Source organism: Saccostrea echinata, unplaced genomic scaffold (assembly GCF_033153115.1).
Source record: "Saccostrea echinata isolate AGI-Se365-2 ecotype Australia unplaced genomic scaffold, CSIRO_AGI_Sech_v1 ptg000012l, whole genome shotgun sequence".
In the NCBI taxonomy this organism is placed as follows: Eukaryota; Metazoa; Mollusca; class Bivalvia; order Ostreida; family Ostreidae; genus Saccostrea; species Saccostrea echinata.
In genome coordinates, this window is record NW_026889761.1 from 360,191 (window position 1) to 432,279 (window position 72,089).

General features: G+C 34.0%; 2 protein-coding genes, 1 long non-coding RNA gene and 1 pseudogene across 4 annotated transcripts; 1 reads left to right on the plus strand and 3 right to left on the minus strand.

Annotated features, from left to right (window-relative positions):
• Window positions 1–286: 286 nt before the first annotated feature.
• Window positions 287–3,250, minus strand: LOC133185763 (uncharacterized). Its single transcript, XR_009720939.1, has 2 exons — window positions 3,159–3,250; window positions 287–550 (listed from the first exon to the last, which is right to left on the minus strand). It is a non-coding gene; the product is annotated as an uncharacterized LOC133185763 (long non-coding RNA).
• Window positions 3,251–9,152: 5,902 nt separating this feature from the next.
• LOC133185764 (uncharacterized) lies at window positions 9,153–10,670 on the plus strand. The gene is made up of 3 exons (XM_061321061.1): window positions 9,153–9,257; window positions 9,730–9,803; window positions 10,288–10,670. The coding sequence occupies exons 1-3, from the start codon at window positions 9,153–9,155 to the stop codon at window positions 10,484–10,486; spliced, it is 378 nt and encodes a 125-aa protein (XP_061177045.1). The 3' UTR covers window positions 10,487–10,670.
• An 8,729-nt stretch (window positions 10,671–19,399) lies between these two features.
• Window positions 19,400–21,909, minus strand: LOC133185766 (uncharacterized). Of its 2 annotated transcripts, none has more exons than XM_061321062.1 (5): window positions 21,635–21,909; window positions 21,430–21,472; window positions 20,102–20,224; window positions 19,896–19,989; window positions 19,400–19,580 (listed from the first exon to the last, which is right to left on the minus strand). In XM_061321062.1, the coding sequence occupies exons 1-3, from the start codon at window positions 21,821–21,823 to the stop codon at window positions 20,145–20,147; spliced, it is 312 nt and encodes a 103-aa protein (XP_061177046.1). In that variant the 5' UTR covers window positions 21,824–21,909; the 3' UTR covers window positions 19,400–19,580; window positions 19,896–19,989; window positions 20,102–20,144. The 2 variants fall into 2 exon arrangements, with proteins under 2 accessions (XP_061177046.1, XP_061177047.1); XM_061321063.1 differs by having other exon boundaries at window positions 19,837–19,989.
• Window positions 21,910–37,299: 15,390 nt separating this feature from the next.
• LOC133185643 (uncharacterized) lies at window positions 37,300–40,231 on the minus strand (annotated as a pseudogene).
• Window positions 40,232–72,089: the final 31,858 nt, after the last annotated feature.

Sequence of the window (72,089 nt, forward strand, 5' to 3'; positions counted from 1 at the left end):
TTTTTGTCTTTTCTTGATTATCTCCCCTTGTAAGGGGGTTTGGCCCTTTATTTTAACAATTAAACCTCCCCTTTACTCAAGGATGCTTTGTACCAAATTTGGTTAAAATTGGCCCAGTGGTTCTTGAGAAGAAGTTGAAAATGTGAAAAGTTTACAGACGGACGGATGACGGATAACGGGTGATCAGAAAAGCTCACTTGAGCTTTCAGCTCAGGTGAGCTAAAAACAAGCATTGGTATGTACATGTAATAACCTTTTTCACTTGAATTCAAATAAAGATATTGAAAACACTGATACATTGTTTTATTGAATTGGGAATAAATTGCTTTGTCATTGTTGAAATGTGGATATATGCATATACACGGTACCAGTAAGCAATTAAACTTTTTCAAACAATTTTAGACATTTAAAAACAACTAAATGTGCAGAGAGTGTAGAAGTCTGTGCATCACTTTTCTTGGCCTGGAATTCTTCAAACAGGACAGGATAGGTTTGGTAGGATACCCTCAGATTCTCAACTTTGTTTAGGTAGTTGCTTCTTGTGATTCACCTGTGAAATTATTATTTCAAAAATAAATATAACAAAATGTAGTAATGTAACTGATCATTCAATGTCAAGCTAAGCAAATAAAGGAATGGATAATATAAAATTGAAAACAAGAGGCCCAGGGGCCACATTGCTCACCTGAGCACTATGGCTAGGAAAAAGCAGAAATCAGTTTAGTCTTGAAAGGTTGAAAAGTTTAAATATAAAAGTGGTTTGGGGGGGGGGGGGGTTATGAATTGAACAAATTTGAATCTACATTACCTGAGGATGCTTCCATTTAAATATGACCAATCATGGCTTTGCTGTTCTTGAGTAGAAGATTTTTAAAGATTTTTCCAATGTATTCCTATGTAAAACTTTGATCACCCATTGTGGCCACACCCCGACCCCCAGGGGTCATGTTTGAACAAACTTGATTCTACACTAATCTAAGAATACTTCCATATAAATATGACAAATCATAGTTTTGCTGTTCTTAAGAAATTGTTTTTTTTTAAAGATTTTTACTATGTATTCCTATGTAAAACTTTGATTGCCCATTGTGGCCCCACCCTACCCCCAGGGATCATGATTTGAACAAATTTGAATGTACACTATCTGAGAATGCTTCCATGTAAATATGACCAATCATGGCTTTGCTGTTCTTGAAAAGAAGATTTTTAAAGATTTTTCCTATATATTCCTATGTTAAACTTTGATCACCCATTGTGGCCCCACCCGACCCTCAGGGGTCATGATCTGAACAAACTTTAATCTACACTTCCTGAAGATAATACCATATAAATATGACCAATCATGGCTTTGCTGTTCTTGAGAAGAAGATTTTTAAAGATTTTTCCTACATATTCCTATGTAAAACTTTGATCACCCATTGTGGCCACACCAGACCCCCTGGGGTCATGTTTGAACAAACTTGATTCTACACTAATCTAAGAATACTTCCATATAAATATGACAAATCATGGTTTTGCTGTTCTTAAGAAATTGTTTTTTTTAAAGATTTTTACTATGTATTCCTATGTAAAACTTTGATTGCCCATTGTGGCCCCACCCTACCCCCAGGGATCATGATTTGAACAAATTTGAATGTACACTATCTGAGAATGCTTCCATGTAAATATGACCAATCATGGCTTTGCTGTTCTTGAAAAGAAGATATTTAAAGATTTTTCCTATATGATTTTTAAAGATTTTTCCTATATATTCCTATGTTAATCTTTGATCACCCATTGTGGCCCCACCCGACCCTCAGGGGTCATGATCTGAACAAACTTTAATCTACACTTCCTGAAGATAATACCATATAAATATGACCAATCATGGCTTTGCTGTTCTTGAGAAGAAGATTTTTAAAGACTTTTCCTACATATTCCTATGTAAAACTTTGATCGCCCATTGTGGCCCCACCTGACCCCCAGGGGTCATGATTTGAACAAACTTGAATCTACACTACTTCAGGATGCTTCCATGTAAATATGACCAATCATGGCTTTCTGTTCTTGAGAAGAAGAATTTTTAAGAATTTTCCTATATATTCTTGAGAAGAAGATTTTTAAAGATTTTTCCTATATATTCTTGAGAAGAAGATTTTTAAAGATTTTTCAAATATATTCCTATGTAAAACTTTGATCGCCCATTGTGACCCCACCCGACCCCCGAGGGTCTTGATTTGAATAAACTTGAATGTACACTATCTGAGGATGCTTCCACATAAGTTTCATATTTTCAAGCACAGTGGTTCTTGAGAAGATTTTTTAATGATGCCATTAATTTTTCATGAATTCATAATTATCTCCCCTTGTAAGAAAGTGTGACCCTTCATTTTAATAAATTTGAATCCCCTTTACCCAAGGATACTTTGTGGCAAGTTTGGTTGAAATTGGCCTAGTGGTTCTGGAGAAGAAGTTGAAAATGTGAAAAGTTTACAGACGGACCATGGACAAAATGTGATCAGAAAAGCTCACTTGAGCCTTCGGCTCAGGTGAGCTAAAAATATGAAAGTGAGAGAGGGCCAAACTAAGGGTTTAATTATTAATTCATAATGGAAGTAAACAAGCTTGAAAGACGCACAATTCAATCTTAGAACATGTACCTGGTATTTCTTAAATTTTAAGTTCATTTCAGTGTATGTAGGTGTCAACCTTTCATCAACTACTTCTGTATATAATATTGAAGGGTTTAATTTGTAAGACAGAGTGAATTAAAGTTATACATGTATTTATTTATGTGTATTTAACACATCACCATAAATGTGATGATGCAGAATGGTCTACAAACAAACAAACTTATTTTGTGTGATCTCATAAACTTCATGTGTCTTCCTTCTGTGGCCAAACATGTATAAAATTTGAAAGCTAAGGACATTATAAAGAAAACTAATATTGTTGACTGAGTTATATCCCATTCCCATATAAATGTTCAATGAAATTGATTCATAGTGATTGGACCCTTACAACTATAGTTGTCTTTCTGTAATGGACAATTCCTCTGTGTAACATTTTTTTTTTTAAGTAATGAGGTAAATCAAAGATTGTTGAACAGATGGAATTCATTAAGATATGATTAATATATTTTGTTAATATTTAGTCATGCAATCAGTAAGAATAAATACCTGTTGGCTCTCTATTCCCTTAGGAATACACCAGGTCTAGAGCACAGTCCTAAGTTAGCTTAGAGTACATTGATCAATCTCAGCTTTACACTAGCTGGCATAATTAATTATGACAAAGGAGGAGACACAACTCAGATGTCTCAACCTGCAACACACAAATTATTTGAAGTGACCTGGCTCCAGGGCCATAAAACTTAGACGAGCTCACTTTTGATCTCAGTCTCACTTTTACAAAAGGAATATATAGTGGAAAAGTGAGACTGAGATCAAAAGTTAGCTCATCTAAGTTTTATGGCCCCGGAGCCTGTTTTACACTATATCAGAGATAAAAAAAAATCTCCCAGTCATGGTTACTTTATGGAAGGTATACTCAATGAATTGTGTCATAGTCACTGAAACTGCTTTCTGTCAATACCAAACAGCCAATTTCTGGCATAAAATTATTTACACCTTTTGCATTTAAATAAAATTAAATGAGAAGTGATTTGGAATATTACTGGTATGTACCCTAAATGACTGCACTGAACTGTAAACTTTTCTTAATTTCAGAAATATTTGATTTCAAAAATATAAAAAAAAAAAATTCTGAGGAATTGTCAGAGAATGTACATGTACCATGATAGATTAATTTTGCTGGGAAATGAAAACAAAGACCAAAGGGCAAGGATTTTATTTTACAAACTAGATGTGTGTGGTAACACCACAAATGCCCCCGCAGACAGCCAAAATTTCAAATTGCAAATTGTAAATTGCACATTTGTGGCCAAGATAATGATTAGAAATTGAGAATTTTTAAATCTTTTCCAAGTTCAAGGGGGATAACTGTCAATACCATGACCAAATTCAAACTTGACCTGCATATTCCTATGATGTATCCATATATCAAATCTGAGTTGAATGTGTACAACTGTTGCCGAGATAATGAACGGAAATTCAATGATGACAGAATGACAGAATGATGGAACAGGGTAACACTATATCCCCCCCCTGACCATTTTATGGGGGGGGCATAAAAATTCTGAAGATTAAGGGGTACCTATATTCTCCTACATTTCAGATGACAAGGATAGTATTTCTATTCTGCTAAGGCAAATTTTCAAACTTCTAAAAAAAAAAAAAACAAGTTCAAGCTATAGATTTCCATAAAAAGTGTTGCAATTATGACTTGGCAATCCATTATTATAATTTTTATTTCCATTTCACACAACAGAATTTGCATCAAAATCAAAGAATGTCTTGATCCCTTTCCTTTAGTGAGAGCAGAAAAAATTAAAATTAGACCCAACTAGATCGCAATGTGTAGCAATCTTGTTGGAGCGGAATGAAGATCTACTTTTATTTAGACTGAATTTATTTAAATTTGTTATTTTTTGTGCAATTTATGGAAGGATAATGACTAGCACATATTATTGATCTTTGCAATCAATCAGAGTTCAGCTTATTGTATAAAAGACAAGAGACAAAATGTAGTACATAATTAAACCACAGGTGCTTTAAGGGAACAGGAACACAACCCACCCCAACCCTCTAAAATTTTGGGCTTCCCGAGTTATTTTTTGATTTATTTTTTAAGCATATATGTTGATGTACAATGCACTATAAAAATTCACAATTAATGCATTAATAAGCTATGTATAAAAATATACCAATGAAATAAATAGAGAGGTTATTTTGGGGGGGGGGGGGATACATCAGATACCAGAGACATCAATTGTGAATTTTTATAGAGCATTATACATCAACAAATGCTTTAAAAAATCATACAAAATAATTCAGAGAGCCATTAATGTTTTTTTTGAGAAGTTGCTACCCCCCCCTTCGCCCTTTGAAATCGTTGCAACGGGCCTGATGGGGGGGGGGGGGCTGTCCCCAAGCACCTGTGCATAAAACCATGAGTATCAGAACCTAATGGGGCTAATTGTAGAATTGCTGGTGGTTGGCTGGGAGCAAATCTCCCCACTTTTTTTCCCACAAAACAACATTAATTACGCCCGATAAAAATATTCAGCAAAAGTTCACTGTTCAACGGAATAGACCCCCACCCGATTTCTCCAACTTGATTTCGACGAGGATGTTTATTAAAGTAGTCTTTAAATTTGACCTTTTATACTTTACAATATAACTTAAATAAATATTACAAGTAATTCAATGTTGTCTAGATTTAAAATTAGAAACAGCTGGTTATTTCAAAAGCTGAGAAAATTCGGTCCATCGCAGTTGAGATTATTGCTAGCCTACTTTCGTTTTCCTGAATATAAAGACTTTAGCATGTTTATCAACAAAGTAGTCAATATCCTTTTGTTGTTTCAAAAAAGGGATTTAGCATTTCTTTCTACATACTTCATTCTGGGATTGGGCATGCTGAATCTATTCCAGAAGCAGAGATCTACCGTATATATGATCATCAAACATTACACTTCCTGCCATGTGGTGTCTAGCCTCGCTTTCGTATTATAAGGGAGGAATAATTATTTCATTTTAAGGATAACTTGAAAAGAGATATCTCTTTCATTAAGAGAGATATCTCTTTAACTTAGAAAGATATCTCTTTTTGAAAATCTAAAGAGATATCTCTCTAACTTAGAAAGATATCTCTTTTAACGTTGTTAAAGAGATATCTCTCTAACTTTAAGAGATATCTCTCTCCCTTTAAGAGATATCTCTCTAGCTTAAAAAGATATCTCTCTAAGTAAAAGAGATATCTCTCTTGCAAAAAGAGATATCTCCTTTGTTTTTAGCGATATCTCTCTAGGTTATAAAGATATCTCTCTTAGTCAAAGAGATATCTCTCTTGGTCAAAGAGATATCTCTCTTAGTTAAAGAGATATCTCTATAAGCTAAAGAGATATCTCTCTAAGCTAAAGAGATATCTCTCTTATTGAAAGAAAAAATTATTTTACGAATAAATAGTAAAAGGGCTTGCCATACAGTAGTCCTAAGCACCGATGTCAAGAGGTTAAAATGGATGTTTTTTTGTTTTTTTTTAAATGAATGCAATGTAACAAATAAAGATTGAAATTAAGGTTTACGTGGAAGGGGACAGTTTTTTTAATGCCAAACATGTGCCGAAGGGGTAGGTTATAATATACATAATGTCAATGAAAACAGATAAGTGCATGGGGACAGTTTCTTGAAGGCTAATTAACTGAATTTCATTTACCCATAGCTTAAAAAATATGTCAACATATAACATGTAATATACATATTTAAGTGCATGTGTACCAAAAATGCACTGGACTCCCCCCCCCCCTCCCCAGATTTTGGCTTAATTTTTCAACAATTGGGCCTAACCCGCACCCATATAGCCCCAACCCAGGCCCAAGCGAGGGGGATAAAACACCCAGCATCCTGTAAATTAATGCATGCCCTAATGAAAAAATTCACTAACTGATCTGGGGCCGTTCACCTTCCCTCAGAGATACAGACCTTCTGATGAACCCTACCTGCTTTTCAGCTGAAAGTTTCGCATTTACACTCTGTATTATATGGTAGCAAAAAAATCATATTTTTTTTATGTCCATTTTTGTAAACCTTGGGTATTAATAAATCACAATACCAAGTTTTGGCAAAATCCATTCATAACTATGTGTAAAATTTGACCTACTTTTTAAGGAGGGGTACTCTGTGAAATACAAGAAAATTTTAGTGAATGTGAAATTTGAAAATAAAAATTTGGGAACACAAGAAGATAATGAATAAAACTTTTTAATGGAATGTGACATAACTACACATGTTGAAATAATTCATGATGATAAACTCTGGCACCGCAGCTTTCTTGTGTATATATGGAAGTACCACATCTACATACTGAATTTTCCCTTAAAAAAGATAGATAAAGTCACTTAGATTTTAATGTGGAAATCTGAGGGTGACAAAATGGGTACACATTTATAGTACATTTCCTCATGTTTCAAACCATGTATCATATTACTAGTAAAAGTGTACTAGATATTCATAATAAACAGTATTCTAACCCCATCCCCACTCAATCTTACACAGTGTCAAGAGGGGCCATGTGCAGCTGATTGGCTGTAAGTTTTTAACAAAGGTAATTTGTTGAAAAAGCCCCAGGGGAGTCTGTTTTGACAGGGTATTGTCAGAGAGAGAAATTATTGTATAAACCTTTTAAAAACTTGCTATATAAACATTGTTCTATTCCTTATTAATTTCATTTCCAAGTATTGATTGTACAAGGAAACAATGAAAGGTGACCTAAAGAAAAGAAAAAATCCTAACTGGGGCTTCAAACCAGGTAATACACATCACATCAAAGCTCATAAGGTTAGATAGCAAGACTTACCTGCTAAAACTTCCCCATCCAGCATCCCAGAAACAACAGATACTGAGGCAGGACAACTCCCAGTTGAAGACCAGCAAAACTGCTCAAGGACACTAACTCTTACACCCAGGCCTGATACCTGCAAGGAAGTGAAAGATGAGGACACCTGTAGTCAGTACGAGGGAAACCGTATTCTCGATATTAAATTGGTACTGGAAATGTTCAATGAAGCAGCTAAGGGCCACTTTAACCAGTCCAGAAACTGTGATTATCCTGTTTGCATGGGAATATTCAGGACAGAGGAAATGGGGGCTAGGATGGCAGAAAAGACTTACATGCAAGGTATGTAATTTTCAGTCTAATTACTATAAACCATACATGGAAATTCCTACCTCAGATAAACCAGGTCCTAATCTTGCCAGCATTAACTGGAACTTTCAGTTAGCCCTGCAGAACACCTCCATGGGGAATCGACGCAGTCGGGAAATGGTGGCTGCCTTGGACATTCCTCCTCCCAAATGAAGTTCCATGCAAAGGACCAGCAACCAGGTCAATGCAGCTACTGTTACCCTGAATAAGAAAGACATAGGTGAGAAGAGACAACTGGTCAAGGCCATTAAACAGGACAAAGGTCAGGAGCATCCAGAGGAATTGGACATCGCCATAGATGGACGCTACAACTCTATAACCTTTGGAAGCAGCAAAAAACCAGGCTACAATGCTTCACAAGCTTACGCCATTGCCTGTGAGACCAACACTGACAGGCAATACATAGTTGGCGTGGCAATGCAGAACAAACTTTGCTGGATTGGAGCCTGGCTTATAGAGGTAATGGTTATGATGTTCATTGTCCGGGTTCTAAGCTACCTACCTCTATCAGGTACCCGATTTCTAAGCTACCAACCTCTAACAGGTACCCAATTTCTAAGCTACCTACCTCTATCAGGTACCCGATTTCAAAGCTACCTACCTCTAACAGGTACCAGATTTCAAAGCTACCTACCGCTAATAGGTACCAGATTTCAAAGCTACCTACCGCTAACAGGTACCAGATTTCAAAGCTACCTACCGCTAACAGGTGCCATATTTTAAAGCTACCTACCGCTAACAGGTACCAGATTTCAATGTTACCTACCGCTAACAGGTACCAGATTTAAGCTTGTAAGTTTCTATTGGTTTTTTGTAAGGGTTGATGGGTGTTTCTGATGGGAAATGCCTTAATTCTATTACAAACATTATATCACTTCTCTGAATCTCAACATTAGAGGCCTTGCAGAACAATAGCTTCATATGTAATGTGGACTTTGACCAGCTTCTGCACAGAAAAATCACTTCCCCCCTCCCTTTGTGCTTTCTGTAACTTATCATTTTATGACAATTATTGTGGTCTACTGGGTTGACAGAATCTGTAAGGATCGATCCTCTTGACATATAATTACACTTATAGCACCAGAGATATAGCAATTACAGCTTTTAATTTACTCACTGTGCTATAAATAAACGAGTCTTGAGTTCTTGAGTTTTTTTTGGCAATATTATGAATTTCTGACAATATTTTTATTAAATTATTCATTATAATTATCATTATAATTATCATTATCCAAAGGTAATGCTATTTGTCAACACAACCATCCACCTAGTGGTTATTTTTACCCGTCAACTCAAAGATATATCTGTGAATATTGTAGAAAGACCACCTTAACTGTACCCCACCTATGAACTGGAAGAAATGGTCAATCAAATCAAAACCCCTTCACAAGAAGAAGAAAAGACTTGCCAAACAGAATTCCAAGAAAGAGCTCTCACATCAGTCTTCTGTGGTATGGTCACTGTAGTCAGTCTGGGTTTAAATGTTCTGTGGATAAATATGATTATGATTACTGTATGCAGGGTTATTTTTTCTGCCCATGTTATTTTTGCCCTTTCACACTTGCAAACCAACTTGCTTGTTTTAAATTTGCCCTGTCACAGTTCTGTTTAAGAAGTAATATGTTTCCTTTGAATTTGCCCCATCTTACATTTGCCCTCTTGTGTCTAGGGCAAAAGGGGCAAAAAAAGAATGGGTGAGAAAATTTCCCTGTATTATACATGCAGTATTTTCTGATGAACATTTAAGGCTTTGTTTGTAAAAAGTATTCAAATCGGTAAAAGTAGCTTATTTTAAAACAGTTCAAAAAACGGCTTACATGAATTATTTTCTTTTAAAGTCCAAGTCTTTGATTGTAAAATTGGGCAGATTTGATAAACCAGGTTGAAAACATGACCGTCTTTAAGATATAGTTTTCTTTATAGGAAGATCTTCCTCACCCTTCACCGGACATGGAGGAAAACGTTTTAAAATGTTTTAGAATCTTCAACAGAGAGAGGTAGGTGCCTGATCTTATGTACATATTTTATGTACTATATGATCAGACTCCAGGAGAAACAGACATTGAATATTACATGAATTTATTATATGCCCTAATGGCTGTTTATTCATTCATATGAACTTTATAGATTGTTGAAATTGTAAAATATGTATATTTATACTTGTCTGCAAGATCTTGGTAAGACCAAATTTTCATGAGCTAGGGTAAAAGTGTTGTTTGGGTATTATATTGTGGATACTCTCAGAAAGAGGTTCTACATATACATACTATAGATTTGGAACTAGTAATATGTGAGGTTGAAGACTGGCAAGAGGAACACACAAAATCCAGGAAATTATGACCAAGTTTCCAAGAACTTGCAGAATGTGAATTTAAGATGCGGCTGTATATTTTCTGTCTAATTAAAAGAAGTCTTGAACTCTGAAATAATTGTCTTGTTAAAACAACCATTGTGTAGTTATGTACTATGATTTATTTGTAGGGAATTACTTCTCCCAACAAAAGAAGAAGAGAAAACACACCGGAATAAAGTCAATGAATGTTATGAATCTCAGGATGAACTGGAAGCTTCAGATAAAGACTCTAAACAGAAAATCACTAAACAAGTGACTTTTGACTCCAGTGAACTAACAAGCAAGAAACCTATAGCTAATATAGGAGTGAGTACATCATTCAGCTGATATTATACACACACTGACTGTGATTTATTCCAAGGTTTGTTGTTGTTCCTCTGCCCCCCTCCCCCTTTCTTCCAAGGTTTGTTGTTGTTTCCCCCCCCCCCCCACCTTCCTTTCTTCCAAGGTTTGTTGTTGTTCCTATGCCCCCCCCCCACCTTCCTTTCTTCCAAGGTTTTTTGTTGTTCCTCCGCCCCTGCCTTCCTTTCTTTGAAGGTTTGTATTTGTTCCTCTGCCCCCTTCCCCTGCGCCTTTCTTTCCTATCTCAAGGAAAGGTAAAAATGGGGTGGAGTGTTATTAGACATGACTGTTTTGAATTAGATGATTGCATGGAAATTTTTTTTCCATTTATTTTAGCGAAGAGTGTAATTATGAGGCATAAGAAACTTACTAGTTTGTTATCATTCTTACAACGTTTTTTTTTTTAACATTTTGATATCTTTTTTTGAAAGACATCCCTTAAGGCTATATATTTTTCTCTTGAGATAGATGTAGATTGTTTTTACCAAATACTAACAGCTGAAATACATGTATTGATTAAATGTTGGAGTGGTCCATGATAAAGCAAAATATTCGTTGTTTAAATTAAGCAAATCAATAATATTATACAATCTTTACTTATATAGGATATATGATGACACAGCTTAGCCAATATTATTTTTCCAAACTGAAGAATAGTCACGGGTTTTTTTTGTCCACCTTTTTATGGAATGTGTTGATAACACTATTGAATGTATTGATAACACTATCTAGTTTTTTTTTTAATGTTCAACAAATAGAGAGTGTAAAAATAAAAAAAAAGAAAGAAAAGAATGTGTTTAAGGAAGCTCTAAACACTGCACACTAAAGAGTTCTATTTGTAGGGTAATTTTATTGAGTTAGAGTGATCTGCCCTTAGAGGAAAAATAGAATAAATGGGAATCTACATTTAATGACACAATTTCTTAAGAATCAAAGTATTCTTAATGTTATGTTAGACCAAGATTAAGTAATTGAATACATTATTTCCATAAATTTTCCCGATGCAAGTAAACAGCAGTGATTTCTGTTCACAAATAGTTCATTGTCTCTGAACATTTTTTCTGCAGAAGTAAGGTAGGCACCCTATGTTGAAAATGAACTAGGTACACTGAATATGTGCACCTTTATATGATATATTTTTCTCAGAGTCTAAAAAGCATTTTTCTTTAGTGTTTAGAGCTTCCTTAATGTTTGTTCTCGAACATGATTAATCTTTCTGATAAAAAGAAGATGAATTCTAAAATTATAGCATTATGACTTTGAAACCTATAAATATTGTATATGTTGTACAAGCTAGGATGTTAAGTTTAACCCAACACCCACTATATGGTATGCTTTTGCTGTGTACATTTGATAATTTTAAATATCCCTCTGTAAAAAATTTTGCCATTATTGAGGAAAAGGGCCAAAACCAAGAGGTGAAAGGGAGTGATTTTTTGTGTGTGTACAGTTGTGTCTGTAGTTTTTAGCTATTACGTTAGCTAGTGTGTAATATTGCCTTGTTAGTTGTACATTTTATTTTCTGTGTGTAAGTGTATGTACCGGTACACTGGCATGTGTAAAAACATAATTTTAATTTTTAAAATTTTAATTGCTGAATTTTTATGGCAATAATTATAAATCTTTAATTTCAATCTAGTCAGTGCTTGCAATGAAGTATTGAATTTTTCATTTTACATGACTTTTTCTTTATATTCAATGTGTTTAATATAATATAGTCATAGTTACAAGTATATGATTACAGGTTTAGGAAATGAATGTGTTCAATCATTAAAGTACATGCATGTTTTGTGTATACATCCCTGTTAAAATCACAATGTAGCACCTTGAGGTTTCATGTTTTTTATCTTGTTAATGTTTAATCTAAATTATAGAGCTGGTTTACATCTGCTTCTACCAGAAAATTAATAAATGACAAGATATTTCAACATTAATTTACAAAAAGTTCGACAACAAGCAGTAATTACACTAAGCACCCCTCTAACAATAAAATTAGTTAATTTACAGTATAAACGCCTCTATATTTTAGTGTATGATTACATGTACAAATTCAATTTTCTGTTTTTCACCATTTTTACGCATTTCAAGGGAATTTAATTAGAATTCAATGTATGTATAAATGTACTTATTTTAATCTGATGAGTTTCACAAATATTTTCAATCAACTGATTTGAACATAACTCATACTGTGAAACCCAAGCACTTGTACAATAGGACGTTAAATTATAATTTTGCTACATAGCATGAAAGTTTATATATTTTTTGTGACAATCTGATTACTATGGTTTCTAAATGCTTGTGATCAGTATATTTGCAGTTACACAGCTTTTGTTTTATCCCCTTGCAACGGAGAAGCGCAATCATGTGTTTTATTTGTGGGAGAGTGAGCTCATTCTGTACGAAATCGGATCAAGAGGATGCTCTGCTTTGCGGTACACTGTAACCTTGGTTTTTTTTTTATACCTGTAAAATCCTCTTATAGAGTGGTTTGGTTTGCAGCTCTTTAATTTTTAATCACCTTGAATTTTAGCCACTACTCCAATTATTGTTTTTATGTTAAGGTGCTGTATAAAGGGTTATATCTGTTCATTTTCTAGTTCAAAGATAATTAAAATTTAAAAATTTGATAAACTGTCCTTTTCTGCTAGTCTGTTTTTTTTTTTTTTTTGCTAGTCTGTTTTATTGTATTGCAAAGTGCATGAAATCACAGATATTGAAATTGTACTGAATGCTAGCTTGTAAGGTAATAAGTTAAGAGCCATTCTCTGTAATGACCTGAACTTTTATATAGGAGCTGTGGCACGCATAGTCTCAGAATTTCTCCAAACTCTCTATGATAAAAGTCTTTGATACCATTAACTCAAATCAGGCAAAAATTGGTTGCTACATGTCATGGTTACCATAGCAACATGCCCTAAAGTTTGAAAAATGGCATTTTTCAACATGTTCAGAGTCCCACAGTTAACGATTGCAGCAAAGCAAACAAGTGGCAATGACTGTTTCTAAAAGTTGAAGGCCTGATATCTTAAATGCATGATAAACATGTTTGGTAAATCTACTATTACATACGTTACTATGGAAACAAAGTATTCAAAAGTCATAATTTTGTTCATTTAATTTTATAAAGTCATACACTTAAAAATAAAAACAATTATAGGTTGAAATGCAAGCAAATAATAGACAAGAGATCCATGTAACATATACCAAGGACGAAATATGGTACATCTTATAGGTTGGCAATGGTTGCCATGGTTTTAATACCACAAAGGGATTTTAAATTTACTCTCTAAGAGTTTTAATCTTATCCTATCTTTTTAAAAAGCATATTTCTATATAACTGATGATCAATTTTTAAAGGCGTTGGTGTGACCCTAATTTTCACATTTCAAAAAATTCAAAAGCAATTCTTTAAATAGAACTTTGCTATGGAAATTAGCCAAAAAATATGCATAAAAATCTGAAAAATATTCTGTTTCCTTGGATACGTACCCTTGTATGTAGATTCCCAAAACTTTTATGATTGATATACATAAACAACTAACCTGATTTTCAATTTTGACTACCACCCAATTTCTAACTGGATGCAAAAAGCTGGCACATAGGATTTAATATTGATTTAAAATTAACAAAATCGAACATTTTCCCTTCTTGGTAACCATAGCAACAGTGTTGTATTTTTCAACACACTTTATCAATATACAATATTCAACTTTAGTTCTACCAGATAAGTACTATTCAAGGTGAGTAAAATAATATGTTTCTTGATTAAAAGGTAAGTAAATTCCTAAAGCAGCAAAAAAATATCATTTTTAACAACTGGTACATTGTTTCCATGGTTACACTGCAAAGTAACACTTAATCCCAATTTTTTTTTATGTTGTAAGTGTTGCAAGGTCCTAAGGATGTATATGTGCCAGTCATGAATTTTATTGTTTTTCCTCAAGATAGAAGCATCAACCCAATCTTAGCAACAGATTTTGCATGGTTACACTGTGTTACCATGGCAACCATGAAAGTTATTTTTAGAATAATATTGCCAATACACCTAATTACTTAAGGTCAAATAGTTTTATTGTTTTTCTTTGGTTGTTGATTGAGTTTGATCATGTTACATCTATAATTAGTGAATATCGAGCGTTTTTCAGCATTTTTCAGCATCTAAAATGTATTCCAAATGTACCCATGGTTACCACTTACTTAGAGATAAATTCTAAATAGTTTCTTTATAGCATAAGTGGCAACAAGGTCTCATGTTTTTGTGAGAATGGTTTGTTTGTTTTTCTTAGTCTTTATTAAGGCTTAATAAAGATTCAAAGTAGCTGAAAATCTCAATTTTTTTCAACTTTTCTGGCTGTTACCATGGCAACCGAGACACATAGCAACGAAATTTTGTTTGATATATGTTTCTGGTGTCAAGTTGTAACAATGGGCAAAGTTTCATCAAAATCGGTGACCATGCGTGGCAAAGAAGTTTAAGTGGTTACAGAGAATAGCTATTAACTAGTAATTCAATAGAAATAACCCATTATACAGTACCGTTTTACTTTGTTACATTATTGTCTGTTGACATTTGTTTTTATCATACAATAAATTTTCTTATTAATGTCATATCTTTGTTATTCGTACATCTTAACCTTCTCATTATCACAGGCTTGTTATTTCTCACAGACATAAAGCAGGGCACTGCCAAGGTTGCTTTTATTAATCTGTTTTGCTGGGACTTTTTAGAGAAATAATAGATGTTCAGAATTAGAACCTGTAATGCGTATTTTCTATACCTGGCATACACAAGCGAATTTGAAAATTCTGATGACATATACTTCGGACTTTATGAGATTTGATTAGTTAAATTGACCATTTGATAATGTGACCAACACTTATTTATGTACAGATAAAAGTTTTAAAATTACAACTTATTTCTTAAAAGTTTTAATTTTGATTCAACCTTGACCACAGTAAAAAGGTAATAATCTCAGTCTTACCAGACATCATACTCGCAATGTCGGGTCCTGAGTCAACACATTGCTGTGGGACCCTGACCAATTTCAATCGATACTTAGGGGCTTGCTTCTCTCATTGACAAGCACCAATCAAATTAAAGCTTTCATAAATAGTTAGATAATGTAAACAAACAGGATTCAGTTGACACTTCAAATGCACATGTTCCAAGTTGTTCATCATAGAAAGGCTTAATGTGATTAGTTGATAAGAAAAACAATCAAGATTTGTAATTTTCCTGAAAGACATCACTACAGTCAACCCATGAACTATTGAATGAAATTGCCAGGGCTCCCATGGCATCGTGTTGACTCAGGAACCCTGGAATTGCGAGGATGATAAGATTTTATCATGTGATCCATGAAACTTCTGTGTTGTCCACTTCTGAAGATTTATTTTCTTTGGCAATGATTGTGCCAAAGCAAATGAAATAATCCCAATATTAACATATAAAACAAATTTGTGATCTCAAGTTTGACTTGACCTTTAACTTCGACATCAATATTAAAATGCCCCTAATTATCCCCTCGCAAAGGAGTTTGAGATATAATAATGTGCTTGTGAGTGTGTTTGTTTGTTTGTGTGTTAGTTTGTCCTTGTGCGAAACGGAAGTGATGTAATTCACATCAGGATTGATGTCGAATGCTGCCTTGATTTATAGATGTGGGTTTTTTTTTGTGAGGGGATGCTTCACTATGTGGTGCCCTTGTTTGTAGTTTGAAGCTTGCAGCAAGTTTTTGATTGGAACGACAAGCATATTTGAAACAAATTAAGTTCACATTGTAAATGCTTCAATATAAACATGATTATAAACAATATAAAACATTATTGGATACAGGTATATTTTAATATGTAGCTACATGTATTATCATGCACCCTACATAACATAGATTACAATCTACACAACTCAAATGTTCACTACATAACATATATTATATATATGATATTCTAAGATTAATTTGTTGCAGTGAAATAAAAAAAGCTTTAAACCATAATTTTATTTTTTTTTAAGGAAAAGAAACATTTTCTTTCAATGATAAGTGCAACAAACAAAAAGGCACATACAAGGAGATCATTCCTGTCCTGATTTTAAAAATTAGAAATTCAACAACTAACTATAAAATGTTCCGACTGATGAAGCTTGTATACATGAATTCAACAACAACTAACTATAAAATGTTCCGACTGATGAAGCTTGCATACATGAATTCAACAACAACTAACTATAAAATGTTCCGACTGATGAAGCTTGCATACATGAATTCAACAACAACTAACTATAAAATGTTCCGACTGATGAAGCTTGCATACATGAATTCAACAACAACTAACTATAAAATGTTCCGATTGATGAAGCTTGCATACATGAATTCAACAACAACTAACTATAAAATGTTCCGACTGATGAAGCTTGCTTACATGAATTCAACAACAACTAACTATAAAATGTTCCGAATGATGAAGCTTGCATACATGAATTCAACAACAACTAACTATAAAATGTTCCGATTGATGAAGCTTGCTTACATGAATTCAACAACAACTAACTATAAAATGTTCCGATTGGTGAAGCTTGCTTACATGAATTCAACAACAACTAACTATAAAATGTTCCGATTGATGAAGCTTGCTTACATGAATTCAACAACAACTAACTATAAAATGTTCCGATTGATGAAGCTTGCTTACATGAATTCAACAACAACTAACTATAAAATGTTCCGATTGATGAAGCTTGCATACATGAATTCAACAACAACTAACTATAAAATGTTCCGACTGATGAAGCTTGCTTACATGAATTCAACAACAACTAACTATAAAATGTTCCGACTGATGAAGCTTGCTTACATGAATTCAACAACAACTAACTATAAAATGTTCCGAATGATGAAGCTTGCTTACATGGACATTTGTTCTTACTCTTCCTTATAAGAAGTTTTTTCTTATCACGTAGAAATTGTCAGCCCCTACCTTCCAGTTCAAAGAAGAGGGTTAAGGGTTCAACGAAGTAGAATCTTCAGATAAACTTCAGTCTTGAGTTAAGGTCATTATACATGTAGGACAAAGGCAATAGGTTATATATGGATTCAGACTTTAGAGTTATGTTGTCCATGGCCAAAAGATGTGGTCCAATCTGGACCAGGTTACATGATCACGGTCACAGGGCAATTGGAAACTGAAATCATATCTGACTGCAAGTCTGAACCCTTAAATTGAATGAATGTATGTATACAGGTATAAACGTTGTCCTACACCCAGGATCTTCACATGTAACTTATAGGTCAGTCTCCAATGAAATGTTATTATTAAATGCCTTGGAATTTCAAATTACCTGTCTCCTCCATACACATGATCCATGGCATATTGTGCAATCAAATTTTTTTTTTGCTTTGTAACCTTGAATAGAATAAAAATCAAGAGGCCCATGGGCCACATCACTCACCTGAGCACATTGCCTAGGAAAAAAAGTAAAAATCAGTTCAGTATTGAAAAGTTTACGAGGAGGGGGGTGTTGAATTTTAAACTACCTGATGATGCTTTCATATCAATATAACAAATGGCTTTGCTGTTCTTCAGCAGAAGATTTTTTCCCATATATTCATTTGTAAAAATTTGTTCCCCCATTGTGGCCCCACCCTACCCCCAGGGGTCCTCATTTGAACAAATTCATTCTACACTACCCAAGGATGCCTCCATATCAATTGACTAATCATGGCTTTTCTGTTCTTGAATAAAAGATTTTTTCCCTATATAATCCTCTGTAAACTTTGATCACCCATTGAAGCCCCACCCTACCTCCGGGGGTCATGATTTGAACAAACTTGAATCTACACTACCTGAGGATGCTTCCATATAAATATGACCAATCATGGCTTTGCTGTTATTAAGATGAATATTGTTAAAGATATTTTCCTATATATTTCTATGTAAAACTTTGATCCCCCATTGTGGCCCCACCCTATCCGGAGGGGGGGGGGGTGTCATGATTTAAACAAACTTGAATCTACACTACCTGAGGATGCTTCCATATAAATATGACCAATCATGGGTTTGCTGTTCTTAAGAAGATTTTTGAAGATATTTTCCTATATATTTCTATGTAAAACTTTGATCCCCCATTGTGGCCCCACCCTACCCCTGGGGAGTCATGATTTGAACAAACTTGAATCCACACTACCTGAGGATGCTTCCACATAAATATGACTAATCATGGCTTTGCTGTTCTTAAGAAGAAGATTTTTAAAGATATTTTCCTATACTTCTATGTAAAACTTTGAACCCCCATTGTGGTCCCACCCTACCCCTGGGGGGTCATGATTTGAACAAACTTGAATCTACACTACCTGAGGATGCTTTCAAATAAATATGACCAATCATGACCTTGCTGTTCTTAAGAAGAAGATTTTTAAAGATATTTTCCTATATATTTCTATGTAAACTTTGATCCCCCATTGCAGCCCCACCCTACCCCCAGGGGTCATGATTTGAACAAAGTTGAATCTATACTACCTGAGGATGTTTCCATATGTTTCATCTTTCCTGGCCCAGTGGTTCTTGAGAAGAAGATTTTTAAATGATGCAATTATTTTTTCACTAACTCCTAATTATCTCCCCTTGAAAGAGGGCGTGGCCCTTCATTTGAACAAACTTGAATCCACTTCACCCAAGGATGCTTTGTAGCAAGTTTGGTTGAATTTGGCCAAGTGGTTCTTGAGAAGAAGTCAAAAATGTGAAAAGTTTACAGACAGACAGACAGGCAGATGGACGCCAGACAAAATGTGATGAGGAAAGCTCACTTGACCCTTCAGCTCAGGTGAGCTAAAAACTGTTTGATATGGAGATACTATTGACTGGACATTGATCTTCACGCATGCTCATCTTAAAATGCTTCAGAGATTCATTTCAATATTTATTATTCTATCTAATTCTTACATTACAGCTAAATAGCTATCACCAGCACTTTTTCAGGATTTAAAAATACATTCAATATCAGAACAGTCACAATTTTATAATGTTTTCATGACTGTGAAAAATAATTATCACTTGTCTTCTTCCTATTTGTCTCTGACACCGTTTCCTGTTAAAAAACAAAATAAAAACTTGTCATCTTTGTATGCACAGTACTTAGTTACCATTTCATTATGTGATCTCAATCAAATATATGTACTTTCTAAAAGTTTACATAAAAAGCTCTTTTAATGTTTTAATTCAAGCTCAGGTTACATTACATGTATGTATACATTAGGAAAATTAATAGTCAGTTAATTAATTATCATTACACTAAAGAAAAAAGAATACTTGTTATTCTAAGCATAGACTTAATAATGAGTCACCTCTTCTTTTATTTTATTGTATCTCATCTGTTTTTTTTTTTTTTTTGTTTGTTACTAACCAGTAACTAAATGGGTACAGGATGGGTCAAAATCTTGTCCATCCAACATTTTGCCACCAAGGCTCTCTACTAAAACTCTGTAGTCATCTCTTTCCTTCAAAGAGTGAAAATGCAATATAAACACCTGTAAGTTTTAACATTCCTAACAAATTTGCAACTTGTCAACCTGCACTTTTTTCAAAAATAGTAAACAAATAGAAACATACTTCTTCAGATAAGCATGACGTCACAACATGAAGATGGGTGGGGTCAATTTTGCCTCTCCAATGCCTTATCCTCCTCTAAATTCACAGGAGAGGGGACAGTCTGGTCAGATTGTTTACGGAAAGCTGCATATAAGAAAAGAGAACCTGACTCCCAAAAGATATTCACTCTGATCATCTATACTATGGATTCCAATAACACATCATAAAAGATATTCACTCTGATCATCTATACTATGGATTCCAATAACACATCATAGAAGTAAAACTGTGCATTTATCACAACACTGGGATTAAGTTGTAATATTTTGTTCATACACAAAGATGTATTTCAGGTTTTGGTCACTGAATGTTATTTCTCTTACAAATATAAAAAGTTTTTTAAATCACAATGCAAAGTCCTGGCTATAGGCATCAACTGTCTTACTATAAATAGCAGAATAAACAAAAAATCAAACAGCGTCAAAGCAGACGTTCTGATAAACAAAATAGTCCTATTGTGAGTCGATATTCAAACAAATATTTTTAACATCCCAATCATTGGAAAAGCTAATGATCAATATTTTTGCTTGAGAATTAAACTGAAAGAGAAATTAGATATTTGCTTTATTGGGATAATCGTGATATAACAATTTGTGCACATACGCTGCTGAATGCATATTTTAAGCGAACTATTTTCAATAGCGCGGGCTTTTCGAAAGGTTGAAATTGTTGAAGAGTTTCATGTTTCAGATCGTTTTCGTCGATATTATGTAAGTGGTTAATATTCTGTTCTGATTTTTAACAAATTAATAGTAAAGTGAATTGGAATTTTAATAATTTATATGCGTTATGCCTGACGTCCCTTGAAAATGTACATATATCAGTGTTTCTACATGTAGTTGGCGATAAAAGTACTGTTTGTTTGAAACTTAAAGAATCTCTCTAAAATATGTGCATTACTTTAACTATTCCAAGACTGAATTTTTAAATTATGAGAAAAAATGCTTATTGAATAGAAAATATGCGAGAATTTCTTGGAAATACTATTTGTTAAATTTTAAAATCATAACATATCTTGGGGTCTGGACTGTTAATTTTAATTACTGGTATATGGGATATTGTTAATCATAATCATACAAACTCTACCTATTAAACATCAATAGCCAAAAGGAAAAAAAAATTAAATATGTACTAATTTCGGATCAGACAATATTCTCGAGCAATTAATTAAAGCCCAGCTTTCAGTTCTACAGTACTTTGATAGATGTATGCCCTTACTATAGCTGACATACAAGTACCCTCTGTGAATGTGATTGTTTATTTGATTATGCAAAATTAATTATTCATACCAACAGGGGGTTCCCGGGCTGGGAAAAGTCTTACTGGCTCATTCTACAAAACAAAACATGAAAACTCAGATAATATTCTGAACTAAAAAAATCAGAGATTATTTAATTAATTTGCATTTAAAGATCAGTCTTTAACATTGGTATTACTGGATGAATCTGCAGTATTTTCATGATACATAATTCATACAAGAAAACTTGATTTTACCTCAGGAAGTTGAGGTATTAGTTTCTCCTTCTCCTGAACATCTGAGAACTGGGTGTCCATCATCTCCTCTAAGTTGTTGAGGTCCTGATTGGGACTGCACGCCCTCTGTACTTTGTGGGCCAGTCTCCCCTGTTCTAGCCTCCCTGCATCTTTGCTAGCCAAAGGTTTCTGATACGCTACTCTCCTCATAAACCCTTGGCATACGGTGCCGACAAAAGACGGGATTGTTTTCGTCACGTGATCACGATTCTTACCAGAGGCCTGTTCAACAGCGCGAACGTTCGCGAGCGCTCGCCTGAATTCCTTATCTTTTCAACAGAAATGTTGGCGAGCGCTCGCGAACGTTCGCGCTGTTGAACAGACCTCTGGAATCTATACATATGTATTACGGATGTAGATTTGCACCTAAAATAGAAAGTAAACATCGCTCAATACCTTCTTGTTAATTATTCTCTAAAAACTTTAATGTTTAAATTTGCTTTTTATTTTTGTCGATGACGCAATCTGTGCGTATGTGGTAAGATTCAGGATCACGTGACGTAAACATTCCCGTCCTTTGACAGCACCATATGCCAAGGGTTTGTGAGGAGAGTAGCGGATCAGAAACCCTTGGCTAGCGAAGATGATGAATGCAATAAAATAAGAAAGAATGTATTGTTTCCAATATTTTTGGGGCATACAAAATTATTGATTATAGCAATTTCTGGACATATTCTGGTATACCATATACAGTAAAACATGCTAAAATGAAGTGCCAGGAATGGATGATTTTGCTTCATTATAAATGTGATTCATTATATTCTTTAAGTTCACAAAATTATATTAAAAAAACCACAGGGAATGAAAATCACTTTGCTGTAAACGTCAATTCATTATAAGCGTGTTCGCTATAAGCGAGTTTTACTGTATATGGTATACAGCTACCTGGCCAACAATACAGGTCAGGTTTCACAACTCACTGTTATCATGGTTATTGCAGTTAGCAAGCAATTATCAGAAAACTCCAATCTGTATAGTTTAATTATGTCTACTGTAAAAAAAATTTAGTTTCAGAAAGTTCACTAAATAATCAACAGAGCGCTGGCCTAACTCCAGAACCCCTGACTCAGTGGTCATGAAATACACAAATTTGGAAGAGACAACTTTAATCATAACCATGCACTGGTTTGCATACCCAGAAGCAAAGAAAAAAGATTTTCAAAGAAATAAAATACAGTTTTACTATATGATCAAGAGAGCCCCGCCTTTTAACCAGAACCACTGACCCAGGAGCCATAAAATTTTGCAAGAGGCACCTTGCACATCTCAACCAGGTACTTACATTATCTGTTCAATATACCATGATATACAAGGAAAGAGAAGCTTTTTAAAGAATTTATACATTTTCAATATATGATCAATAGAGCCCATCCAACTCCAATACCCCTAACTCATGAATTTCACAATGCCTATTACTGTACAATCATGTTAACAGTATGACTACTTGATGTCAAGTAATGAAGACAATTTTTAAAGATAGAATTAATTTTGATGGTTTTAGCCCCACCCCTCAGGCCCCTGGAGAGAGGAGACCATGAAAATCACAATTCTTAAGTTTCCATTTACCCATAGATGCTATATGCCAAAAATGGATGAAAATGGTTCAGCGGTTCTAGAAAAGAAGCTAAAAATGTTCAAATGTTAACGTACATTAGACAACTGAGAATACACAGTAATGGAGGAAAACAGATAGCATTAAGTTAATTACCTGAGTCACTCAAAAATTTGGGGAAAAAAAGCAAATTTCAATTGGGGCAGGGTCCTTTTACTGAACCTGGATGCAAGGGTTATTATTTGGATGAGATTTAACTTAATCTCATCCAAAGTAAAACATTTTACAAAATTGCCTGATAAACAAAAATTATTCTGGATTCTTAACTGTGAGGAATTAGATATTTTGAATTCTCTTGGAAGATTTTTACAAAAAGCATTACCATAAGTCTAGTCTGAGGCATGTGAACTTTTTATGATAAATTATGCAAAAAAATATGTACATATATGTGTATGATATAAATATGTGAATTTGCATATATATGATGTATGATATTATTTGTGCAGAATTTATGTAAATGTATATGTATAAAAACTATCTGGTTTATTCCTTCTTTTTTATATCTTTCTCTTATCAATCATGCAACTCTTTCTCTCTTGTGTGTATGTATATTGTATTACATGTATATGACTATATATAAATGTTAATTTACAATGTACTTTCTTTTTGCCCCATGAGGGCCCTTAATTGGTAAATAAACTAATTGAATATTATTATGCCCTGCTTTTCACCCAAGTTTGGTTGAAAATGGCCCAGTGGTTCTTGAGAAGAAGTTAAAAATGTGAAAAATTTACAGATGGACACCAAAAAATATGATCAGAAAAGCTCACTAGCGATTTCAGTACAGGTGAGCTAAAAAAGAAACATACATATACAAGATATATGCCTCAAAAGTGTTAACTAAATTTTGAATTTTTTTCAAGCATAACACAAACTCACATAGCATTCAACAGGAATATCTTGCTGAAGAATATTAGAAGCTGACTGAATTCCCCTTCCACTCCACATCTTCCACGAAACCTCAATTCTTTTATTAGGTCAGAATAATACTCAGCGTACTCCAAAATTCCAGTATGCCAAATGCTAAAAATGTGCCTGTAAAAATAAAAATCATTTTACATTACCGGTAAGTCACGAACAGAGTATATGAAAATATAGTATGAACATGATGAAATGCAAGATTCAATGAATTTTTCTTAGGTTGATATTGAAATGAGGATAGATATTAGTTTTCTATTAGTCTGTTTTTCTTCTGGAATGACTATCTTTCATGTAAAAAGACACTAAAATTATATCAGACTGTGCTGAAATTCTTGACCACTAATGATAAATTATACAACTGTAACAGTTACTGTACACTAAAACTTGGTCACAGTGAAGTTGTGGGGACTTGTGAATTTACTTCACTATTTCCCTAATTCCTTATTACCATATAATGAATTCCTACGGCTTATTAAAGTAAATATATATCCAATATTTGCAATAACACCTCCCCCCCCCCCCCCCCATTCAGTGAAATGTGAAATACAGAATTAATTTTTAAACAAAATTACATGTACATGTACTTTGAGAAATTTTTTTAGATGTTGAGATCCTTAAAAATTTCTTGCAAAAGATGTAAATAAATTTGGTTATAACCTTCACAGTATGCTATACATGTATCTGTAAATTCATTAAAACAAAGTTCATTTTAACCATGCATAAAATTTTACAAAGAATTGTTCAAAATTTTGCCAAGGATACCAAAACACTTCCCTATATCCGTTAATTGCCATATCCATTGCCGCATTAATTGATGTTTCCTTGCCTGACCTCTAAAATCGGTAGCCCCGGGTGTCGGGCAATGGTAATTACACACCCCTGATCCCATAAAAAATTTCAAACTATATTGTGGCTAAATCTTAACTTCAAGAAGTCATGACTAAAACAGACATCAAATGATTCTGGTGACCAATTTTGCCAATAGGCCTCTTTTCAATGGCCTAATGCATTTTCCAGGCATGGAGATCATAATATTAAGAAGTTTGCTTAGTAAATAAGCATATCATTATAATATTAATGAAATATGGTACATATAAAATTGTTTAGGTTCAAGAAAGTTGCACTTTTTAACGTTATATCAGAGTTGTCAAAAAACTGTCGGTCCTGTTGGCAAGGCTGAAATTGTTTAGACCAATCACTTACAAGAAAATGTATCAATTGAATCAGAATGACTATTTGAAAGAATCGGGTAGGATACTATTACTTATTATGTTCCCCAAACGAAGTTTGGGAACATATTGTTTTTACTCTGTTTCTTATTAAGGTCTTCCGTTTTAGACGGAAGACCTTATAGTGATTCTACTGTTTCTTCTTTATTATTTTTTTTTTTTCCCCTTTTCTTTCCGGGGCGATTTCTCAGAGATGGCTGGACGGATTTTCCTGAAATTTTCAGGGATGATAGAAAATGAAAATACCCCCAGGCGTTTTTTTCATTTTTTCAAAATTCACTTCCGGTCGTCAGATATGTCCGATTTCCGTTTTTTTCAGAAATATTTTGTCCCAGTCATATCTCAGAAACGGTAAGAGATTAAGACACCAAACTTATATGGTTAATAGATCTTGAGGAGTAGGCAAAACCATTCGGGTTAAGAGCGTCAGCCGTCAATTCCGGTCGTCACAGGAAGTGATCAAAGAAGTCGAAATTTTCAACTTTTCTTTTTTGATTTTTTTCTTTCATCATATTGTTTCATCTAATTTGCAGATTCGAAATATGTTGGTCCCACCGGAAACAAAAACGTCAACTTCCGGCTATAAGCGAAAAACTGCATAATTTGAGTATTTTACTTTCCCATAAATATTTTTTATAGATAACGTATTTGAACTGATTTTTGAATATGTTATCAAGACTGCAAATGTCTAGAGTAACGTCAAATATCTTTGTAAAATTCACTTCCGGTCGCGCGTTTAGGTGTCCGCAAAATGAGAATTTGTCCGAGTGAGATCTCAGAAACTGTATGAGATTTAGACACCAAACTTATAGGACTATTAGACCTTGAGAAGTACACAAAACTATTTGGGTTAAGAGCGTCAGTCGTCACTTCCGGTCGTCACAGGAAGTGATCAAAGAAATCAAAAATTTCAACTTTTCTCTTTTGGAATAAGACTTGCATCATATAATTGTATTTTTTTCACAGTTACGATATGTGTTGGTCCCACCTGAAACAAAAAATGACAACTTCCGGTTATAAGAGAAAAACTACATAATAGGTTTTTTAATTTTCCCATATATATCGCTTATAGATAGAGTTCTTTAAATGTTTTTTATATATGTTATTGAGACTGCAGATGTCTAGAGTGACGTGAAATATCTTAGTAAAATTCACTTCCGGTCGCGTGTTTTCTTTTCCTCAAAATGAAAAGTTATTTCAGCGAGATCTCAGAAATGGCATGAGAGTAAGACACCAAACCTATAGGAGTAATAAACCTTGGTGAGAAGGCAAAACACATAGGGTTAAAAGCGTAGCCGTCACTTCCGGTCGTCACAGGAAGTGATCGAAGAAATCAAAAATTTCAACTCTTTTCTTTTTAAAATTAAAACTTTCACCACTTTATTGCTTCTCTTTCGCTGTTTTCGAATATGTTAGATTCCACCAGAAACAAAAACTTTAATTTTCCGGTTTTAAGAGATAAACTACGTTATTTCGTGGTTTAACTTTCTCATAAATATCACTTATAGATAAGTATTTGAAATGTTTTTTTACATATGCTGCAGATACTGCAAAAGTCAAGAGAAAATTCAGAGATTTTTATTCAGTTCACTTCCGGTCGTGTGTTTTCCTGTCCTCAAAATTAGAATGTGTTCTCACAATTGTTCGGCAACAGTAAAAGACTGAAGTCTAAAACTTTCAGGACTTATAGTCAGTCATCAGTTCATTTGCATCGTGTAAAAATCGTGTGTTCTCATTACTTCCGGTCGTGACAGGAAACGAAACAAAAGAAAAGTAATTTTTTAAGTTAATTTGTTTCTACATAAGATTAAGGCTAATACCGAAGTTGGAAAAGACATGTTCATGCAAACAGGAAGTAGTATAACGGAAGACCTTCTCATTACTAGTAATGAGTTTCTAGTTATTATTATTATTATTATTTTTCTTCCTGGGTACTTTTTTGTCCGTGAGTGATCTCCGAAACTACACATCCGATTGAGATGAAACCTTTTTAGGGTTAATAGGAGTGTTATGTAGATTTGCGGAACGAAGGTCATTTTGCGCGCACGTGCATGCACGTGCGCGCGCGTGCAATGAGTAAAATGACCAATATACTTGATATAGCCATAACTTTCATATCTTTTGATGAAATACTTTGATACTCAGAATATAAGGATATATTAATAGTGTAGTCAAGATGACATGGTCAGAATGCACATGCATGCACGTGCGCGCATGCGCATTGATTGAAATAACCAATACCATTGATATATACTTAACTTGTACATTTTTTGACAAATTGCTTTGAAACTCAGAATATAAATATATATTTGAAGTGTAGACAAGAAGACTTGATCAGCGCACACATGCATGCACGCGCGTGCACGTTCGTGTGCGTGCAATGAGTAAAATGACCAATATACTTGATATAGCCATAACTTTCATATCTTTTGATGAATTGCTTTGATACTCAGGATATCAGGATATATTAATAGTGTAGACAAGATGACATGGTCAGAATACACATGCATGCACTTGTGCGCATGCGCAATGATTGAAATAACCAATAAAATTGATATAGACTTAACTTGTACATTTTTGATGAATTGCTTTGAAACTCAGAACATAAATATATATAAGAAGTGTACACAAGATGACATGATCAGCGCACACATGCATGCACTTGCATGCACGTGCGTGCGCGTGCAATGAGTAAAATGACCAATATACTTGATATAGCCAAAACTTTTATATCTTTTGATGAAAGACTTTGATACTCAGAATATAAGATTATATTAATAGTGTAGACAAGATGACATGGTCAGCATGCACATGCAAGCACGTGCGCGCGTGCGCAATTATTGAAATCACCAATACAATTTATATACACTTAACTACGATTTTTTGATGAATTGCTTCGAAACTCAGAATATTAAGATATATTAGAAGTGTAGACAAGATGACATGGTCAGCGCACACATGCATGCACGTGCGTACGCGTGCAATGAATAAAATTACCAATATACTTGATATAACCATAACTTTTACATTTTTTGATGTAATGCTTCGATACTCAGAATATATAGACATATTATAAATGTAGACAAGACGACGTTGTCAATATGCACATGCATGCACGTGCGCGCGCATGCAATGCTGAAATGACCAATATACTTGATATAGCTGTAACTTTTATACTTGTTGATGAAATGCTTTGATACTCAAAATATGTAGATATAATAATAGTGTTGACAAAATGACACGGTCATCATGGACATGCATGCACGTGCGCGCGCGTGTAATACGTAAAATGACAGATATACTTAATATAGCCGAATTTTTTTTCCATCTTTTGATGAAATTTGAATATAAAGATGTATTAAACGTGTAGACAAGTTGACATGGTAATTTTGAACATGCATGCCCCTGCGCGCGCGTGTAATGCGTAAAAAACCAATATACTTGATTGCCTTATTTAATGAAGCTTACAGGGAATAAGACACCAAAAGGAAGTTGGGGAGCGTTTGGGGAACATCTGTAACGGTCCCCGTTACAATTAATACTAGTTAGGTTTGTGACTGACTGTCTACAGAAATGTATAAGGTTGATCAATCTCATATATGGGCAAGCTTTCTATGAGATTGATCAACTTGATATATTTCTGTAGACAGTCAGTCACAAACCTAATAAGTCATTTATTTTCTTGAGGATCATAGTGAGAGGGAGTCATCACACAAGACAGGTCTGTAGCAACATTTATCAAATGGGGGTAAGGGGCAGCCACCAAAAAAAAAAAATGATAAGCCAGGGAAAAAAACATTGACTGTTAAAACTCAGGAGGGGTTAGAAAATTCCTCTAAATTGTTTGGAAATTTTTAATGCAATACATGGCACTCTTTCCACTCTACTCATTATGCCATCCGACAACAAGTTCACAACAAGCGAGTTTATTGGACTGTAGAGACGACTATAAATGGTGGTGGATAAAATATACAGTTTGGTTATAGAATATGTCTAGAATTAGGGGAGGAAAGGTCGTTCATTGACCAATGTTGGAAATACATCCCCAAAGTGCGCAGAAAATTTTGCACTTTATTTACATTATGGGATCTGTAGCGTTATGGTCAAAGACTAAAATATAAAACCATAATGCTACAGTTCTTATGGAATGCCATAGTTGCCTTATGTGGTTATTTCATGAGAAGTTGGTGCTTTTTTATGTTATGCTGTGGTTATTTTATATGAAGGTGGTACTTCTTTATGTTATGCTGTGGTTATTTCATGTGAAGGTGGTTTTTTAATTTGATGGTGGTTTTTTATGTGAAGGTGGTTTTTCATGTGATGGTGATTTTTCATGTGATTTTTTATGTTTAATGTGAAGGTGGTCACTCGGAACTCCTAATACTTTTGAAGACTGAGTTCACATGTAACACTGAGTTTAACTGCAGCTATTATCTTGAAATTTTGAAAGTGAAACAAATGATCAATATTATTAAAATCATTTTAATATGCCATTGCAAGTTCCTCTTTTTTCCACAGTTAAAATGATATTGTCCTACGGACTCGGTACGACAGTTGCAATCTTCAATTTTACGTGGTGCCCAGCTCGGTTCACACCTGAAGATGAAGGTTTGACAAGTGAAAAATATGCAGTAAACTGAGAGTGACACCCTAATCACATAAATAATGAAGACATGGCATGATCACGGCATGACCAAAAGAATAAGGCGTTAATTTTTTTCAATAAAAAAAAAACAGCAGTCCTTTGAGTTTTTGTAGCATAATAATTTGTAAATAACAGGTATATATCTATGAGAAAATGTTTTAGTTCATTTATACTTTCAGGCTAATCAATTTGTTGTGATATCGTCAACAAAGTCTGTTAATTGTGAAAGTTGTTATTTTTGCAGACTGATTTGTGCATTTCAGTAATACCTATCTCATTATGTGTTCAGAAATATTGATAGTGTGCATTTCTAGTTACGCTCACTGATACAGAGATGTTCAGAGTTGCAAATAATGTGTAACATGAGTATGATGACATGTGTGTAAACTTACCAAAGTTTCTGAGTTCTATAAATGTAACAGGAAAGATAACTCTGAAAAAAGAACATTTTGAAAATGATTTTTCTACATCAATAAAATTGATTTTTATTTAATTTCTTGTAGTAATTTAATTCATTAATGTTTCTTCTATACCATGTATACTACCAGGAATCTTCCCTAATTTTTCATGCATGTATTTTAGAGAAAATGAGTAATATTGATTTTTTTAAAACTTTTATTAATTTCTTTAAAAAAAAATGTTGATTGATAAAATGAAGTTCTCATGGTTGTTTTGTGAGCTTAAAAATATCTGCCACGACAAAAAAAAACAAAATTTGTTGTGCTATTTATCAAAACTTGATGGGAAAGAAAAATCTTAAAACTTAACAAGAGGCCCATGGGCCACATCGCTCACCTGAGTAACTTTGACCCTGCTGTTCATTACCAGACTTTCCCCCTTGTAATACCTATTGTGGCCCCGCCCTACCCCCAGGGGCCATGATTTGAACAATTTTAGAATCTACACTACCCCAGGACGCTTCCACATAAGTTTCAGTTTTTCTGGTCCAGTGGTTCTTGAAAAGATTTTTTAAGATTTTTCCTATATATTTCAATGTAAAATTTGGGATTCCCTATTGTGCCCCCCCCCCCCCATCCCCGGGGTCATGATTTGAACAATTTAGAGTGTACACTACTTGAGAATGCTTCCACATAAGTTTCAGCTTTTCTGGCTCAGTGGTTCTTGAGAAGAAGATTTTTAAAGATTTTTCCTATATATATTTAAATGTAAAACTTGTATTCCCTATTGTGGCCCGCCCTACCCCCGGGGGTCATAATTTGAACAATTTAGAATCTACACTACCCCGGGATGCTTCCACATCAGTTTCAGCTTTTCTGGCTCAGTGGTTCTTGAGAAGAAGATTTTTAAAGATTTTTCCTATATATTTCAATGTAAAACTTGTATTTCCTATTATGGCCCCACCCTACCCCCGGGGGTCATGATTTGAACAATTTAGAATCTACACTACCCCAGGATACTTCCACATAGGTTTCAGCTTTTCTGGCTCAGTGGTTCTTGAGAAGAAGTTTTTTGAAAGAATTTTCCTATATATTTCAATGTAAAACTTGTATTTCCTATTGTGGCCCCGCCCTTCCCCCAGGGGTCATGATTTGAACAATTTAGAATCTACACTACCCCAGGATGCTTCCACATCAGTTTCAGCTTTTCTGGCCCAGTGGTTCTTGAGAAGAAGATTTTTAAAGATTTTTCCTATATATTTTAATGTAAAACTTGGATTCCCTATTGTGGCCCCGCCCTACGCCCGGGGGTCATGATTTTAACAATTTAGAATCTACACTATCCCAGGATGCTTCCACGTAAGTTTCAGCTTTTCTGGCCCAGTGGTTCTTGAGAAGAAGATTTTTAAAATTTTTCCTATATATTTCAATGTAAAACTTGGATTCCCTATTGTGGCCCCGCCCTACCCCGGGGGTCATGATTTGAACAATTTAGAATCTACACTACCCCAGGATGCTTCCACATCAGTTTCAGCTTTTCTGGCCCAGTGGTTCTTGAGAAGAAGATTTTTAAAGATTTTTCCTATATATTTTAATGTTAAACTTGGATTCCCTATTGTGGCCCCGCCCTACTCCCGGGGGTCATGATTTTAACAATTTAGAATCTACACTATCCCAGGATGCTTCCACGTAACACGTAAGTTTCAGCTTTTCTGGCCCAGTGGTTCTTGAGAAGAAGATTTTTTTATGACCCCACCCTATTTTTGTCTTTTCTTGATTATCTCCCCTTGTAAGGGGACTTGGCCCTTTATTTTAACAATTTAAACTCCCCTTCCCCCAAGGATACTTTGTACCAAGTTTGGTTAAAATTGGCCCAGTGGTTCTTGAGAAGAAGTTAAAAATGTGAAAAGTTTACAGACGGACGGACGACGGACAACAGGTGATCAGAAAAGCTCACTTGAGCTTTCAGCTCAGGTGAGCTAAAAAATTAAACTAAAAAAAAAAATCAGTATAAATTAAATTAATTATATTTCAATTCCTAGCCAGTTTTAAAGGTTGATAAATACGCTTGTTAAAAGTAATGCTCAGAAATATGAGAATATAAACTGGGTGTGTGTGGAGGACCCTTGAAGACTCTCTGTCCTTAAAGAAAAGAAAACTGTGAGATGGGAATGCTGTTGAAAACAATAAAGGGCAATTTAGTGCAATTATTTATTTTCCTTTCTGTGCATGTAACTGGTCTGACAAAACTTCACACAGTACGACAACACCTTTAACTTTGTCAGAACAAATGTCAATTTAAAAATTTCGATAATAAATACATCCTCCCTTTCAGTGAAATATAGAATACAGAACTTACAAAGAGTAAAAGACTATAAATGAAATCATACCAGGAGAGATAATCCACTGATGATGCAGATCCTTTTGTTGACATTTCCTCTTTAATTTTTGCTATTGCTTGTAAACACTTTTCGCTTTCTTTTACAACAGCAAATAGACTCACTGAATCAATTTCAGAAAATTCTTCATCGATGCAAGCAATTTTTCGTTGATTCCACCAGAAATTCCTTTATCTCAAGAAGTTTAGACCGCATCGCAGCATGATCTTTGATACCTAGTACCAAATACAGAACAGAACAGAACATTTATTTTCTAATTTAGAGCCCATAACAGACAAGTATGAAATTATTACAATAATAAAGAAAGATATGCCAATGGATAGTATAACAACTTGTAAATGACATTACTCATTTCAACAATAATATTGTACTATTTCAGTTAAAGGGAATACTATATATAAAACTGTATGACTACTACAACATGTTATCATTTATGAATTTGCCCACAGAATTAAGAGTTTCTTTGTCTTCAGTATTGAGTAACCAAAAAAGTTTTTGTTCATCATCTAATGCCGAGAAATTTGGAAATTTAATTGATTGAAAAATTTCTTTTCTTTGATGATCATATTTTTTACATGTTATGAGAAAATGAGTTTCATCATCTACACTGTTAGAGTTACATCTATTGCATAATCGATCTTCACGAGGGATGTTGGTAAATCTTCCCACTTCAATTTGCAATCTGTGACAAGAAATTCTTAATTTACATAGAGATTTTCTGTGATGAAAATTTTTAACTACTGATAAATAATTCTCATATCCCCAATTTTGTTTGAGTTTTACATATGTGCTTAATTTACCATCAGTATAACTTTGTTGACTTGTATACCAATTTTTTATATAATAATCTAATATGGTTTTATGACAGAGTGACTTAAATTTATGCTTCCCATAACAAATTACTTCATCTTTGATATTCAGTATATTTCTTAATTTCTGTACAAATGCGAACCATGAGTTCTTTCCATGTACATAAAGATTTTTACTACATTAATATGCATCTTTAAGTAAAGGAAATTCTGTGGACAAATTTTCAAATCTATACCAACTTTTGATTAACAATTTGACAATATCATAATGCAGGGGGAACCTTCCCAATTCAGACAATACTGCAAAATTTGTACTTTTCTTATGAACACCAAGAATATATTTACAGAATTTAAGGTGTATTCTTTCACAAAGTAGATTTCTGAAACAGTCTTCAACTTCTAACTTTTGGCATTTTAGGAATCTTTTAGTATTGATATTACTTGCACCCCACACCTCTGCATTATACAAAAGAATTGGTTTAATAGTAGAGTCAAATACATGTATACTCGTTTTAATCCCAGGATTCAAATTACTAAAATCATTTCTCAGTTTATAATATGCTTTTAACGCCTTTTTATAAAGCTCTGATCTTGCTACATGAAAACTTCCCGATGCAGTTAGGTGAACTCCAAGATATTTGTACCTAGATACACAGTCTATCCTATTATTTTGAAACACTAGTTTTTGCGTGAAATTACGACCAGCTTTATTAAAGATCATGACTTTAGTTTTTTGAATGTTTACCTTTAAACACCAATCAGAGCAATACTTTTCAAGTTTAGAAAGTCTTGCTTGTATACCTTTAGCTGATGCTGATAAAATAACAATGTCATCTGCATACATTAAACAGTTAACAGTTTTTGTCTGAAGTGATACTTCATCAATACATGAATCTAAATATGATGGAAAATCATTTCTAAATATTTTAAATAAAGAAGGGCTCAAGTTATCCCCTTGACGGACACCTATAGCTATTGGAAATGGATCCGAGAAGAACCTTCCAATTTTCACACATGCCTGACTATTCTTATATATATTACTTATAATATTATAAAATTTAGATCCAACATTCATGTGAAGTAATTTGAGCTTTAATCCTGTGTGGATAACACTGTCAAAAGCTTTATGAAAGTCAATAAAACAAGCATATAGTCTTCCATCATTCCTTCTTTTAAGCTACAGTATTTATCAATTAAACACCTTAGCACAAATAGATGATCAGATGTTCTTGCATCTTTGGTAAAACCCATTTGAGATTGGTGAATTAGATTATGTTCTTTAAGAAATTTATCTAATCTAGAGTTCAGAATGCTGTTGAATAACTTGCCAAGTGTGCTGGTAATTGTAATACCCCTATAATTTGCAGGGTTGTTTGGATCCTCAGACTTAAAAATTGGACTTATGTACCCGTTACTCCAAGTTTGAGGATAAATACCATATGTGAAACAACTATTAAAGAGCTTATGTATACAGGAGAGTAAATAGGACTGACTATGTTTTAACATTTCATTAGATATCAAATCAAGCCCCTTGGCTTTTCCATATTTTAAATTTGCTATTGCATCTACAATTTCCTTATGTGAAATCTTGAAATCCAGTTCATTAAAGGATGGATTTTTCTCCATGTCAGCCAAAATTGAATCTAGCTCTTGTATCCTTGATTTAAAAGAGTTATCACAAACAGAATGAAGGTTGCGAAAATGATTTACCCACGTTTCAGAATCTATGTTTGCAGCAGAATTGTCTTTATTATTATCTTTTAGGTCATTAATTAATTTCCAATATTGTTTTGGTTGTTTATTTTGAAGTGCATCAAGTTGATTTAGAATGGAGTTTTGGAAATTTTTACGCTTAAATTTTCTTAATTTATTGTACTCTCTAAGAAGTCTGTAGTAATGATTCTTAACAAGTCTTTCAGGGCTAATTCATATAACTCAGACAATATTCTGTTGCTTTTCCATCATAAAAGATTCTATAAATTTACAAATATCCCATTCTGAAACATAGGGACTTGAGATTTGCTAAGATTGTCTCAAGTGAATCCGGGATGTTTCGCGCCGTTTCTGTTTCGCACTGAGATGGTTCGCGCCGCGATGATTCGCGCCGATTTCGGTGCGAAACATCTCACTTCTTTTTTTATATATTTCATCATATTTTGATCCATTTTAAACTATTTATTAATTATATATAAATAATTCATGACTTATTAATATATGCATTGCCAAAGGTAACGTATTGTAGGTCGGTAGGGTGCCGTTTGCTCAGCGTGTGTGTTCAACAATACAATGAGGATTAATTGTAATTAGTTGGAGATCAAAAGGTGAGAATTATTTCATTACAGCAATTATCTGCTTGAACTTAGATTAAACCTGTAAATTGGGTTTTTGAGAACCTGTGTATATAATAACTGTTCATTTAATTTACGAAGTACGGTTATGTACTGGTGTCGACTGGTTTTTCTTTCATCTGTATTTTTCTTTCCATTAAATAAATGGAAGTTTTGAATAATTTAGCACTATATATTTCTACGTTTTAAGTTAATTTATTCTGTACAAACTGTCTAAACTATTTTTTGTGATATTACATGTAGGGATAGGGCAATTTAAGTTTTTAGAATTTGTTCCTAATCCCATTGTATATATTTAGTCCAATTAAATAAGTTCAAATCAAATATAAAATTTAAATTATCTAGGAAATTTACATAATTAACATTATTACATTTTCAATAGTGAAATACTGTGATTTATTTATTGAATAAAAGTGATATTCTCTCACAGTGTGAAAGGATACCAAAGTGATATTCTCTCACAGTGTGAAAGGATATCAAAGTAGGTAACAAGATAATTTCTGGCCTGTCATAAGATAGAGATGGTAACTAAACCGTCTTGATAGAGACTAAAACTGCCAAAGTTTCTCCAAATATGTTGTTAAAAATCCGTTTTACAATCTCGCAATCGCTTATAGCTATCATATGACGTCTCAACCGCTCAACTATGACGTCACAGCCTATGACACCCTGTTACGAAAAGACAGAGTCAAAGGGAAAATCAAAGAAAATGTAATAAACAGAAAATTCAATGTTTTGTAGATGAATATGGAATTTATTTCACTCGTGAGACAGGATTTTTTGATATTTTCACTCGTGCTTCGCACTCGTGAAAATATCAAAAAATCCTGTCCCACTCGTGAAATAAATTCCATATTCATCTACAAAACATTGAATATCCTCTATATATTATATGAATTTTTTGAAAAGAATGAATTATCTCAGGTCCGTATAAGAAGCAATTTCATTTTGAGGGGGGCACAACCATACATTTTCAGTTGACCAACTAAAAATTTTATCAGACATTATTATGAAGGGGGCACAAGCATTTTCTATAGTATTCTATATATCGGTAAAATTATGCTTCTCTAAAAAGGATATTTGATTTAAATTATCTTAAAATCATGCATATTACTTTTTTTACCGTGTTTTTTTTTTAAATATGAATCATTATAACCTGTATTCTATAATAATTCTACATAAGGACAAATTATCTAATGAAATATCTCCCAAGGCAAAAAGAGCAATAACAATTGAAATTTATTTTACTTTATGATTTTATTCTTCTAATAAATAAACAAATTGACATAATAGCATAGGTACACTGCTGAGGAAATATCTTGCTCCATGTAATGGACTGCAGCATCGGCAATCCTCTGCTGTATCTTGTGGCTAGTGCGTCGGACATCACGCTCCAGATCAGAAGCAGCAACTCTGGTCTTCATAACATCAGCCTCTCTGCTCAGTAAGGGGACCAGCTGGTAGAAGGAGAGGGATAGGCCACGTGCCTTGGAGTTCATCCGGTGATGCCACCCTGTAAAAGAACACATATTGTTAGTGAGGTTTCACTTCAAATTCAATCTTGCAAAAAGATAATAATACTTATACACTTAATATTTTTTCCATTTTTTTTCCTCTAAATTCTTGTATTTTCAGATACACATCTGCTGGTATATATATAAAAAAAAAATATTTTGAAAATAATAAAAATAAATACCTTCTACGTCGTTGTTGGTTCTGATGGTGAACTGGTAGACACTCCAGGAGCGAATAGGAAAAACAGGATTCTGTATCCACTGGTTCCTGATGTAGGCTGTCAGTGGCTGGAGGTTGGGTGGGGCTCTTTCTTCCATGACTCGGAAGACATCTACGATGTGGGTCCATGGTAGGAATGGCAAGGCCAGTAGCTGCTTGATGAAGTTGTGTGTCCCCTCTCGTTGTCTGAATGTCGTAACCAGGCCCAGCTGCTGTACATGGGTCCACACTGCTTTCGTCCAATGGAAAACACAGCCCTTCAAGGACACAGTAGGGAATACCTCCCGGATGGCCTGCCATGCACCTGAAATTAAATAAACAATTAAAATTGGAAGACTCAACATTGAAAAGACATGAAGAAAATAATTTAATAAAATTGTCTAATATTTCTTTTAAATATATATAAATAATTTTTCAATATTTAAAATGAATAATTAATATGATAAATAGATTACTATCATTTTTATACCTGCTTCAAAATCAGCTGTGACCATTTCCAGTGAAGAATTTCCCAGTCTATTCTGCACTGCTCTGAAAACCTAAAAACAACAAGAACAAAAGTTAAAATTACCATGTTTATGCAAAACATTCAAATATATAACATGTACACGTATAGTAAACTACAAGCAAAATGTCTGAATTTTACCTCAATGTAGTCTTCCTTTCGACGTCGAGACATCAAGGCAAACAGCAAAGGAAACTGCATGGACTTCCCATCTTTGTGAACAAATGCGTGTATGGACATCAGTTGACCATTAGGCTTGAGGAAGGAAGGAACAATCTGGAATGAAAAAAAAGATATTATATCTATACATTTAGAAGAAAAATATATAAATTTTGCATTCATTCCATATTTAATATGAATGAGCTGATCTCTAAAATTTACATATAACATACTCAGAATTATAATTATTGATGCATTTCTCTGGAGTAAACAGTGTATTAAATATATCTTTTTTTTATTTATTTATATTAATACCTTAAACGTCCCATCTATGAACCATCTCTTGGCTTGCCGCAGGATCTCAAGTTGGTGCTCTGTCGCAAAGACAAGGTGTCTCTCTTCGTCAACTCGAAGGTCAGCTATCAGGAACTCCTGACACTGGAGGAAATCCATGTTTATCTGAAAAAAAGAATAAATTTGTCAGTCAAGCATAATAACAATATATAAGTCGAAACAATAAATATGTTGCGTGTACTTTTTGCATAAAAAATCTATAACTCCAACACTGAGCGATAAAAAATAACTTACCTCAAAGTCCAAGTCTGTGGGATCTTTGGGTCGAAAAGCAGCCCTGTAGTTGTTCACATATCTTTTGATGTTGGATGTCTTTGGGGCCAGGAACCTGTCTTGAATGGTATCAGCAATGGTGGCCTCGACGATTTCTCTTGCTGGACGAAAGACTTGCTCCACAGCAACTTCCTTTGCCTAAAATTCAAAGAATAATTCAACTTAACATAATTTCAAGTCTAATAAATCAGTATTGGAGCAATTTTCTAATATTAACCTTATTTTCCAAAACATTCAGGAACTTGACAAATAGTTTTAATTGACAATTACTTGACAATGAGATTAAATGAATGTATACCTCTGCTGAAACTTTCTTGAGAAGTGGCAGCTTCAGGTCCCCTGGGTGAAGATGTGCATTGGATCCTCGCACAAAGAAGTTGCCTCGCTGGAGGACTGTGGCATGGCATCTCAGCTTGGCTGACCTCACACTGCATGTCCACATAGTTGTCTCCTTGTTCTTGCGCTATGAAATAAATTACAAATTAATAACAATATAAGTGCTGAAACATTAACATACCATGTTTGTAGAGTAAATTTTATTTTACTAGTAAATTTGGTAAATTGTTAAAATAAATTTCTTCTAACTTTTTTTGAAAAATATATCTATATTATATATATTTCATACCTTAACCCCATACGTGAAGCCATCAGTTGACACAAGTAGAGCACCACCTCTCTTGCTCCCCTTCTCCAGAACTTCAAAGCGAACATCTTCTTCATCTATAATGGTGTCATCAAGGTCCTCGTCTAAGGTGCTACAATAATAAAAAATATTATTATATACAAATGAACACTGAATTTTATGACATAAAAAATAATGTACTAAATGATTCTTTGATATTAATTTAAAAATGGTTATTTTTTATGGATTAAAAATCTTTTTCAATTTATATATTTCATAGTTCAATATACCTCTCCTGTGGCTCTTCATCACTGTCTTCCACATCCCGCCGATGAGGAATGTCGAAGTCTGAGGACTCCAATGCTTCAGGGGGTCAAAACACTGAGTCAGGCTCATCTGAAAGTGTAGAGTCATCCATAGCTGGTACAGGAGGAATCAGTAGCTGTGGAGGGGAAGCTGGAGTGCCAATGGGTGCCACATTGGGACTCGAGGGTGGTGTAGGATGCCCCTCTATAGATGTTGACTGTAGGATGTCTGTTGATGCTTCCATTGGCTGAAACAATAAAAACCCGATCATTGAATAATTTATACAATTTTTTGTATACATGTATAATAAAACACGTACAATTTAAAACCTTGTGCTGAAATTGAAAAACACAAAATTATTATATTTAAATTTACCAAACTATGATCGTCCCTCTCCTCTTTACACTTTAAGCATCGGAACTCAAAATCATCTCTGCTCCTCACAAGATCTCTATATTGTTGTAAGCTGACACCTGTAAGTCCAATAGAAATAATGCAATTAAGTGTCATGAATTTTTTATAGCAAATTATTTACTGGGTATAATTTTCTTTGATTGAAAAAAAAACAACCTTTTTTTTAAACTAAGAACTGGTTATAGAACATATAGAACTAGCTATTTGATTTTTTTTTTCATCTGTCAAATAAGAAAAAGAAAATGATTTACCCGACTTGCAAGTCCTGTGTTGCCATCTGTTACAATCGTCAAAGATTAAGGCTTCTTGTCGTGGACGGACAAGTTTGCTGCAAACCACACACTCATCTAAAAAGAATCAGGAATGTTACATAGCATACACAACATTTTTTTTAAAGAAGAATATCAACTTACACTATATATTCTCTAGAATTATACAATGAGTTTTATTATTGTAATTAAATAGATATGTGTTTGATAAATTTTCTTTAAACAAAAATATGTCAATTAATTAAACATGACCAATATTCAATCATACCTGCCATTGTTGATTTTTATGCTTATCGTCTTAAAGACTGATGGTTATTTCAGAAAAAATTATCAATATAAATACTTACCTTGGTCTCATAATTATCACTTGTCTCATCATTATATACTCCAGTCTCCAAATTTAAGTTGACGTGTGGGTTGTCCAAGTCAGTAATAATTACTTAATTAGAGGCCGGTATTATAATTATGTTTAAGTATCTACTGTGTACATAATTAGCATGATGTTAAATAATTGATAATTATGCTATGTACTTCAAAGAACCTTCATAAATTAAAAAAAATAAAGAAATGTTGAAAAATATCTATAATCATATATATTTAAAATCTAAAACTTTTGCTAAATGAACTAAACTCAGTAGCACATTTATGTTCTTGGAGCGCGAAACATCGCGGTGCGAACCATCTCGACAGTCTAGACGAACTCCAAAAACAACGTTTCCGGAAGTAAGAAATTGAGACTGAAAAAGACTCCGAAAAAAGAGTCCGCGCATGCGCACCCATACAAAAAATGGCGATTTTTCGGCAAAAATGACGGGTCTACAAAAACTGTCCGTGCAAAGTTTTGGAAAGTATGGCAATTATGACAGTACTCAGAAATGCTAAATAAAAGACTTCGGAAGAGATCGTATTTGTCAGGTTTTTTATTTTATTTGCAAAAAAGGAGATATTTACTTTCAAAGTTGACGTTTGAAGTCAGATTAATTACAGAGAAAATAATACGTTTGAGAAGTAAATATGCATAATAAAAGGGATATATATACAAAATGGGACAATATATATTGTAACTGTTAAAAACTTGACTGAATTTTACACATAAATTAGCAATCCGGTGTTTTATTTGTGTACGACATCTGAATTTAACATGTAAGTTCTTACCATCGTTATGTACCGATTTTTTATCACATACGAACAAATATTATTGTGAAAACATTTCTATGACTATAATCTATTAATATGAAAACTTTGAAAACCGCTCTTCTAGAAATTGAGGTCGGAACATGTCTTCTAAAAATGAACCTGTGAATATCTCTGCTCCGTGGTGAAAAATACGCATTTTCTGATTAAAATAAACACAAGCTGGGTGTCTTCAAAAACAAATAAAAGCACCTTTATTTCAGGAACGACATAAAATTTAAATCAAGGGGACAATAAATCAAATAAGAAAATAATTCTTACCGGCAGTACTGAATTCGATGTCGTATATCCAATTTACTATTATGCAAGAGTTTGAAGCGATAGATACGTAAGTCAGTATCCACAAAATAATTTAATAAATGTTTCCATACAACAAAAATTGAAATAAAGTCACAATGCACTAAATACAGCCATTATGCAGCCGTATATTTGGAGAAAGCGAACGACAATCCACCGTTTGTTTACATTGGACGCCATTTTACCGCAATGCATGATGGAGCCAAATACTTTGTTTTCGGAGTTCACGCCGTTTTAGGAGTTCGTCTAGACTGCTCGAGGGGAAACGGAATAGGCGCGAAACATCGCGGAGCGAACCATGCATTGGCGCGAAACATCCCGTTATAAAAATATATCAAAATATATAAATATATCAAAATATATAAATACCTTGGCTTTCAACCTAGGTTCGATCGGTAGATTGATTTTTTCCAAACTTCCGGCATTTATACGAACCCTCGAGGTCAACCAGTGTATTGACACGGCGGCAAATTCAAAGTCTACGGGGATTTAACATTGTCAAAATGGCAGCCACTTCGGAAGGGGATCCATCATTATTCGTAATTTTCCGTAAATTGCCGTCAGTGAGGTAATGACGTCACGCAAGTTCGGGAATGCTCTGTGCTTATCGACGTCCAAAAAGCTATTAAGCCCGAAACTTGCGAAGTATATATTTAGGCCTATATATAGGAGAAGTTACATCTTCGACAAAACTTTCATACCCAGGGCCAGACAGAAAAGATCAAAGATTTTTAAAAACAGCTAGCATATACACTGCATAAAGAAAAGAGGTATGACTCATATCCTAAGATTGTAATTATCATGTTAAAAACAATCGAGGCAACTGCAAATTTAGCTCAAGTGACATGACTGCTTTTATTGCCAAAACGTAGAGATCTAACTTCTAATAAGAGTAGTCATATTATTAAAATTATTAAAATTAATTGCTGCTTTACCTTACTCCTTAGCCATCCACATAAATCCAACTCCCTATAGTTTGTTATAAACACTGTCAAAAGAAGCATCGTATCACTTCTATGTGAACAATTGATGTCTGTAACTGCACAGTATATCCTGTTTTTGTTAGACTTTCAACACTTTAAACACATAAATCCACAATCAATATTATATTTTGAATCTCGGTGCAAAACAACTATTGTTGTCTGCATCAAACTACGTCACCAATGGAATTTGACCTTGCCCTTCGAAAACTTCCTGTAACATCGGCATTAGGTAAATCCAGGCCCTTGGATATATTTTTAGTGTTTCCACAAATATAACATAATGCCAAAAATTAAATACTCAATCCTACACACAAAAACTACATAACACAAGTGTAAAAGATTATACTACTTTTTTATTTTAATTTTTACCTTTTCTTTTTTTATCATCTTATTTTTTTTTCTTTTGGTAGAAAGTTCAGTTTTACATAAAAAAAAAAGATTATACATGTATATATATATTGACATTTCTAAACAAGTCAGAGCCAGCTGCTAGTTTGATTCTCATATAATAAAAAAAAATATTTATTCATAAAAACAATAGATAAAATTTTTGAAACAAGAATTTAATTGCAGGCTGCAGGATCATGAAACAGACTTTGACTTAAGTCATATTTTCAATTGCCTGTAAAATGTTTATCATTAATTGAGTTAATCTCTAATTTTGCAAATAACAACACTTTTGTAAAGCAATATTGTAAAATAGTTTAATTTTGGCCTGCTTGAGTTCTACAACATTTTAGTACAACATAAAGATTTTGACTTGAGCTTAAGATGTTTCATGATCCCGGGGCCAGGATACCAAAATAGCTACCCGGTGAAGACACAATATACTTTGAAAATGGTCATTTTTACCCTATAATTCAAGAAGTCTCTCAAGAAATGTAGGCAATTCACCTAAAATTTTAAAAACACCATATTGAATATAGACAAGCACAAACAAGTACATAAAATAAATTCAGCCATAAGTAGCTGCAGATACATCCTAAGTAATTTTTGCTATATGACTGTAGATACATGAGCAGTCCGGGCAGCTTAGTTGTTAGAATACCTCATTAGTATACAAGTATTTGTAATGGAGGTCCTGGGTTTGATTCCCAGTCAAGCAAAATGTTTTTCCTCATGTATTTGTAAATTTTCAAAGTATGTTTATTCATTACTCCATTCCCTGGTACATATGGCTTACTGATATACATTTTTTCTAAATTGCATAATACTATGGAATCATTTTAATTTGTGGAGGTCAGTGTTTATGGGCAGGCATACAGTTTTGCTGTTTTGTGGACAGGACATAAATAAGGTTAACCAAAATACAATCAAAGGAATTAATGGATTGATAAAAATGTTAAAATAAGCATTTGTGGAAATATAAATTTATGGGTATAGCTGATCCATGTAATAAAATCCAAGAATGTTGGTCCCCCACAAACAATGATGATTCCACAGTAGATGTCAATGTTTTTGTAAGCTACCTGTCTGAAATGGGCAAAGTAATTAATCATACTCAGATAATTGTTTTAAAATTTTATTACTGCTTTTTTAAAAGCTAGATATATGTTTTTTTGTTTTTTTTTTGTTTTTTTTTTTAAATTATCAAATAGAATTGCTTCAAACTTTAAGTGCATTTAGTGAGATTACAGGAAATATTGCAAACAATTAATGAATTGTCTTTCCTTTATTTTAAAAGATATCAGATCAAATTTAGAAGAATAAATGATTTTGAAAATTGAGTGCCCAATGCTGCTGGTGTCCATGCTTTTGAAAAAAGAAGTCATGACTCAGAATCCATAGTGAGAAACAAGTCATGAATGAAGATTGAGAAGGAGTGTTTATGTTTGTCTCCACTAAAACTTCTGTGGTAAACGGTTGGTGTCTGGCTCATCCAATGATCAACCCATTGGCAGACTACCAGGTAATCTTTCGTTCAGCCAATACTTTGAGCCTGAAAAAAAGATGATGGTGAAACACATTTTAATCCATCATAAAGATTCTGGTGCATGAAAATACTTCTAAGTCTGTGCAAAGTGAAATTTAAAGGAATAATGAAAATTCAAATGATTATACTTGAACTTGCATTAAATGTTAACATGAATTGATACATATCAAAAATGCATGTATATAGTCAATTTTCAATTTCAGGTTCCAACCTGAAGAATACATGGGAAGAGTAAAACCTTTTTCATTTATATAAATACTTACAAGCTATAGTCTAGAAGAATGTCCTGAAACCTGAATGTTTAGTCCACCATCAGATGAATTTCAATCACATTATTCTGAAAAATTGAGTAGATAGTCTTCTACATGCATGCATGTCTTAAAGTCACACTGCTGGTCATCATAACTTTGCACTCCAATTAAATATACCTTCAAAAATGTTATTTAGTAATTAATAAAGGCATCATCAAATATTTTTGCTTTGGTTATTATTACATTTCTTTGATCAATGACTTGTCTTTTAAATAGTTAGGACTGCAATAGGAAGGTAAAACTAAAAAAAAAATGACACAGCTTAAAATGTTATGTATCACGATATACAAAAATATACAAGGTTTTTGTATCAGGATATATTACTTTTTTTGTGTGTATTGTGTAAGTTACATAGTATTATGTTTCTTTAAATTAATTTTTTTTTAAATTTTGAACAAAGAAAAATGACTTGTAAATTTTATAGTCAAATCTCTTGATTGAAAGAGAAAAATGAAAGCACTGAGTTTGCTGAGAGACAAAAAAAAAAATACCTGAGAGATTAGACAAAGATTGTAAAATGTGGACATGAAGTGTGCTAAGCTTAAAGGTTTCATTCTGATTGTTCAATATTTAAAAGACAGGATAATTTGAAGATATTAGACATTATAATAGTCTGACTGGTTTATTATGTAAATCATTTTTGCTTTATAGCCATGATTTCTGATCTGCTACCCTCATCGCTAAATCAAGCTACATAGCTGAATCAAGAGAATGTGCCATACCTGTATATATAGGGCATCTATTTCATCAAATTTGAAAATGTTCTGAATTCAGAAGTTAAAATTTTTGTTGAATAAAAAAAATATTTACATAACTCTCTTTCATAGTAGGTTTCCCGGCAGAAAATATAAGTATAATGCTATGGATACAATTACCATATATGTTTTATTACAATAGAAAAACTATTCTTTCATATGGGTGTTAAAAGATCTCTATATGAATATTGTTGCACTAAACTATTGCAAACAAAAAATTGCATATACCAGTAAATAGAGTTTTGAAAAAAAGAAATACTCAGATGAGACCCTACAGTGTACTACGGATGTCCCAAACATATGTACAGTATGTTCAAATTTATTCTTATACTATTATGTTTGTCACGCTGTCTTCAAATCGATCTGCATGTGTATATAGTTGGATGTTATATCGTTCTGTCTCGTATTATTTACATCCCAACACATGCATGTAAATACTACAATTCAGTTATGTACAGCGGTACTCTATTACCCGTTTTTCATGTTATTTTCATAATGCATCTCCCAATTTCTACGTGGGAAATGTGCGAGTTAATGCACTTCTTTTTTCAAATTTTATGTTTACTGTTTTGTGCTTTTTTATTTTCTATTTATTTCGAATTGACACATCTCATATATTGCCAAATAATTACAATGTCAATAAATCCCATTTCAATGCGGCCCAGTTGCAAATCAAACTTTGGATTTTGCTTAACCACAGTTTTTGATAATGGGTAATTCCCTTGAACAACACCGTGCCGCGATTGGGGTTTTTTACATTAAATGTCATAATATACTGTCAAGGTCTGCTTTTAAAGTTTCAAAATCTACTACACTTTTAGATATTTTGCTATTCATATCCAGTATCTTCAAAAAACAATATAAAAATATGTCATCTTGGTCTCTCAGAATTAATTTTTTTGCACAATTATTCATGTTTGTCATTCTTTTGCTATCTGGTGATATTGAAACAAACCCAGGCCCACCTGCTTCAAACTCTCTTGATATCCTGCACCTTAATATTAGAAGCATCAGAAATAAGATTGATTCCCTAATGTATTTAGTTCAAGATTTTGATATACTATGTTTTAGTGAGACTCATTTAGACACACATGTTACAAATGAAAGTTTGTTCATAGAAGGTTTTAAGAATTTTTTTAGAAAAGATCGCAATTCTTATGGTGGAGGTGTAATGATTTATGTTTCAAATTTAATTAAGGCTAGTCGAAGAGAAGATTTAGAACCAATTAATACTGAACTCATTTGGATAGAAATACCACAAGTAAAGGGAAATCTACTTATATGCTGTATTTATCGTCCACCACACACTAATAGTGTCTTTTGGCAAAAACTATCTTGGTCCTTTGAAAAAGCTTGTGATATCTCCAGCAATATTGTAGTACTTGGTGACCTTAACACTGATTTCTTAAAAGTTAACAACTCACATGAGATTCATACAATAATGAACAGCTGTAGATTAACAAATATCATACATGAACCTACAAGAATTACTTGCAATACAGAAACCCTTATAGATCCTATCATTATTAGTGACAATATACATGTACATGATTCTGGAACATTGAACGTTAGTAATACAGTTAGTGATCATAAAGCAACTTATATATATATTCACCAGAATACCAATGTTAATGCGGCATATAAACGTAAAATTTGGAACTATAAGCAAGCAGATTTAAAACTCCTCAATGATTTAATCCTACAATGCGACTGGAATAGCCTTATTGATGCTACAGAAAACATTAATACTGCAACAGCAAACTTCACGGAAAAGTTTAATTCTATTATTCACCAATGCATACCTGAAAAAACTGTAACCATAAGGCCAAATGATAAACCATGGATGGATTCTCTTCTAAAGAAAACTTTGCGTATTCGCAATAGGCTAAGAAAAATAGCACAAAAAACAAAAAGAGAATCCGATATGGAAATTTTTCGGAAGGTAAGGAATAAGTTTAATAACATGAAAAAATATGCTATCAAAAACTATTATGACAATATAGATTCTCATCTCAAGGATGCTAGTCTGAACAATCAAAAACTATACTGGAAGTTACTGAAAGACACTTTTCACATTAAACCAACAAATGAAATTCCACCTATTCAGTTTACAGCCAACAATGGCACTGAAAATTTTGCATTTTCAGACATAGATAAAATTGAACTATTGAACAAATATTTCACATCAATTACAGTCTTAGATGACAGTAATCAGGAGCTCCCAAATATAGTGTCTAGATGTAAGGATAATTTTCCGGATATAAAAATACAAGAACAGGAAATTATTGATATAATTTCTATTATTCCTGTTAATAAAGCAGTAGGTCCTGATTGCATCAGCCATAAAATGTTAAAATCTTGCAAAGACACTATCTCAAAACCTTTGTGTATACTATTCAACAAATCCCTAACACTAAAAACTTTTCCAGACTGCTGGAAACTAGCACATGTTCTTCCACTATTTAAGAAAGATGACCCTTCCATCACTACAAATTATAGACCAGTTTCTTTGCTGAGTTGTATAAGCAAAATTTTTGAAAGAATCATTTTTAAACATGTATACAATTTCTTGTATTCACATAATATATTTTATAAATATCAAGCAGGTTTTTTACCAGGTCATTCCACAGTATATCAACTTTTAGAAACATACCACTCTATAGTAAAAAGTATTGATGAAGGTAAATTCTGTTGTATGGTGTTTTGTGATTTATCCAAGGCATTTGATAGAGTCTGGCATAAAGGCTTAATTTACAAACTAAAAATGTATGGAATCAATGGTGATATGCTAGATTGGTTTGATAGTTATTTAAGCAATAGAACACAACAAGTCATGTATAGAAATCAATTTTCCTCTGTAGGACATGTAAAAGCTGGAGTTCCTCAGGGCTCAGTACTTGGTCCTTTGTTATTTTTACTGTATGTAAATGATGTGGCTGAAAATATGATATCTGTTTGTAGATTATATGCTGATGATAATTCCTTACAACAATGTTCAGATAATATTAATCATATTGAACAAAATCTCAACCATGATCTTAGAATACTAGATGAATGGTCAAAGAAATGGTTATTGAAATTTAACCCACAGAAAACCAAAGCTGTATTTTTTAATTCAAAAAATATGCAGCAGTTTCCTAAATTATATTTTGACAATTGCCAATTGGAATATGTTACAGAACACAAACATCTTGGGATACTTCTGTCGTCCAACTTAGGATGGTCTGATCATATTGATATCATTATAAAGAAAGCATACAAAAAACTGGGGCTTCTTAAAAAACTAAAATTTACTGTGTCAAGAGATATTCTATCCCAGATGTATATATCTTTTATTAGACCACAACTTGAATATGCTGTTGAAGTTTGGTCTGGATGCACAAAAACAGACATTGAGAATCTTGAAAAAGTACAATTATTTGCTGCAAGAATAGTTACTGGGCTTACAATTATTGCTTCAAGAAATTCATTATATTTGGAAACAGGTTGGGAACCATTGGAATACAGAAGAAACAGAGCAAAATTAATAACAATGTATAAAATGCACAATAATTTAGTACCTAATTATTTACAAAATTTAGTACCTGATACAAGAGGCAATATTTCAGGATACACTACCAGGAATTTCTTAAATTATTCTTTGCCAAAATACAGATTAGAACTATATAATAAATCATTTATTCCTGATACAGTTAGAAAGTGGAATTCCCTTAGTCTTAAAACAAGGGAGGCAACTTCTATCAAAATTTTTAAAAACTATCTGCACAACAGTATTGCAAAACCTCAGAAATATTTTTCATATGGAAAAAGGTTTTTGAACATAATTCATACAAGATTAAGACATAATTGTATTTTAAAGTCTGACTTATATCGCTGTAACCTAATAACCAGTCCTAATTGTTCTTGTGGACTACTAGAAGATGCATATCATTTGTTTTTTGCTTGTAAATATTATGTAAAAGCAAGGAATTCCTTAATGAATAAGCTTTTATCATTTAATTATTTATATGTTATAGATGTACATTTAATGTTATGGGGAGATGATTCTCTTACTATTGAACAAAATGTTGAACTTTTCAAAACCATTCAAACTTTCTTAAATGAATGTGGTCGTTTTTCAAAATAAGCTTACTTTTTAAAAAAAAATTTCTTCTTACCAATTCAAGTTATACTTGTACACTTAAAACTTTTTTTTTCTTTCTATAACTACGTATATGTAGTAGACCATATGTATATATGTTTTTTATTTTGGCAATTTTAACAAAATGTTGTATTAGGAGAAGACTATCTAAGTTTCTGAACTTGTGTCCGATCCTTTTGACTTTGTCAATAAAATATGTTCAATTCAATTCAATTCAGTGTACTAGGAAACAGATTTTTCAAATTAAGTCCACATTTGAGCAGTATGGGAACTTGGAGACAAAATGAAACTGCTGCCTGAGAAACACGTACAACACAGCAATTTGAAACACTGAATGTGGCACATGGCATTAATTGGAAAAATTGCCTCTGATGTCAAATTTTTTTTTGAAAAAATGTCTGTATTCAGAATAAATGATTCAGTTTTATCTTAACATTTATACTGATGAAATTATATAGACATGACTTGTTCTTTATTTTTTTTCCTTTTTCCTCTTTTGCTTATGTTTTTATTTAACCTGGAAAGTCAGGACATGATTGCTGAAACACTCTGTATTGACTGTATATTCCTCTACCTAGATAGTTGTGCTATACATCAATACATGTACATAAATGACCCTTAGAACTCGGTCCTGTAAAATTGACAAAACTTTGGGCTAAAGGTATATTTTAGATGTTAGAACTTGTAAAAAATACACATTTTTCAATAAAAATTCAACAACAAAAAATAATGCCAAAAATATGTGTTATATACACATGATATAGAAAACTCTATATTGATTCCCCAGGGTGTTGACACTACAAATAAATGTAAAAAGAAAATGCATTTTACATCATGTACATGTAGATTGTGATTCACTGTCAAAAGCATGAAAGGATAGACTTTCATATATTGAAAATAATGTTTTTACCAGCTGTTATTTTCTTTATGTAATCTTGGTGTTATTTTAATGCTTTTTTCCTAATTGTTTAATCAGCTGATTGTGTCATATGTACCTTTTAACAGGTTGGGAACAATTCCCCTGTAGAGAGATCATCTCGCTACAGCGCGATTATCCCTCTCTAGCGGGAGAAAATACATCTCGGAAACCCGAGATTTATATTCCGATTCCATCTGTAAACGTGTTAACTACCGTAAAAGGAAAATCCGGAAGCATGTCAACCCATTTGTTAAATATTTATTGTCTCATCTCAATATATTTGCTTTAAAATATTACCTCTACTGCTGCATACCTTGGAAATTTGAATAAGATCTCGCACAATTGTATAGACTTTCTACGGAGGACCACAAGTGATAAATATCAGTACGAGTAAACTTGCTTATTGCAGATGTACGCATTTTTAATAACCCCGTTTGAAAAGCGGGGGATATAAAGTGATCAGGTGTCCGTCAGTTAGTCTGTCTATAAAGCTGTCCGTCCGTCCATTACGATTTGGGGTACCCATCTCTTATCAGCAACTCCTCATACCACTAAATAAAATGTAATGATACTTTTACAGATTCTCTTTTAAATTGTGACCTCCTAATTTATCTTTTTATCAGACAGATATTGGACTTTCCCATTGCAACAAATGGACTTAATCATTATACACATGTGGGAGCAGGAGTTTCATTTCATGAGCTCATTGTTACACTCGTCAATGTTTGCATGATCTTCTATATATTTATTCTTTTGTATATTTTACCCGTGAATGAAAAAAAAAAACCCATCAGTGTAATTTTCAGTTTCTCGTCCTACATTAATAACTCAATTTAAAAAAAAGAAGAAAAAAAAACCATTAGACCATACTATTGTATTGCTCTCAAAATATAACTGTACATGTTATTTTGAAAAAATCACAAATTTTCGGCGGCGAGGGGAGGGGGGGGGGGGCAACAATTGCAAGGAACAAATACAGTAGGTAGGTTATGTGACTAGATTTCTTTAGATTTATACCGAAGTTCAAAAACAGATGCATGGTAAAAGCTATCAACATTAACCATTTTCAATTCACAGCCAATTTAATTTAAATAGTCTTATGGGTGACCTTCAAGTATGACTCGACTTACAGGAAGCCATATAACCTGCAAATCATCGCTTATACGTGACGGCCCCCCTTGTTAACTCAATAAAAATATAATAATTTTCATTGTAGGAATAATAAAATGTTAATTACGAAGTATTTCACATGGTGTTAGTAAATCTTCCTTCTAAATAAATGCGTATCTTTAAAAGCAATTATTCCCTTGGGCACTTTTTATTTATTATTTTGGTCAAATTTTTTGGAAGCCCCCCCCCCCTCCTTTTTGAAAAAAAAAATCTACGGGCCTGGGTTCTCCTATGCAATCTCTGTATTGGAAAGTATCTGATGCACTATTAAAATTTACATTTGTTATGCAGGATCCCAACATGATTCCCGCGCAAGTGTCCTCAAACGTGGAACTGTTCATTGCCACCGGAAAAAAACGTTAAGAATTGTCATTGAAGTACATGTACGAACACTTAGGGCCTATACTTCTTCAAACTAACACAACACGTGGAAAGCAGTGATCACTCAACAATTTCGCATTTTTGTTTTCTCTGTGTTATAAAAAAATAATTCATACTAAACTGTTTTGTGCCGTTTATCAGTTATGCTTGACTATGTTCCTATGAATATTGATGAGCTAAGACAACCAATGAAAATCTAGATCACCATTTGACGGTTATTATGCGTCGAGAATATCACGCTTACTGCAAGTCCAAGAGTTGCTATATATCAACATTTTGTACTTTGTCAATATCGGTTAGACTTAATTTAAACTTTTTTAAATTGATTTGTTTTCAATTATATTTAATTATTTAATGGGGTATCCAGCTTGTATATATGTCATTGATAGTTGTTTTTTTTTAATCATGACTTTTAAACAAATGTTACAACCCTGTTGCGCTTCCGTACTTCTTGTAGTCCACCAAAGATCAAATATTTAAGCAATGGTCATGGGTTTCTGGAGAACGTAATTATTACCTTCTGTGCACGAAGGGAAAGCTAAAACCTTAACGAATATAATTTGGATATCTATTCATATTATATATTGCTTCATAAACATATATAACAGTAAATTTTAAAACCGTTGCAAAAAAATGCACGATTTACACTTGATTTTCGCCTCCTACTCTCACATGCAGCAGTGATTGTCTTAAATTTCTAGCCCAGGTTATCAGTTTTATGTAGGAAATTCAAGCTTCAATGCAGCGTTCTCCCGGATTTTTAAAAAGCACGAGATTTTTGATTATTTTGTAATCAAAACAACAAAACACCTGTTTATGGTAATGTTTATTATACCGCTAGAGAGGGATAATCGCGCTGTAGCGAGATGATCTCTCTACAGGGGAATTGTTCCCAACCTGTTTAACGTTTTTCTTCAACACATACTTCTGTAGATGCGGCACTGTTAAAATGCCAAATATACAATACCACGCGTTTTGGCATATTCTTACAATTTGGAAACACTTCTTTCTTGTGTGTACATTAGGTAGTAAAACAACAACAACAACAAAAAAAAAAAAATAAATAAACAACTTACACATTCTTGCATCATCATGGCCATTTCAACATCTGCATCCACAACTTGTACTGCATTATACTCGGCCGCGGACTATTTTCTCGGCGTTTATGACAAAACTCGTTATACAGTGTTAAAATATATTTTAATTCAAATAAATACCCACATTATTAATAAAAACACTTTAAATTACGTCCTATGATTTTCTCAGATTTTTCGGAATTTTACTTTGGAAAGAACGACTACTCCCTTCAAAAACTGGTTCCCCGCCCCGTAATCTAGACGCTAATGGACGAGTTTACCATGTTAAATCCCCGTAGACTTTGAATTTGCCGCCGTGTCAATACACTGGTTGACCTCGAGGGTTCGTATAAATGCAGGAAGTTTGGAAAAAAATCAATCTACTGATCGAACCTAGGTTGAAAGCCAAGGTATTTATATATTTTGAGATATCTTGCAAAAAGTAGTGACGTTCCGGTCGTGGGACAGACTATACCTCTCAAGTCCGTGTTCTGAAACATCGTCTTCAGCAAACCTCCCACATTCCACTCCGGACGTGTAACCATGGTAACTGTCGTCGCCTGAGCTTGATCTTTCCCTTTTCTGCATTAGTTCTGATGCTGAAGGGGATGAGCATGGTGATAAAATGGAGTTTGAAGAATAAGATGAATCTGAAGAATTCCAATTTTCTGGCGAATTTATGCTCACGGAACTTTCGGAATCTCGATCCCGAGTGCTGCTATTTTCACGAATTGCGTCTTCAGGACGTGTTTGCGTGATATATTTTTCAGTAATTATAGATAAAATAAGATAAGAAAAGATAAGATAAGATATGTTTTATTACTAATTCAGTGCCCAAATGAGCATAAAGAGAACAAACTTACACGAGAAAGGCCTAAAATATAGTTGAAAGAAAAAGAAAAAAAAATCATTTAGACATACATGCACCTATATAAACATGTACATAAAATAGACATATGACTCTTCAATGTATATATATATATATATATATATATATATATATATATATATATATATATATATATATATATATATATATATATATATATATATATATATATATTGTGGTAGGGGGCATCAACATAAAATGACAATTAATGCACATGCATTTTCAAACTTAATGTTTATAAGATAGAATATTAAAAAAAATGCAAAGTACATTAGTAGTAAAGACTGAAGTACACATGAATTGAAAAATTATGTATTTTCTAACATTTTTACTTTTATTATTTTTTTATGAGGTTTTTTCTCTTAATAAAAGATTTGGATAAAAAGTCACATAGTTTAAATAATATATTGTGATCTTCATTTGTCATAATCCATAAAAAATTTTGATTGTTGGACAGAGTGTTGAAATTTTTATAATTGTCGCTTTAAAAGTTGAACAAAACTTTCCTTTCTTCATTATATAAAAAACAATTTGTAAGGAAATGGATTTCATTTTCAATACAATTTGAATTACAAAGAGTACATATTCGTCGACTTCTTTCTAGAGGGATCTTTTTCCCATTAATATCTTTTGTATATTCATATCTACCACGTTCAATTCTCAATTCATGTGCACTTATTCTGAATTTACACAGTATTTTCCTCTGTTCAAAAGACTTTAAAGACAAGTATTTCTCAATGGCAAAGGTATTCTTCAACAAAAAATATGTATCAAGTTTTCCATGTATTTGACCCTCATCATGTATTTTAAGCCAGTATTGGTAAAAATGCTTTTTGATAAGTTTTTTCAGTAGTCCTTTAAATGTGGTCATATTTAACTGTTTACATACAAGTAAATTAAGGTCTAGTTTGTTACATAAAAATTTAACAGTGTCATACCAGTTATTGATGTCAGACTGACTAAGATTTTTGCACTCATTATACGCACAATGTAATAAAGATGATTCTGACATATTTTCTAATCTATGCCAATAAGATAGTAAACTAATGATGATTGAACAAAACATTATATATTGATTCCCCCCCCCCCCCCCACACACACTTTTTGTTGTTGTAAGGTCGAGCACAGGCAAATTGAAGGATTTGGACAGCTCAAATTAGCTTTTTTTTGGCTTGTCAGGTAATTTTGGGAAGTTGCCCCCCCCCCCCACTTTTGGTGAGTTTAAATGTTTTTGTTGTTTTGTGTGTGTGTGTGTGTGTGAGAGGGTGTGTGTGTGCGTGTGTCAGATTTTTAGGGAAAGTCCAAAGTTGACACCCCCCTTTTTGAAACCATTGCTACGGGCCTGTATTAAAGTATTCAAGGCCAACGGCCCAAAGTAAATACATTTTAAGTCACATGTATTTACTTAATCACATTTATTACATTTTCAACAGTGAAATACTGTGATTTATTTATTGAATAAAAGTGATATTCTCTCACAGTGTGAAAGGATACCTAAATTATATTCTCTCACAGAGTGCAAGGATATCAAAGTAAGTAAAAAATAATTCCTGGCCTGTCATAAGATAGAGATAGTGACTACGCATCTTGATAGAGCTAAAACTGCAAATTTCGTCCCAAATATGTTGCTAAAATCCATGCTATGTAATGTTTTCAATGATCCCACAACTGCTAAGCTATGACGTCTCAACCGCTCAACTATGACGTCAAGCCTATGACACTGTGTTATGAAAAGACAGAGGCAAAGTAAAAATCAAAGAAAATGTAATAAACAGAAAATTCAATGTTTTGTAGATGAATATGGAATTTCTTTCACTCGTGAGACAGGATTTTTTGATATTTTCACTCGTGCTTCGCACTCGTGAAAATATCAAAAAATCCTGTCCCACTCGTGAAATAAATTCTATATTCAACTACAAAACATTGAATATCCTCTATATATTTACATAGTCGAGTTCAAGCATAAAACATAATATAACATGTTCATCTTTACAATTCTTGTATTTTACAAGTATAATATATATAATAATATGACTAATAGATATCAATCTTCTTGAGACTCAATAAAAATGTCTCTTCTTTCAAAATCTAGAAAAAAATGTCAAAGCATTGAAGATATTTGTTCCCCCACACTGAAATAAATTTTCTTATTTCCTAAAAGATAGAGATATTTTGTTATAAGCCTTTTCTAATATCATCATATAAATCACAACATTCGATAGAGTGGACTTCATTTTCAATATACAAAGAATACCTTTTGTAATTAGACAAAGGACAAGGTATGGTAATGGCCGAATCTGGCCACTTATTTGATGTAAAAATCAGAACACAGTTAAAATTGTGATAGTTTGTAGTTAAGAACTTAAAATGATGCTTGTTTTAAAACCAGCACTAATTTTGATTCAAAGCTTATACGGAGGCCACAAGAGGGTGCAGAAGTAGGGCATTTTCCCGAATTTCCTCAATTCTGGTGGAATTTCGTCAAATTTGAGATACTTTTCACTTCAGGAAACATAGAGCACAAGCTTGCCTATCTGAGATTTTTATACATAAGATACATCTGATACTAGTGTATGAAATATATAAATTTCAAAGATAGGCAAGCTTGTGCTCTATGTTTTCTGAAACAAAATGTGCTGTAAAATCGACAAAAATTTGCAGAAAAATTGGAAAATTTAGAAATTGACATATTTTCTGACCTTCCTGTGACCTCTGTGTATCCCATAACTTAGAACCAAGACTCATTCTGTGACAGGGGTGACAACAGGTTTTTATTGATAAACTATTGCATCATTCTAAAAGACACGCCAAACCAGGGGCCAAAAAGGGGTCTTAGCCTATCTTGTCCTTTCATTCTCTGTCATTTCTCGGAATATTTCTATACCTGTCTTTTTCTATTTCAACATAATGACTGGATACTCTTTATCTGCTAAAGGCTAACCTATAACTTTTATAATTTACAACATTCAGGTATCGCACTGGTTCAAAGAGGGATCTAAATGTACTTAAAATAAAAATGATGTTTAGTGTAAGTATTCAACATAGCGTGGCACTTGCATATACATATCTCCGGCCCTATGTACCGACTACGAACCCTCTTTAAAATAAAGATACATTTCCAGCAACTTCATTTTCAGTATCCAAACATATTGGAAATCATACCTATACAGCAAACTTACCCCCGTTGCCCATTGTCCCTTTGTTAATTTTCCATGTGGCAACATCATTCACATGTGTCGTTTACTGATTTTTATTTGAAAATTAAAATAAGTACATCGTGTAATTATTTATGTACTTATTTTAATTTTCAAATAAAAATCAGTAAACGACACATGTACTCATGTGTTTCTTTTCATCTTAGTTCAGTCAGAGGTTAATTAAAATTTCCACATGCTTCTTTAATACACTGTAGGTTTTCTATAATTTGTTTGTGCATGTAGTATATAAGTCATGAATCCCATGCATAGATATAGGGAGCGGGGTGGGTTCGAGGGGTTCCGGACCCCCCCCCCCCCCTGGAATTTGCAGTTATTAAATGTATATACTAGTCTAGAGCAACTAATATTGACCTTGGACAACCCCTAGTTGATGTCTAGATATGACATTACTTTTAGGAACTCAAGTTTACCTTCCGTGACTTTATGATGGCATTATTTAAAGAATTTCTAACGAAAATAAAGTGACAACATCAGTAGCGAAGTGTGAGTCACTTCAGAGAAATTCGTCCAAATGAGTCTAAAAGTAAATGTAGTATAAGTCACTGGCGGATTTAGGGGGGGGGGGGGGGACCCAGGGGGCCCGCCCCCCCCCCTTTTGTGTCCAAAATATACATAAGATTTAATAAACCATTTTTATGTGTGTGTGTGTGGCCCCAAACTGGTCGCCTCCCCTTTTCAAGATTCCTGGATCTGCCACTGCAAGTTTTGCATTTGAAGCTCTATGTCTTGCCAACTAATTTTTTTTCATCAAGTTCTGCAGCTAAGTTGCTTGTAAATAAGATGTCAGTCAGAAAGCATATCAGTTTGAATGGGGTTTTTTTTCTAGTTCATTCACGCAAGTCAACTATTAGGTCTTTCCAGGGAAGTACATGTATATACTGTCATCCCTGGTCTTTCACATGCGTACTGATTTTCATTTTCTTTAAGTAATTGGTTATCCTCAATGTCAACTTGCACCTCTAGATCTTACACGTTCAAAATACTTTGAACATTAATCGCTCATCCAGACACACATAGATTATTAGTCGCTCTTTGGGGACATTCGGGATAATCCTGCCAAGGAGACATTAAATTCCTGATGGATATATTCACCAAAGACGCTCTTAACCTATATATATATACATTGTAATACTCATTAAATCATAGTCTCCATATTCTCTGTATAGAAAAACAGGCAACATAATTGATACGAGTTCCTCCGAAAAATATTGACGGTCATTTAATTCAGGTATAGTACAAAATATCTGTGAAATCAATTTTAACTCATCTCTTCTAAAACACGCCAGAAAAAATGACTAAAGGAGATGGGCGAACATAGCGTGCAGAAAGCCTATAGCTTCAGAAATATAAAAATCATGTTCAGTTTGTGAATTTAATATTTTGAGTAAAGTTCTCATTATTGAAGTTTATGGAATTGCGATAAACAAAACTTTTCTGAGGAAAATTTTCTCGGCAAAATTTATTCTTTTATTAAAAAAATTAATGTGGTATTCGTGGGGTTCGAACCCTAGCAATAAAAATCCTGAGTATCATTTTCTTTCGAGACTAGCACGCTAACCACTAGACTAACCACTAGTCCTGACGCAGTGGCATTTAAATCATGTTTGTGATATGACCCTTGACTTAATGGACTTCAAGTATTTCTCGAAAAGATGCGAATGTTATGTCATAAAAGTATATTTTTAAGGTATAGTGGGTCATTGCTCCATATTTTTGGTAACCAAAAAATGTATATTTTTATGCAAACTTTGAGGATTAACTTTCAAAAAGGTGGAGCGAAGACCCACTCATATCGACAAATAGTGTTATAGTATGAGAAAATGACTCTTTTTGCCCGCTTTAGTGTGTGTCTAATATTTCACAGGCAAATAATTTCAATCTTTGAGGGATTTTTGCAAAGTGTAGAGATTTTACATAAAGTATATTTTGATGTTAGACGAAATATCAAGGAAAATTTTGACATAATTTTTCATCTTGATGTTTGTCACACTATATAGGCTTATCGCTCGTCATGTTCACCCATCTCCTTACTCTAATGTTAAAAATCAATTACCTTTGGTATTATTAAGATTATTCATTGATCAATTACACCTACCAGTGACCAATGGCATATTTTTGTGATTAATGAATATTAAAAACATGAAAAGAAAATTAAAAATATTGTAAGCCCTTTATTTTATTACATAACACTTTAAAATACACTGTTTCGCTCTGTTAGAGTTCATCAGGCCGCCTAGCAGACCACGACAGTGTTTTTTTTTTGTTGGGGGGGGGGGGGTCTTTTTGACACAAACTTTCACTATTTACACTTTTGTTAAAGCTGACGTCTTTTTTATTTCGACAATGTTTTGCTGAGCCATTTTCCTTTGGAAACTTTCTTGATACCTGGACAAACACCACCAAATGTTTTCCCATAGACTTCCATACAAATTCCAATCACTGTCACTTATTTATATAATCAATATTCAAAAAATCAGTCACTGTGAAGCAAAGTTCAACACCTCTTCTTCAAAATTCCACCACGAAAAATGTATCGTGCCGTTGCATTTTTCCTTTAAATTTTGGCCTGTTTACAACTGGTATAGATCCACACTGAATGAAATTTTCCAGCAAAATATCACCCCTCATCTCAAGTCTTCCTTTATAAGTCCTATATCTTTTTATACATTCTGTTAAGTCACATCTCATTTTTATCACTTATATTTCACTGTCAAATTCCACAACAAAGATTTTCTGTTAATGACCAATCAGGACTCCTGTCAGCTTTTCTTCTCCGCACAACTTTGGGTGTCGGCAGCCCCTGTACATAGACAATTCTGGTGTTTTTCCTATAACCAAATGGATAACAAAGTAAAAAAGTGGCCAATTTGACATTTTTAGATAACATGTATATTGTACATTTAAAATATGTAACATGAAGAAATTACATATAAAAACATGTTAATTATGACTATCTATTTAACACCCTACACAGAATGAAGGCAACTGTGATATGAAGATGTATTGAAAGTGAACTTCATATTGACATTTTACAGTGATTATTGAAATAAAATATGAAGTTAACTGACTAACAGTGTTATTTCTTATGTTTTCAAGAGGATTTGAGGGATTACATGTAATTTTCACATTCAGGGTATATTGTACTCGGTTTTAAAAAAACTAGCCAAAAAAAAAAAAATCAAATTATTGAGAAACAAGAGGCCCATGGGCCACATCGCTCACCTGAGCACATTGGCTAGGCAAAAGTACAAATCAGTTCAGCATTGAAAAGATTACCTTGGGGTGGGGTGGGGGGGGGGGCTTGAATTTTAAACTACCTGTACCTTCCATGTCAGTTTAACAAATGGCTTTGTTGTACTTGAAAAGATTTTTAAAAAATTTTCCCATATATTCCTTTGTAAAAATTTGATCCCCCATTGTGGCTCCTCCCTATCCCAGGGGTCATCATTTGACCAAACATGAATGTACACTACCTGAGGATGCTTCCATATCAATATGACTAAACATTGTTTTTCTGTTCTTGAGAAGAAATATTTTTTCTACATGTATATGTTCTTATGTAAAATTTTCGATCCCCCATTGGGCCCCACCCTACCCCTGCAAAGGCGGATCCAGGGCTGCACGCCGGGCGTGCACCCCCCGTTTTCATTTTTTTTATGTAGAACTTATATGTCCATTATCCTTAAATCAAGGAAAAAACATCTCTTCTTTGTAAGAATTCATCAGCTTCCCGGACCCTCACCAGGGCCTTGCTCTAGACCCACTGGGGGCTTCAATGCAGCCCCCAGACCCAATGCCTCTACTGCCCCCCTTTACAAAATTCCTGGATACACCACTGCCCCTGGGTTCATCATTTGAACAAAATTGAATTTACACTACCTGAGGATGCTTTCATATCAAAATGACTAACCATGATTTTCAGTTCTTGATAAGAAGATATTTTCCTGTATGTTCCTATGTAAAATTTTCAATCCCCCATTCGGCCCCACCCTACCCCCGGGGGTCATCATTTGAACAAAATTGAATTTTTACTATACCTGAGGATGCTTCCATATCAAAATGACTTAACATGACTTTGCAGTTCTTCAGAAGAAGATATTTTCCTAAATATTTCTATTTAAGACTTTGATCCTCCATTGTGGCCCCACCCTACCCCCAGGGGTCATGATTTGAACAAAATACAATCTACACTACCTTAGAATGCTTCCACATAAATATGATCAATCAGGGCTTTGCTGTACTTGAGATTTTGAAAAAAATTTCCTGTATATTTCTATGTAAAACTTTGATCCTCCATTGTGGCCCAACCCTACCCCCGGGGGTCATAATTTGAATAAATTTGAATCTACACTACCTGAGGATGCTTCCATATAAACATGACCAAACAGGGCTTTCCTGTTCCTGAGAAGAAGATTTTTTAAACTTAAGATTTTTCCTAAATATTTCAATGTAAAACTTTGATAGTCCATTGTAACCTCGCCCTTCCCTTTGGGGTCATGATTTGAACAAATTTGAATCTACACTACCTGAGGATGCTTCCATATAAATATGACGTGTCATGGCTTTGCTGTTCTTGAGAAGAAGATTTTTAAAGATTTTTCCTATATATTGCTATGTAAAACTTTGATCCTCCATTGTGGCCCCACCCTACCCCCGGGGGTCATGATTTGAACAAATTTGAATCTACACTACCTGAGGATGCTTCCATATAAATATGACTCATCATGGCTTTGCTGTTCTTGAGAAGAAGATTTTTAAAGGTTTTTCCTATATATTTCTATGTAAAACTTTGATCCTCCATTGTGGCCCCACCCTACCCCCGGGGGTCATGATTTGAACAAACTTAAATCTACACTACTTGAGGATGCTTCCATATAAATATGACTCATCATGGCTTTGCTGTTCTTGAGAAGAAGATTTTTAAAGGTTTTTCCTATATATTTCTATGTAAAACTTTGATCTTCCATTGTGGCCCTGCCCTACCGCCGGGGGTCATGATTTGAAGAAACTTGAATCTACACTACCTGAGGATGCTTCCACATGAGTTCCATCTTCCTGGCCCTGTGGTTCTTAAGAAGAAGATTTTTAAAAGATGCTATTAATTTTTCACAAATTCTCTATTATCTCCCCTTGAAAGAGGGCGTGGCCCTTCATTTGAACAAACTTGAATCCCCTTCACCCATGGATGCTTTGTGGCAAGTTTGGTTGAAATTGGCCCAGTAGTTCTGGAGAAGAAAATAAAAATGTGAAAAGTTTACGACAACGCCAACAACGCCAATGACAACGCCAACGACGACGACAGACAACGGACAAATTTCGATCAGAAAATCTCACTTGAGCCTTCGGCTCAGGTGAGCTAAAAATGTTTTTAATATGTATTTAATTTTACAAATCAAAATGAAATCACTAAGCAGCTGACAGGCAATTAAGTGGAGGTTATCAAAAGAGAAGAGAGGTAATTTGATCTAGTAGTGTTGTTTCTCTGTAGCAGTAAAACTGTCATTACCCCCTTCAATACACCTACATTTTGCAGCAAGGGTTGCTGGCTAATTCCTTTATTGCACGATAACACCTTAACTTGACATGATGCTGATAGAGCAATGGAAAAAGCACATCACAAGTGAATTTCACTTTAGACACAGTATCCGTAGTAAAATTTTCAGTCAGGTTTCAAAGATGGGAAAATTCAAAAAAGGGAATAATTAAGGTTTTAAACCCAAATATGTGCCTCACGACAAGGGAAAATTACTTCATAAAGAAGAAGAAAACTCACCTGCACCGTTCACAAGAGTAGACTGGGAAACCCTGGAACTGGTGAGGCATCCACCCTCTATGTGTGAAGAACAGGAAATGATGCTGTGACCCCTGCAGCGAAGACCCCTGAAAAAAGAAAGAGAATCCTGAGGTTTTGATGCAGGCCGAATCCTTGGGTTAATAACTACAGTTCTTTGAAATTTAATAAATAATGAAATTAAACCTCTATAATTAGTAAATAATTTTTCTAATTGTTAGAAAAGGCCCATATAAGGCCAATTTGCCTGAAATAAGGGGTATACCTAAGATCCTGTCAAATTAATCAGCTTAATTAACTCATAATTAATTAATTCTCTAAATTATAGTAACATTCTTAAAATTGATCATTTCTTTGAGGAAAAAAGTTACAAAATCAGTTTCTATAGACTGGTGAGTCTTTTGTCTCAATTCTGAAAACAGGTATAGTCTAAGGGGAGTAACTCTAATTTCTGAAAATGAACTTACCTGGATAGGAAGTGATTAGATATAAAACTGGTTTTTGGCAGGTGTGATACAGACTCCCACAGACTGCTCCATCTTCAAAAGACAAGTGGGATGTTCAATACAGCCTTCAAAGAACATGGGCTGACCAGTCCAGGATGTGATGGCAACCTGACCTGTGACATGGACTCTAAGGAGAGGCGTGGCCTGGGTACTCGACTACGGCTGAAGTGCAGCAGGTGCCCTTACATTTCAGAAATGCAGAACCTCTATGTGGAAGTGCAATCCAAATCTAGGGGAAGGAAAGCAGCAACAATAAACTATGTCCCACAAGTAGGTCTAAGTCAAACCCCCATTGGCAGTTCATCTGTACACAAAATTTTTATGGCCACCAACACTCCGCCTCCGGCCGAGTCTTCACTACAAAAAACAAGTAACACCGTCATGCAAAAAGTGGTTACCCTAAATAAGTGTGATATGAAAAAAGATGTAAGAAATTAGTTCATATTAATAAATTGCGGGGGGGCCCAAACCCAAACAACATAGGAATTCAGTGCGATGGGATGTATAATAACTCCCTCTACTCCGGGGTGGGGGAAACTCCCTTCCAGCCTGCTACACAGACCGTCTTCTCAATTGCAGATGTGACCAGTAGTCATGAGATAATAACTTTAGTGACCAAAAACAAAATATGTCCTTAGCGACAGCACCTCAAGAACAATCCAAGCCATGTGTGCACTGAGCAGACATGTGGGGCAAATATACCCATGACCAAAAACATTGGTGACGAATTCACCTGGGCCAAAGAGAGCATGGAAGACCTTCTCGAGAATGATTTAAATGTCAAGGACATTAAGTCAGACCCTGACAGTACAATATTCAGGGCCGCAGAGTCTTTGTATACCAAGCAAACTATCAGACGAACTGCGACGTTTTGTCGACACTCGGCATCTTGCTGAAAATGTCAGAAAGGCCATCAAGAAAGATGAATCTTTACAGAAAATTATGCCCAAAAATACCAAAGCTGAAAGAATCAAACTGCTACATAACTTTGCTATAGATTTTACAGACAGATGCACTGGTAAAATAAATCAGGCACAAATAAAATGCACAGGTCATGCAAGCAAAATTCAGAAGGAACTCTCCTATGTGAGTGATGCTATAATTTGCTGCTACATGGGTGAACATGCCTTATGCAAATGAGGGAAAATGTGAGCAAGCTCACATGCCCCACGCTCCCCCAAAACTCGACAATGCAACATGTAATGAATGGCACAGTGCATTTTAAATACACAGTATAATTCAAAAAGGGGCATTACTTGCAAAAAATCATCACATCAAAACATCTAGCATATAAGGACATTCAAATCTTTGTATGTTACAAATTTAATTGGGCTGAACTTTCTAGATAAATAATGGAATCAAAATTTCTTGGTAATATACAAATCTATACATTATGTCTGAAATACCTACAAAGTTTCAGGAAGTTCAGTGCAGGAGTTATGCTGACAAACTGTTATTTAAATTCCTCAGTGATTTTGATTTGTTAATGAGTGTAAGTCCATGTCCAACACATGACAATTTACACATTTAAATAATTGATGGAAACAAAATTATGATGTAGTCATATGAATTATTTTATATACTGTACTTATGAAATTATTTAAGGCAAAGCACCAATTTGGGGGGGGGGGGGGGTGTTGAGAACTATCCAAGATTTTTGTATGTGTGTGTGTATTAAATCATTAATATTTTGATCTCAAAATCAATAGGGGTCTTTTAAGGTCATAAAATATTTCACATAAAATTTCATTACAAAAGCAGATTCCAGTGGATTTCCTTGTTACCTAGCTGGAAAGTTTCTTCAATAATAGGCAAAACTCTTAAGGCAAAAATAAAGGAATCGGAATTTCCTGGTAATATGCACATCTACACATTGTGTCCTAAATATCTGCAAAGTTTGATGAATTCTGTGCAGCGGTTTATGAGGAGTTGCGCTGACAAACTGTTCACCTCTATATTCAAGATATGGCCAAAAATCTAAGTTAAAAAGGGCCGAAATTCCCAGAAAAAATAAAGGAATCGGAATGTCCTGGTAATATGCACATCTACACATTTTGTCCTAAATATCTGCAAATTTTGACAAAATTCTGTGCAGTGGTTTATGAGGAGTTGCACTGACAAAAAAACAGGACTGACACACTGACTGACTGACTGACGGATGGGTCAAAAACATTATACCGCACGCAACTTGTTGCGTGGGGTATAAAAACACTCTTTAGTATGCAAGGGTGGAAAGAAAAATTGGCTTGCTTAAAGTGCTTACCTTGATGGAAACTTCAAAATTCCATACTCCAGGGCCAATGCAAGGATTCTCCAGACCTGTGTCAATAGGCGGCTTGCCCTGTCAGTGCTAGACAAATCCATTCTTAATACCAATACACAGAAAGTCTAAGGTGGTCACTGCCAAAGAATGTCACTTTTGCACGCAACTTTCACGTTTGGGAGCACAGTGCAGCTCATAGTACAAATAATGGCCCGGGAGAATCCATAAAGGTCTTATGTGCTGGTGTGGGTGCCCCCATCCCAGGAGGGGGGGGGGGGTTAGTCAATCTCTGAAAAATATTCAAAATAATTATGAAAGGCAAAAAATAGATCAGAAATCAAAAAAATATAGAAATACTAGAGTAATCAAATGAAAAAAGCTGTATAAACTTTATGAACAGCATCAGGAGGAAGTAAACTACAGAAAGAATATGATGTTTTCAAAGTCATTTAAAGACCAAAAATTTCATAAGTTAAGCAAAAAAAAAAATGAGCACAGCTATTCAAAACCCCTAATTAAATGAATTAAAATTTACATGTAAAATATAATTACATAAAATGCACCAGGGCATGTGTGACTTGCTGCACAGCCCTTGCAACTGGCAGTGAATCCTCACCTGGTTGAGTGGGACTCTACTACCAGGTGCTGGGGGTTCACACAAAGCTTGTTGTGACATAAGTGGCTGCACTCGACATTGTTACATGGAAACTGACTCCGTGTCAGTTTCCATTCTGCCATAAAGGCAACTCTGTGAGCCTTTTTAACCTTTCTACCCTCCTCTGGCCAGTAAACAGTTTGTAACCCATAGCCAGAGGAGGAAATCCTACCCCTCCAATACACAATCTGGGGGCCCCACTCACTTTTAAGATTTAACTTTTCTTTTAAATTATCAAAAAATGCATCCATTTTATAATCAAAATGACAAGTGGTGCTAAACATGCATTATTTTCTTACACTTACCTGATAAACTGGTTCTTGCCCCCTCTGTATAGGACAAACATCACCAAATGTTTTCCCATGGACTTCCATACTAATTCCAATCACTGTCACTTATTTATATAATCAATATTCAAAAAATCAGTCACTGTGAAGCAAAGTTCAACACCTCTTCTTCAAAACTTCACCACAAAAAATATATTGTGTCGTTGTTTTTCCTATAAATTTTGGCCTGTTTACAACTGGTATAGATCCGCACTGAATGATATTGTCCAGCAAAATATCACCTCTCATCTCAAGTCTTCCTTTATAAGTCCTATATCTTTTTACACATTCTGTTATGTCACATCTCATTTTTATCACTTATATTTCACTGTCAAATTCCACCACAAAGATTTTCTGTTAATGACTAAGCAGGACTCCTGTCAGCTTTTCTTCTCCACACAACTTTGGGTGTCCAAATGGCGGCCCCCTGTACCTAGGCAATTCTGGTGTTTTCCACCTGCACACTCAAAATGCAACTACACAAAAGGGAAGATCTCATCCTCACAACCAATGACATTGTTTGAGTATTCCTCCTTCTGGTAGACACAAATAACTTCCCTTCTTCGATCCTGCCCAATATTATTTGCTGGCGATGCAGCAGTCAATACTTGCTCCTGGAGAGGAATATAGCTTTCCAAAATTAAGTTCTGGCAGAATGGAACTTTAAAAAACATCTCCCATTTTCTAGTAATATCCTCACACAGAGTGGTGTTCCTTGCAACATACTCTTATGACAAACATGTCTTCAGTAGTCCAAACAACAAAGTCATAGAATTCTTTCCCGGTCACAAGCAGCTGCCAATTTGTACCTGTTAATAGTATTGTTGAGTCCTCCAACTCAGCTCCAAGTTATTGTTCACAGATTGAAGGCAGTCTATCAAACCACTTATCTCAGAATCCCGTTTACAATATGGATGCTTAATTTCAATAAGGAATTCCCTGCAACAATCACAACTACCAATCCCATCTAGACTTGCTCCAATGTGTGGGTGTTGCCTGCTGATTACAAAACCCACATCCTTTACTTCAAAATTTGTGAGCATCTTGGCCATTTTGGTTGCATATTTAATTTACAGTGTGCCTTTTTCTCGTGTTCATAGCCTCACTGTGTTGCCTTTGAAGAAAACGTCTTGCTTAACCAGGATTTTGGATGGATTTTCTATAGAAGTTCTGCATGCTCTTTTAACACAAGTAAGTCCTAAAGTGACCCGACTGTTTGCAGCTTTCTTGCTCTCTGGTTACAACTTCACAGTTTACAGTTTCTTATTCTGACACATTGATTTATGAGAATGCATCCTCACAATGTTTTAACAACAAATCTTTTTGAAGCAATCCACAGTCCTTGTTGTACAGTTCTGAAAGCACTGTTGGGTATTTCTAATCTTAACACTGGCTTCAATGGCAAAAAATACAGAGCACCAACATGTGAACACACCTCCCAATACCTGTCAAAGATAAAACAAAATAATTTATTCCATCAATCATAAAACCTTAGAATATATTTTCTATTAGAAATTATTATGAGAAAAAATCATTATAATGAGGAAAATATACACCATTCATCATGCTTATGATGAAAAATAACAAAAGGCCCAGGGGCCACATTGCTCATCTGAGCACATTGGCTAGGAAAAAGTAAAAATCAGTTCAGTATTGAAAAGTTTACATAAGGGGGCTGGGGGTGGATTTTAAACTATCTGAGGATGCTTCCATATCAATATAACAAATGGCTTTTCTGATCCTCATCAGAAGATTTTTAAAGATTTTTTTTCTATAAATTCCTTTGTAAGAATTTGATCCCCTATTGTGGCCCTCCCCACCCTAAGGGATCATCATTTGAACAAACTTGAATCTACAATACCTGAGGATGCTTCCATATCAATATGACTAAACATCTAGAGAAGAAGATTTTTTCCTATAATATATTCCTAATATAAAACTTTGATCCCCCTTTGTGGCCCCACCCTACCCCTGGGGGTCATCATTTGAACAAACTTGAATCTACACTATATAAAGAAGGTTTTCTTAAAGTTTCAACTTTTTTGGCCCTGTGGTTCTTGAGAACATTTTTAAAACATGCCACCGAATTTTCACTATTTCTGAATTACCTCCCCTTGAATGAGGGCATGGCCTTTCATTTGATTAAACTTGAATCCCCTTTACAATGTACCCAAGGATGTTTTGTGGCAAGTTTGGTTGAAATTGGTCCAGTGGTCCCGGAGAAGAAGTTGAAAATATGAAAAGTTTATAGACAGACTACAGACAAAATGTGATCAGAAAAGCTTACTTGAGCTTTCAGCTGAGCTAAAAAGTCACTACTTTTCTACAGATAACACGTTTTATGAGTCATTCATATTTATATTATATCATACTTTCAAGTAAATTAGTTGAATCTGATTCAACGAGAAACATTTGTTTAACAAGAGGCCCATGGGCCACATCGCTCACCTGAGCACATTGGCTAGGCAAAAGAACAAAACAGTTCAGTATTGAAAAGATTAAAAGGGGGGGGGGGGCATGAATTTTAAACTACTTGATGATGCTTCCATGTCAATATAACAAAGAACTGCGAACAATAGTATTGTTCTCCCACCTACCTCCAAGTCAGATTTCAAAAGTTAACACATTTGAATGATTTTTCATATCTATATAGATATTTATATAAGTTTTCATAAAACATTACTTCTTTGGGAAAACAAAGAGAGATAACTCTATAATTTTGGTAAAACTTGTGTTTTTCACTATAGAAATCAATGGAAAACGGAAAATACTTTCAAATTTCAAAACACCATTGAACTGTTCTTTGCATTAAACAAAGATTTTATGGCCAAATTGCCATAAGTATTGAAATAAATGGATGTAAAATGTAGGCGAATGAATCTACACTACCTGAAAATGCTTCCATATAAATAAGACCAATCAGGGGTTTGCTGTTTCTGAGAAGAAGATTTTTTAAAGGTTTTTCCTGTATATTTCTACGTAAAACTTTGATCCTCCCTTGTGGCCCAACACTACCCTCGGGGGTCATGATTTGAACATTCCTGGCCCTCTGGTTCTTGAGAAGAAGGTTTTTAAAAGATGCTATTAATTTTTTCACTAATTCTTTATTATCTCCCCTTGAAAGAGGGCCTGTCCCTTGATTTGAACAAACTTGAATTCCAGTCACCCAAGGATACTTTGTGGCAAATTTGGTTGAAATTGGCCCAGTGGTTCTTGAGAAGTCGAAAATGTTAAAAGTTTACAGACAGACGGACAGCTAGACAGACAGATGGATGCCAGACAAAAAGTGATCAGAAAAACTCACTTGAGCCTTCGGCTCAGGTGAGCTAAAAACACTATTACCCGTTGAATGATGAAGCCACGCCCTCCAGCGTAGCAAAAGTCAACATTGCTTGACAACGAGTGGTATTCCAAAAAATAGTGACTGTGCAGAATTTTTGTGAAATAGTAGTCAGGGTTTGACACATCATGCACGAGCCAGAAATCAGAGTGCATTATGTGTCAAACCCTGACTACTATTTCAGCAAAGTACATCTAAATAATAACACTAATTTGATTATTATGCTGACTGTTGTTTGTATATGACAATTTAATAAAAATTCTCAATCCCAAAGCTGTTTGCGGATGTTAAATCTAAATGAAAATTTTCTTGAACATTCTTTAAACAAGTGTTATATCTAAAAGCATTTTAATGACTCCTGTTACATTGCAATTTTGAATATTGATACATTTAAGTATTTATTAGAGAAATTTTTTTTCAAGATCCTTGTCAATGATATCAGCATTTTGAAAATGATATTCTTTAATTTTTTTTTTTTTTGGTGTCAAATGTTACTAGGAAAACTATGTATATATACTAGCTATAAATACATTTGGTTAATGATAGGTTTTTGTGGCGTAATGGTAATGCGTGGGACAGACAATCTCATAATCGCAAGTTCGACACCCAACTTTGAGCTTTACACATTTCCTTTCAAAAAGACAGCTGTGAACTATTTTGGCATAGTATGCTTACGCTATATAAATCCTTAGAGCACTGCAAAGATAGTTAGGTATTGATTACATAGAGACAAACTGACAAGAGGCCCATGGGCCACATCGCTCACCTGAGCACATTGGCTAGGAAAAAGCACAAATCACTTCAGTATTGAAAAGTTTAAAGGAGGGGGGGGGGGAGAGGGGGGGTTGGATTTTGAACTACCTGAGGATGCTTCCATATCAATATATCAAATGGCTTTGCTGTTCTTGAGCAGAAGATTTTTAAAGATTTTTTTCCTATATATTCCCTTATTAAAAATTTGATCCCCCATTGTGAACCCTCCCTACCCCCCCCCCCCATCTTTTGAACAAACTTGAATCTACACTACCTGAGGATGCTTCTATATCAATATGACTAAACATGGCTTTTCTGTTGTTGAACAGATTTTTTTCTTATATATTCCTATGTAAAATTTGATCCCACATTATGGCCCCACCCTACCCCTGGGGGTTATGATTTGAACAAACTTGAATCTACACTACCTGAAGATGCTTCCATATCAATATGACAAAACAAGGCTTTGCTGTTCCTGAGAAGAAGATTTTTCAAGTTTTTTCCCCTCTATATTCCTA

Coding starts and splice junctions, on each gene's coding strand:
- LOC133185764 (XM_061321061.1), top strand. CDS start 9,153: ATGAACTGGAAGAAATGGTCAATCAAATCAAAACCCCTTCACAAGAAG. Junction 9,258..9,729: donor TCTCACATCAGTCTTCTGTG/GTATGGTCACTG, acceptor TTTTCTTTATAG/GAAGATCTTCCTCACCCTTC. Junction 9,804..10,287: donor AGAATCTTCAACAGAGAGAG/GTAGGTGCCTGA, acceptor ATTTATTTGTAG/GGAATTACTTCTCCCAACAA.
- LOC133185766 (XM_061321062.1), bottom strand. CDS start 21,823: ATGAGGAGAGTAGCGTATCAGAAACCTTTGGCTAGCAAAGATGCAGGG. Junction 21,473..21,634: donor TAATACCTCAACTTCCTGAG/GTAAAATCAAGT, acceptor TTTGTTTTGTAG/AATGAGCCAGTAAGACTTTT. Junction 20,225..21,429: donor AGCCCGGGAACCCCCTGTTG/GTATGAATAATT, acceptor TCTTATATGCAG/CTTTCCGTAAACAATCTGAC.